This window comes from Schistocerca americana, chromosome 5, assembly GCF_021461395.2.
Source record: "Schistocerca americana isolate TAMUIC-IGC-003095 chromosome 5, iqSchAmer2.1, whole genome shotgun sequence".
Lineage (NCBI taxonomy): Eukaryota > Metazoa > Arthropoda > Insecta > Orthoptera > Acrididae > Schistocerca > Schistocerca americana.
Genome location: NC_060123.1, coordinates 140,657,295 through 140,729,383, shown reverse-complemented (window position 1 = coordinate 140,729,383; position 72,089 = coordinate 140,657,295).

The following is a 72,089-nucleotide window of genomic DNA, read 5'->3' as shown; positions in this document are numbered from 1 at the left end:
TCATATACAGTATATAACAGAAAGTGGATGTAGGTTCCGTATGAGACTGTGTGACATGAATTACATATAAACTGTGTTTTAAAGTGTAGTAGTGTGACAGATCGTTCTTTTTTATGTTAAAAGAAACATGTTTCACTGCTCAGTCTCCTCCCAGATAGTCAGAAACACCACAGTAAGTTTAGAAGAGGAATTTATGCCATAAATGACAGCAGATTTAAGAAATTAACATGAAAGGAATCCAACAGAGACCTTTCATAACCCCAACGCCCCGGGAAAAGACTGTGCAGGGAATTTTCTGGCCATGCTAGGACATTCCCAAGCAGGCTTCTCACACCCAACTTAAACCAAAAATGTAAAGAAAAGGCAAAATGTCACCAGCTACTTGCTAAAACACAATAATTTCAACACATCTTTAGAATCTACCAATTTCAAAGAGAAAAAAAAAACAATCTATGACTCCTATTTAAAAGATAGTGTAGACCTAATTCGGTCAGCAAGTAAAAACAATAGTCCCTGTGTCATTAATATGAAAACAATTTCTGGTTCTTACCCTTATGGAGTTACCAGTATTTGCTCATTGCAAGAGCCAACTGATCACAGGAAAATTTATGACTGTTTATTAACAAGTAAAATTTATGAATATACGAAATTTCCACAGCAATTAAAAAATATGAAAATAACATTAGTATTATAAAGCAGAACATTACAATGCACAATCCGCAAAAGCAAAAAAAAAAAAAAAAAAAAAATGATAAGAGAAAAAAACATGTTTTACAATGTGGTTATCGCAAAAAAATTCTATATCTTATAAAACTAATAATTTGTAGAATTAAAATAACTTTGTGGCACTAATTTAATCACTGTACCATATTTCAGTTAGTTAGCAAACAATGATCACTGTGTCATGATACTGAAACTACAATTAATTATGTGATTGTTGCCCTTAAGGGGTTCCTCACTATAAATATGCTCCCTGCAAAGTCTAATCGATCACAGTCCAATGAGAATGAATAGCTATCTGACTGATAAACGAAGCAATGCCACAGGAATGAATTTACAAAACAAAATATCACAAATCTAATACATCACACAAAAACAAACATTGAGAAATAAAACAGCTCTGAAAGTACAGTAGTCAACATCTAAAAAAAATACCAATAAATAAAACACCTGGAAAATACAAGATTCAGTCTAATAAAAAAAAAAAAATCAATAAATCGAACCCCCTGCAAAATACACGATCGAAGTTTCTCTGAAAGAACACACGTATATGCATTGGACTAAGAACTGCATAACCACTGTTCACTGGCACACTCAGTAGTTCCACTGTTCCGAGGCACAATATAAGGGGAAGGGGGGCGGGGGTTCGTCGCCGCAGCTTTCAGTAGGGATTTTTGTCTATCTGTTGCGTGCAATCGCACTGTCTCTGCCCTCTCATGAAGTTTCACTTGGTGACCCGTGTCACGTACATCTCGATTTGGTTCCATGTTTGTGTTGTCAAATTCGTGCGGTATAAGCGTTTGACATGCCAGGTTGATATTCTTGGGCAAGGATGACACTTAATGGCTCTTCTTTGTGTCAACCTTTTCTACCAGAGAACATCGAACTATGATTTACTGTCGCTCGACATTGGGCATCCTTCAGGAAATGTTGAAAGGCATCGTTGAAGTCTGCCAATTTCTCTGGACAGTACGTGTCAAAAGGCTCCACGCCCTTTGTATTGTTAAATTCTTGAGTTATCCTCAATTGGCCCGCCGGTTTGATATTCCTGGTCAAGGATGACACTTAGTGGGTCTTCTTTGTGCCACCCTTAGCAACCAGAGAATACCGGACCATGATTTACTGTTGCTTGACAATGGGCTTCCACCAAGAAATGTTGATAGTCGTCGTTGACGTCTGCAAGTTTCTCTGGACAGTACCTGTCAAAAGGCTCCACGCCCCTTTATCCCCTGTCTTCTGTCGTTTCACCGCGGCCGTCTCGTCACAGTCGCGTGCGTGTGGTGCGTTGCCAGCAGATGGATTTCCGCGCGGAGGACCGCTCGGCCATCTCAGGTCATCACCTCCACGAAGGGTCGCACTCGTACGGCCGGCCATTAGCTCCGGGTGCAAGGGAAAGTGTTTGTCCCATACCCTTCTTTTGTTGTCGACCACGCTCCCGAAGTGGCCCGGTTGACAGTGTGTCCTGCTGGGAAACCCGCCTGTTTGCAACTAGTCCTCCTCCTCGCTGCTCCTGCTGTCTCGTAAGAGTTTAGCCGGTTTGCTTTCACGCTCTCAACTGCATTCACAGAAATTGTTCATCATAGTTATGTGATTACAAAATGTCATACATAATACCACTTAGTATTGTCTTTCACAATCTTTAAGAACAAAAGTGAGACTTAATTTTTTTTTAAATAAAAAAGTTAGATGAATCAACAATATAAAAATAAAAGTTAAATGACTTGACATTATAAAAAATAAAAGTGAAATGACTTGACAGTATAAAAATTAAATGAACTGACAATATAATATCTAAATCCACATCACTAATGTGGTTCACTTGCGTTTTAATAAATCAAATGCTACTTATTAATTCACTAAAATGAATAGGATTATGCCTTGTGGAAGTATAGGTCAGGACAGCATAGGGTTCACATGTTATTTACACACACACACATGCACACTTGTTGTTTACACTACAACCTAACTACCCATAAACATGTATTACTCAAAATTCTACTTCAATCCACTACTAGTTAATCCAACAAGCTACTTCAATGCTACTTCAACACAGTGATAATACCACTACAACATTGTTCTAATTCGTCCTCTTCCTGACGCTCGCAGCATATGTCTTGTCACATGATAAATATGGAGAAACTTTCCTTAAAGATACACAGTAAAAAGAACAATGGTTATTTACACGCCAAAACATTTATACGAGTTGACACACCTGATAAGAGACTCGCAATTATACATTTATCATACTCATACGTTCAAACATAAAACAGTAAGACAATTTCATCTAAGATTACGTTATCACAAGAATTATTCACACAGATGTGTCAGAGAAGGGTAAAAATATTTTCGTCATACAGGTTATACCACATTTTCTTACCCATTTTGCTTCAATTTCGTTTCTTCTTTAAGTTACGTTTCACTTCCAAATCAGTTATTTCGACTGTGGTGGTTATTCTGGATTCATTTCTCATGAATGGCAAAATTGAGGTCCCCTCTATTCTGTAAAACAGTTTCATCTTAACATCTTATTGAACTTACAACTGACACAAAATATCCGAATCCTCCTGTAGATTAAATGACAGATGTTTTGCTTCATCCTTATTACATTAAACCAAGCTTTCCTTCGGTTCCATAATCAAAATTATTTAATCTTCTTCTACCTTCAAGAGGGAAATTTCTTCAGTTCAACACATATAGGCTGCAGTGCATCCCGCACCAGCGAAAACAGCAAGCTGTAATGCTCACAGCATCAGCAAAAGACATAAACGTCGCTTTTCTAGGGAAGTATTAACGCAGAATAATTTTTCACGCTCTGGCTCAACATCAGTCAAGACTACAGAAAGAATACATATTTCTGTTCCATTCTCCATTTGCTGAAAAACTGCTCGTATTTGACTACCACAATAATATTTCAGGGCCACGTAAATTACACAAACCACAATTCTTCTTTCATCTTCAAGGGAATCAATATACTGTCGAAATCCACAGACAGCACTTTACATAGCTATAAAGAACCAAAAAAGGCATATATCATCAATATTAACATATCGTCGTATATTAGGAAGCCAATTGTTAAACAATCGTATTATTGCATCCTGTTTTCAAGATTCTAAACTTACTCATTCCTTTCTCAGAGTTCTCCTATCTTAAATATTCATACAGCACGCATACTGTAGTAAGAGATCCTCATTTATACCGACAGATATAGAATAGTAATAGATAGATAGTAGCACTGAAAGCAGAAAATCGGAAACGAGGCTACTTGCAGCTGAGCACCTGGGTTTGCCAGACCCATAATACCCACAGATCGGATATTCCCCTGAGTTTTGCATTAATTCAACACAGATCTTGCTTCTCTCAGGAGCGACTCTTTTCAATTTACACAAAAAAGCCATAAACAGCATTTCACTCGTTCACAAAGAAACCTTTTATCTTCACATTTGAACCAACCTAAATCCTAATTGCACAAAGAAAGAAAAAAAAACTAAAACATCACTTCAATCAATCACATAGAAACATCTTTATCATTATTTTTAGCAACATATTATTCAAAATGCATATGTCACAAATGTAAACTAATCAATTGTTTCTCTTCACCGTCCTCTCTACTCCTCACTGTCCTTTCTACTCAATGTACGGTTTTCCGTTTGACACATGGTGTAGCCCTTTCGATTTCTTCGATCGAAGAGTTTCAACTTCTATGGCGTTTTCCTTATCCGATACGGGTCGTTAAAGAGCTTAAAAAATTTCTTGCAGACACCTGACCGTTTGTTAGACAGCTTGTGTGATCTTATAAGAACTTTTTGTCCTACATGAAACACTGTTTTTCTTACGTTTTTCTTATACGCCTTGACTCTGGCTTCTGCTGCTCGCTTGATGTTGCGTATAGCTAAGTCAACAATTGCGTTCCGGCGTAGTCCTTGCTCTAGTGGCCAAGGCACCACCTCTTTGATTTTGCTCGGGGGCTCCTTGTTTTTTAGCACAGTGATTGGCGGAAGCTTAGTTGACGTATTAGGCAACTCATTAATTATGTTCTGAAATTATTTTAGGTGTATGTCCCACGATCGGTGATCACGACTGCAGTATAACCTACATAATTTTTCTAATTCACGCATAATACGCACACTGGGGTTCGAACTGGGGTGAAATTGAGATATATATATATCTAGGTTTAATTCTTCTCCTTCGAAGCATCCGCTGCCAGTATTGCGATCTAAATTGTGATCCATTATCCGAGATAACCCTTTTCACACGCCCAACTTCATGCAGAAACTGCTTTGCAAATGCAGTTGCCACTGCCCATCCTGTGGCTCGCCTCAACGGAGTCAGACACACATACTTGGAGGTTAGCTCCACCGCTACGAAAACATATGCAAAACCTGCTGTAGATCGTATTAATGGCCCAAATAGATCCACGGCCGCGAGGTCACAAAGTTTGCTTGGTATTATCGGGTGCAATGATGCAGCATACGTCACTGTGGCCGCCTTTGCTCGCTGACGAGGTCCGCACACTCTAAGTACACAACGAATACGCCGTAGCATGTTATTAAAATAGCATGGCTCCTTCAGTTTTTCACAACATATCTGTGCTCCGAAGTGACCATAACTCAAATGTATGTACCATATAATTTTGTTTACGAGTTCCTCTGGAATCACCAACACCCATCAGGGGTCGTCCGGGGCTCGTTTCTTGGATAGTATTCTATTGCGCACTAAGTAGTACTGGCGTGTTCCTACATTCTCCTTGTCCTCCCACTTCTTCTTTATATCTTTCAATACTGCGTCCTTATCCTGTTCGTCCGCTATACTCCCTACAGAGGTGGTAACAAAGTTCTCGAACGCTACATTCTGTAGGTATAGGATGCTAAAATTATTTTCACCGAGTTCCCCTTCTTCTGTGTGAACCAAACCTATAGGAAAGCGCGATAAAGCGTCAGCAATTACATTTTTATGTCCCGGAATGCATTCAACAGTGAAATTATATTCCTGTAGGTATAGTGCCCAGCGTCCTAGTCTCCCATGCGTGATTTTTGTGCTCATAAGAAATTGGAGTGCACGATGGTCAGTGTACACCCTGGTGGTCCTCCCAAATAAGAAATACCTAAATTTTGAGAATGCCCAAACTATCGCGAGTGCTTCGAGTTCTGTCACGGAATAAGAACTCACGGAATAATTTTTTTCACATCGAGAGAGCACCCTGCTCCCAAACGAGATTGTTTTCCAAGTTGTAATATCATCATTTCCTTCCGTTTGAAACAGTACCGCACCTAATCCTGACAAGGAACTGTCCGTCATTAAACAGAATTCCTGTGTCAGGTCGGGATGCACGAGGATGGGAGCCTCTACCAATGCCTCTTTCAATTTATAAAATTCATCCTGTGCCTCTTGATCCCATACCCACAAAGCGTTCTTCCCTGTTAGTCCACATAGACGGGGTGTACCAAGTACACTAAAATTTATAAATCGCTTATAAAAATTACACAGGCCTAAGAATGCTCGCAACTGTGTTTTAATTGTCGGCATTGCACACTCCGCTATCGCCGCAACTTTCTCCGGGTCAGGTTGTATTCCATTTGCTGAGACAATATGGCTTAAGAATTTTATGTTCTCTCGTCCGAACTGTGACTTATCTAAGTTGACTGTTACACCTGCCTTCACAAAAACATCCAGTAGTCTGTTCAGAACGTCATTATGATCCTCCCACGACTTTTCCGCAATTAATATGTCATCCACGTAAATTGTCACTCGCTGTTTCAAATCATCAGGCAAAATGCTATTTAATCCCCTTATAAAAGCAGCTGATAAGACGTTTAGTCCGAACGGGAGACGCAGGAATTGGAAACAATTTCCATAACACAGGAACGCTGTATATAAGCTGCCAAAAACTCGAACGGAGGTGGACAGATGATAGTACCTTTACCCCGTGGAAACGTTGTAAGAGTTCCTCAAGGCTCTCAGGCCTGTCCGCTTCCGACATAATAATTGTGTTTATCTGTCTCGAGTCTAGTACCAAACGAACCGAGTTGTCGCGTTTTGGTACGACAAGCAAGAGTGAGTTGTACGAGCTTACTGCCCGCTCAATTATTCCTTGTTCTAACATTTTGTTTATTTCCTTCTCCACCTGGGCTTTATACGCCACGGGAATAGGGTATGGTCTAACAGAAAACTTCTGATGGTCACGTACTCTGAATTGGTAAGTAAAACCCTTAATCGCCCCCGGAGTCTCAGAAAATACCCGTTCATGATTCCTAAGTAGGCAATACAATTTCTCCTTCTCCCTGTCCGTGGTTCTGACACCCGCGATGCTCTTTCTCAATGCATCAGCAAAAACAACATCTTTCTCCTGCTCACCAGACGTAGAGCACGACTCACTTACATAGTCCACGAGTAGCTCCAGTCTGGGTTGCGACTCGGTTTCAGCTTGAAATTTTAGGCAACTAATTTCTGACTTGGCACGTAATATGCATTCATCAAATACTAAATTAATTAGCTGATCCCCAACTTGAACTGTCATTACTCCTCCACCCATGTCAATTACTGCATGGTGGGCATTCATGAAGTCATTTCCTAAAATCATTGCCACATTCAGCATTGGGAGCACAAAGCAGTTGTACTCAAACTCTCTTCCCTGGCAGGTAAAATTAAGCCGAGTCTGCCTTCGGATTTCTACGCTCTTACCGTAGACTGCACTCTTCACCTTTATTCCTCGCACTTGAAATACGGGCCAAGTCCCAGTCCCTTCATATGTTTGAAATGCTGCCTTGCTCACTATGGAGAAAGGGCTTCCAGTGTCAATGACACACTTAAAACATATTTCGTTTACTGCAACTGTCACGACTGGATTTATTCCCGAAATTTTAGCACTCGTAGTTTCTTGCAACAAATCCTCTCTAATATCTTCCTTCTCTATTTGCCATGTCGCTCATTTGTTCCGATTGGGCTCCTTCTGCGCTGATCGTTTGTCATTGCCGGTTTTGTTCATTTCCATTTGCTGGATTATGTCTAGGGTTAGCCAGCCGAATTTCAACATCATGAGGTGCTCCGCCTACAGTCCTGTTCCCACCGTGTTCACCGTAGTATCGATTCTGGTTGCCGTAACTGTTGCGTTCACGATCGTGTCCACGTCCTCGATAATTTCCGTTGTTCCACCTGTGTTCGCGACTGTTACCCCAGTTTCTATACGGCCGGTCCCGATTATTGTTCTGTTCGCGTCGCGACGACCAGTCACGCCGTTGATTAGTACTACGGCCACGACTGCAATCTCGCTGCTGTGCCCCGTAATAACTCTGTGCCTGATTAGGCGGGCATTATCCTGTATTATATTCCAACTCTTGGAGAAGTGTCTTAAACGTTTCCACGTCCTCTTTGCATCGTCCCGCAAGAATGATGTGGCGCAAGTGCATCGGCAATTTGGTGATGCATATCCTAGTTAGTTCCGCATGCCCGTATGGGTCGTATAGAAATTGATTTTCCTGCAGCATGTGGTCGAATAGGTGTGCTGGGCTGTCGAAACCAGACTGGTTCAAATTTGGTAGCATAATTATGCCATGCTTGACCCAATCTTGTGCCGCTTCCGACCAATAGGCGGACAGAAAGGCTTGTCGAAACTCCCGAGTGGAGTTGCAGTGAAGCGCTGCCGACCTCATGCGAATCGCCGGTTCGCCTTCCAAATAGCCACACGTATATTCAATCTTATGTGAACTTGCCCAGTCGGGGGGAAGACAGAACTCAAATTGCTCGAGCCATGCTCGTGGATGTATTCCTTTTTGCGAATTTCGAAATATCTCTAACTTTCTCACTGTAAGGAAATATTTGAAATCAAATCCCCCCATTTCCTCCTGGCGAACCCCTTGAATGTTTCTATTTTTCTCATGTCTGCCCCTCAAAATACATTCTTCCCTGTCGTCAAAATCTCCCTCGTGGCCGGAGTCCCTCTCTGCACTGTTCGTATGGCTATTTTTAGTGCTATTGGCGAGTTCGGAATCACACCCCATGCGGCTTTGTAAATGCGCCACGCGTTCTTGTAATTCGCCTGTTACAGCTTTGTGCCACCTGTTCACTTCGGACTGTCCCTTCTGAAATCTAAGAAGCAAACGCACTTCTTCGGTCTCTACAACCGCTACCGGTCTAGTATTGTTATCGCTCTCCGTCACCTTCATCGTGCCTACGATGTCCGCTAATGCCGCAATCTTATCATGTATTTGTCTGTTGTCCTCCGCCCCAGTCTGCTTCAATTGTTCTACTTGCTGTTCGAGTGCGTGAATCGCTTGACTGTTGTCCGCTACTGTGTTGCTAACGGACACGGGACAATGCGTTTCCGCCTCCTGGACCCTGGAGAGTACCTGCTGGTATTCCCTTTGGCATTCTTCTCTCAGTGCTTGGAAATTCCTAAGTAGCTGTTCCTCGCTCTCTTTCAATTCCGCATCGCAACGCCGCTTGCCCTGTTCTAAGGCTTGCAGACGATCATCGATTTGTTCAAATGTACAGCCTAATTCTTTCATAATATCGCTTTTTATTTCACTTGCCAGATTGTTAATTCTTTGTGAGATATCATCGGACACTCTCTGCATCGTCTTGTCGACTTTATTTGTCTGCTGGATTAGTTTTTCGTCTATTTGTTCGCCTAGCTCGCGGATCGATTTTTCAGATTTCTGCGTCATTTGTTCACCTAGCTCTCGGATCGATTTTTCAAATTTCTGTGTCATTTGATCGCCTAGCTCTCAGATCGATTTTTCAGATTTCTCTGCGTTTTCTTTATTTTGTTGCAACAAGGCTTTCATGAGTTCTGCCAAACCAATTTGGTTAGTTGGAGGCAAATTAATTTCTGGCTCTGCTGTGAGCCCGTTCGTCCTGTTTTGCATTTCCTCTGAAGTATTCCCCAATGCATTTTGGGAACCGTCGAAGCGTTAATATTCGAAATCAAATTATCCCCTTGATCGATGTTACTTAAGTAGTTGGACAGCTTACTTTTAGGTTGGTTACGTGTCTGAATTAGTTCAATTTATACCCGGTACGCAACACACTAATCAGAATAAATGTATCCCCCAAAAGTTACGACAGTCACACGAAAGATACCCAACCTAGTAAGCACGTTTTCACATGCAAAACAAATTTATATCTTTGATCGAAGTCAGTGCAATTTACAAGCGAGAAAAAAAAACACATACATATAAAACACACAAATATAGAAAACAAAACAAGACAAACAACACAACGCCGCTGAATAACGCCGTGAATCGTTTGAAAGTCTGCTCAGAAACAACGCAGACGTTGTTTGAAAGCTGCAGGAAAAAAAAAAAAAAGATTATACAACGCTCGCAATCTAACGTTTCAGAGATTCCATAGTCTAAAGGAATCACAGAACAGGGTCGCCATGTGTAATGTTGTTGCATTAATTTGTTCTGAGAGTGGTGCTGATATTCAAGACCATAAAAGTGGGTTAAAAGCTGTGAGCTATCTGAGGAAGTTAACCTTGCATTACTGCGCAACTGTTTCACCAGGTATCCAGTCTAGCTTACCAAATATACAGTGTATAACAGAAAGCGGATGTAGGTTCCGTATGAGACTGTGTGACATGAATTACATATAAACTGTGTTTTAAAGTGTAGTAGTGTGACAGATCGTTTTTGTTTATGTGTAAAAGTAACACGTTTCGCTGCTCAGTCTCCTCCCAGATAGTCAGAAACACCACAGTAAATTTAGAAGAGGAATTTATGCCGTAAATGACAACAGATTTAAGAAATTAACATGAAAGGAATCCAATAGAGACCTTTCACTACAAATGCTAGAAACGTAGGTTTGCCTTTCCTTCATCTTTCTTCTAAGATAAGTCGTAGGGTCAGTATTGCCACAAGTGTTCCAACATTTTTACGGAATTCTAACTGATCTTCCCTGTGGTCGGCTTCTATCAGTTTTTCCATTCGTCTGTAAAGAATTCGCGTTAGTATTTTGCAGCTGTGACTTATTAAACTGATAGTTCGGTAATTTTCACATCTGTCAACACCTACTTTCTTTGGGGTTGGAATTATTATATTCTTCTTGAAGTCTGAGGGTATTTCGCCTGTCTCATACATCTTGCTCACCAGATGGTAGAGCTTTGTCAGGACTGGCTCTCCCAAGGCTGTCAGTAGTTCTAATGGAATGTTGCCTCCTCCAGGGGCCTTGTTTCGACTCAGGTCTTTCAGTGCTCTGTCAAACTCTTCACGCAGAGTCGTATCTCCCATTTCATCTTCATCTACAACCTCTTCCATTTCCATAATATTGTCTTCAAGAACATCGCCCTCGTATAGACCCTCTATATACTCCTTCCACCTTCCTGCTTCCCCTTCTTTGCTTAGAACTGGGTTTACGTCAAAGCTCTTGATATTCATGCAAGTGGTTCTCCTTTCTCCAAAGGTCTCTTTAAATTTCCTGTAGGCAGTATCTATCTTAACCCTCGTGAGATAAGCCTCTGCATCCCTACATTTGTCCTCTAGCCATCCCTGCTTAGCCATTTTGCACTTCCTGTCGATCTCATTTTTGAGACGTTTGTATTCCTTTTTGCCTTCTTCACTTACTGCATTTTTGTATTTTCTCCTTTCATCAATTAAATTCAGTATCTCTTTCGTTTCCCAAAGGTTTCTACTAGCCCTCGTCTTTTTACCTACTTGATCCTCTGCTGCCTTCACTATTTCATTCCTCAAAGCTACCCATTCTTCTTCTACTTTATTTCTTTCCCTCATTCCTGTCAATTGTTCCCTTATGCTCTCCCTGAAACTCTGTACAACCTCTGGTTTAGTCAGTTTATCCAGGTCCCATCTCCTTAAATTCCCACTTTTTTGCAGTTTCTTCAGTTTTAATCTACCTCCTCTTGATAGTACAACCAAAATGGGTAACCATGACACACTCATTGTCGAATGGACGTTTTAAAAATCGCTCTAAGACAAAAAAGGAATAGTTCACATGAGACGGAAACTGGTAAATGGGAAGGCATCTTGTGCTTACATTTCAGAAAGGTAATGCCTGTCCGAACACGGCAAGAGTTTCTACTTCTTGTCTTCATGGTTGGCGAACACTACCTTGGTCAGCAAGGTAGCCCAATCTGTCCCTAGTTGAGAGCATTATGGACAGCGTCCTTCAACCAGCTCGGGATTTTGAAGATCTAACTTTCCAAACGGACACAATTTGACGCGATATTTCTCAGGAGGACATGCAATCAGTGCCAAGCCGAGTAACGACTTGCATAAGAGCAAGTTATGGACCAATGTGTTACTGATTTGCTCAATTTATGAAGCTCCTTCTGTTAAATAAATTACCCAATTTTTATGATATTTTAATCATTTTTTGTGTATACATGTATGTCACATGTATCCGATTTCCGCCCCATTCGGACAATTCTTTTGTGGCGCTCTCCCTCCCTCTTATACATGTTTAGCACAGTAAAATAACGACCAGTTTCACGATAGCCGTGGCTTTAGTTGGATACATCAGATCGTCAGGTGGCAGGTATGGAAAAAGGTCATATTACTAGGTATGCGTCTAAAACATATCATTCCTTAAAACCAGATATTTCGTTGCGAATAAATGTTGTGAGTCATTGTACAAAAATGTGTTAATTATGGTCGCTGTCAGACTCTCATACTCGCAAAGCTAGTCGACTTGCTTTTCTGCTGCTTTAGTCAGTTTTTCAAAAAAAGTACACTCAGTGGCCCATGTTTCACAGATATTAAAAGTTTCATCAACTAGCTTCTATGGACTTTAGTAGCCAACTTTTTCAGACAGTAACCGATCGATATGTCGCAATGGTAAGACAATGGACTCGCATTCGGAAGACGCCCTTTCAGACGGAGGTTTTCCGTGATTTCTCCCAAATCACTTGAGGCATATTAGTCCCTTACCGAAGTTTGCACTCCGTCTCTAACGACCTCGTCGCCGACGGGACATCAAACGCTAATCTTTCGTTTCTGATACAGCTGATCCTAAGAAATCATGTGCGGAGCCAACATCCATACTTTCAGACTGAAAGACATTAGCTACTGTATTAATTATTTTTGGTCGTTCGTACTGGATCTGAGAAGAGTAAAATTATGTTTTTAAGACCTAGCGATACATTTCGTTTATTGACAGTTCTTCCTGTTACGAATTATGTAGGGGGTAAGCTATAGGGAAAGAGGGGTAATATGTAATACATACAAGAACCAAGAGGAACAATAAATATGGAAGACCTGCTCGGATAAAAAAGGGTGTAAGACAGTGATGTAATCTTCCACTCTTACTGTCCAACCTACATGTAGAGGAAACGATAATGGAAATAAAAGAAGGGTTCAAGAGTGGAATTAAAATTCAATATGAAAGCATATCAGTGATAATATTCGCTTACTATACTGGTATCCTATGTGAAAGTGGAGAAGAATTACAGGCTCTGCTGAATGGAATGTACAGCCTAATGAGCAGAGAATATGAAATGAGAGAAAAACTGAAGAGCAATGAGAAGTAGTAGAAATGAGAAAAGCGAGAAACTTAAAATTGGTGATCACGATGTAGATGAAGTTAAGAAATTATGCTACCTAAGTAGCAAAATCATCCCTGATGGGCGGAGCAAAGTCTACTGGTAACAAACACAGGCCTTAATTGGAGGAAGAAATTTATGAGACTGTACGTTTGGAGCACAGCATTGTATGGTAATGAAACACGAACTGTGGGAAAACTGGTACAGAAGAAAATCGAAGCATTTGAGGAGTGGTGCAACAAATTAATGTTGAATATTAGTTGCACTGATAAGGTAATGAATATTCAGGTTTTCCGAAGAACGGACGAGGAAAGGAATATATGGAAAAAACTGACAAGAAGAATGCAAAGGGTAGCAGGACATCTGTTAAGACATCAGGGAATGACTTTCGTGGTACTGAGGGAGCTGTAGGGGCTAAAAATTGTAGGGGAAGAAATTGATTGGCATACATCCAGCAAACAACTGAGGAAGTAGGTTGCAAGTGCTACTCTGAGATGAAGAGTTTGGCACAGAAGGGGAATTCCTGACAGACCGCATCAAACCAATTAGGAAGACTTCTGACTAAAAAAAAGTAATTTTCGTATCCTACTAACGTCACTAGCGGTGAGAAAGTAGACAGTCACATATGTCGTAAGGAAAATGTTTGTTTTCAGTTATTTTTTATATCATTAACAAAATATTTATTACATTTCTGGGTTCCAATCAGTAAATTTGCAAGATATTTGAATTATTGTGAAACGTGTGTGAAAACAGCTGAATCACACTCAATGGCGAATGTATTTTTCTAAAATTATGGGTAACTTTTGTTAATGAATGATTTCTGACACTATTGCGTGTTGAATTTTATTAACTTTTTGAGTGTCTTTCTTTTTTTTTAAGAAATAGATGTACATGTAAATATAAGTCCCCTAACGCTCAATACGTCGTTCCGTCCTTCGACGTCCAGCTTCCTGTTACATTGTGATGATTTGGGAAGGTGTCGTCGTTGAGTGACTACATGGAGATACAGAATGACTTAGACAAAGTGTCTGGTTGGTGTGATGAATGGCCGGTTGCTCTAAGCGTAGAAAAATGTGAGTCAAGGCAGATGAGTAGGAAAAACAATCCAGTAATATTCGAACTCAGTACTAATAGTATATTGCTTGGCGCAGTCACGTCAATTAAATATGTAGGAGTAACGTAGCAAAGCGATATGATATGGACCGAGCGCGTGAGGACGGTAATAGGGGAGACGAATAGTCGACTTCGGTTTATTCGGTGAAATTTGGAAATTTGTGGCAAGTTCCTGCGGAACAAAACTGCTGAGGTCACTGGTCCATAGGCTTACGCATACTTAATCTAACTTACGCTAAGGACAACACACACACCCATACCCGAGGGAGGACTCTAACCTTCACGCGAACCGTGGCAAGACGCTTTTTAGACCGCGCGGCTGCCCAGCGCGGCTCATTCGGAGAATTTTAGGAAAGTGTGGCTCATTTGTAAAGGAGATCGCGTGTTGAAAGATAGTGCGACCGTTCTTGAGTATTGCTCAAGTGTTTAGCATCCCCACCAGGTCGGATTAAAGGAAGGCATCGAAGCAATTCAGAGGAGTGCTGCTAGATTTGTTATTGGTAGGTTCGATCAATGCGTGAGTATTATGGAGGTGCTTCGTGAACTCAAGTGAGAATCCCTGGAGAACAGGCGATGTTCTTGGTTCAAATGGCTCTGAGCACTATGGGACTCAACTGTTGAGGTCATTAGTCCCCTAGAACTTAGAACTAGTTAAACCTAACTAACCTAAGGACATCACACACATCCATGCCCGAGGCAGGATTCGAACCTGCGACCGTAGCGGTCTCGCGGTTCCAGACGGCAGCGCCAGAACCGTGCGGCCACTTCGGCCGGCGATGTTCTTGTCGCGAACCACTAATGAGAAGGTTTAGAGAATCGGCATGTGAAGCTGACTGCAAAACGATTCTACTACCAAAAACGTACGTTTCTCGAAGATAAGAGAAATTAGGGCTCCTACTGAGGCATCTAAACTGTCGTTTTTCACTCGCTCTGTTTGCAAGTGGAACCAATAAATTGTGGTCAGAGTCCAGATATGAACCTGAAAATGTCTTACAGTTTGAAATCCGGTTTCAAAATCTGTGTTTTACCATTATATAATCAATATGAAACCTTTCCAGTTTCTCCAGGTCACTTCCACGAATACAGCATGTGATTAGCGTTACACATTTTAAAACTCTGTTGTGCAGTCTGATCGTTGATTCCGTATCCCCCACCCCCCCTCCCGACTCGCCTGTCCTATTCGCATACAGTGCGTCGATAGATATTTTTTCCTATGTTGTCGAAATCTTGATATCGTGAGATGCATGTGACCGTAACATACATGACGCCGGGGTGTCACTAAAGCTCGGTATATTGACGGTAAACAAATACACCGACCGCAGAAATCCCATTTGGTAGCATCTTCCGCTGGAGCCAGATGAATATGTTCGTTTCTAGAGGTTTTTCTGTGTCTACTCTACGAATCCTATCCGGGAAGGTAGGACACAGGAAAATTGTGTAATCTACCTTTTTCGGGCGTGAATTACAATTCCTTGGCATTCTTCTAGTGAATTTGAGCTAGCCATCTGCTTTTTTAAAAACTAGTTTTAAATGTTCTTTGCTATTAGATTGCTTTTGACTGTTATTGCCAGACATTTTACGGGTGTTAATGGCTACAATGATAAATACCAATCGCACAGACGAACAAATACCGCTCTTCCCGGATACTTACGTGCAATAATTACGTTTATTTATGTCGAAATTGAAATTTCAGTCCATTCACGGAACGCAAAGCCTCCACATGTCTTATTTTCAGTCTCTACTCCACACATCACATGCGTATGAGTTCTGCTGCATCACTGCGTCTTCGATTTCACACTGCGTCCTCATCACCTTGATACTATGACTTCTTGGCCTTCATCATGAGCAACAACTCCTGGGTAAGTGATATTTGACCACTCCTCATGAGCGCCACATTGACTCGGTGACGCAGAGCACGCAGTGTGGGAACTGTGTTGGAAGGGAAGCAACTGAATTTCGATTTAGTGACGATATCAGTTCCAGCCTCGACGTACCCTTGGAACCGGCAACTAGATTAACTGAAAGACGAAAAGATTTACCCAGCAACGAAATTTAACAGATGTATAGGCCAGGCAGTGAACCAACGGATAGTCTGGCCATCGAACATCTCACACGGTGTACTGACCGGCCACGTGGGTGCGAAACGCGTAGGAAAGCGACGGAAGGCGAATGGATGGGGCCATAAAAGCCCCGAGCACGCCCATCGGCAGCTACTTCATCGGCGCACGTGATGGCGGCAATGTGTTTGATCGACGAAATATTGATCCCATTGGACACTGAGATCCGACCGAACGTAAGTGATCTAATATCTGATCGTCAACGCCGGGAGCAAATGACAAGTTACCTACTGCAGACGAAAGTTTTAAGCATGTAGTTTGGAGTGTTTAGAAATAACAGATTGTAAACATCTAAATCTTTCTTGTAATCAGTAAATCACAGGTAGCGGACACTCTAGTTCATATCTTATTCTTACAGTCACTTGCATATGTAAGAGATAAATTACAGTGTCTAATGCCTCGTCGACGTCGAGATCATTAAAGGTAGAGCGCAAAACTCGGAGTGGGGAGTGACAGGGACGGAATTCGGCCGCGAGCTACTGAAAGAATGCCAGGCCGGCGTTTTAACCGCTATCTTCCATAACGTGAGTCAGGTGGCTTACCATAGCTCCGCTTTCCTTGGCGCACTTGTGTCTCGTCCGTCACAAGATGGCTGCTGCTTTGAACCGTTCGTTTTCTGACATTTTCATACTTTAATTTGGACTTCCCCCCCATGAACCATGGACCTTGCCGTTGGTGGGGAGGCTTGCGTGCCTCAGCGATACAGATGGCCGTACCGTAGGTGCAACCACAACGGAGGGGTATCTGTTGAGAGGCCAGACAAACATGTGGTTCCTGGAGAGGGGCAGCAGCCTTTTCAGTAGTTGCAGGGGCAACAGTCTGGATGATTGACTGATCTGGCCTTGTAACATTAACCAAAACGGCCTTGCTGTGCTGGTACTGCGAACGGGTGAAAGCAAGGGGAAACTACAGCCGTAATTTTTCCCGAGGACATGCAGCTTTACTGTATGATTAAATGATGATGGCGTCCTCTTGGGTAAAATATTCCGGAGGTAAAATAGTCCCCCATTCGGATCTCCGGGCGGGGACTACTCAAGAGGACGTCGTTATCAGGAGAAAGAAAACTGGCATTCTACGGATCGGAGCGTGGAATGTCAGATCCCTTAATCGGGCAGGTAGGTTAGAAAATTTAAAAAGGGAAATGGATAGGCTAAAGTTAGATATAGTGGGAATTAGTGAAGTTCGGTGGCAGGAGGAACAAGACTTTTGGTCAGGTGATTACAGGGTTATAAATACAAAATCAAATAGGGGTAATGCAGGAGTAGGTTTAATAATGAATAAAAAAATAGGACTGCGGGTTAGCTACTACAAACAGCATAGTGAACGCATTATTGTGGCCAAGATAGACACAAAGCCCATGCCTACTACAGTTATACAAGTTTATATGCCAACTAGCTCTGCAGATGATGAAGAAATTGATGAAATGTATGACGAGATAAAAGAAATTATTCAGGTAGTGAAGGGAGACGAAAATTTAATAGTCATGGGTGACTGGAATTCGTCAGCTGGAAAAGGGAGAGAAGGAAACATAGTAGGTGAATATGGATTGGGGGGAAGAAATGAAAGAGGAAGCCGCCTTGTAGAATTTTGCACAGAGCATAACTTAATCATAGCTAACACTTGGTTCAAGAATCATAAAAGAAGGTTGTATACCTGGAACAATCCTGGAGATAGTAAAAGGTATCAGATAGATTATATAATGGTAAGACAGAGATTTAGGAACCAGGTTTTAAACTGTAAGACATTTCCAGGGGCAGATGTGGATTCTGACCACAATATATTGGTTATGAACTGCAGATTGAAAGTGAAGAAACTGCAAAAAGGAGGGAATTTAAGGAGATGGGACCTGGATAACCTGAAAGAACCAGAGGTTGTAGAGAGTTTCAGGGAGAGCATAAGGGAACAATTGACAGGAATGGGGGAAAGAAACACAGTAGAAGAAGAATGGGTAGGTCTGAGGGATGAAGTAGTGAAGGCAGCAGAGGATCAAGTAGGTAAAAAGACGAGGGCTAATAGAAATCCTTGGGTAACAGAAGAAATATTGAATTTAATTGATGAAAGGAGAAAATATAAAAATGCAGTAAATGAAGCAGGCAAAAAGGAATACAAACGTCTCAAAAATGAGATCGACAGGAAGTGCAAAATGGCTAAACAGGGATGGCTAGAGGACAAATGTGAGGATGTAGAGGCTTGTCTCACTAGAGGTAAGATAGATACTGCCTACAGGAAAAGTAAAGAAACCTTTGGAGAGAAGAGAACCACTTGTATGAATATCAAGAGCTCAGATGGCAACCCAGTTCTAAGCAAAGAAGGGAAGGCAGAAAGGTGGAAGGAGTATATAGAGGGTTTATACAAGGGCGATGTACTTGGGGACAATATTATGGAAACGGAAGAGGATGTAGATGAAGATGAAATGGGAGATAAGATACTGCGTGAAGAGTTTGACAGAGCACTGAAAGACCTGAGTCGAAACAAGCCCCGGGAGTAGACAACATTCCATTAGAACTACTGATGGCCTTGGGAGAGCCAGTCATGACAAAACTCTACCATCTGGTGAGCAAGATGTATGAGACAGGCGCAATACCCACAGACTTATAGAAGAATATAATAATTCCAATCCCAAAGAAAGCAGGTGTTGACAGATGTGAAAATTACCGAACTATCAGTTTAATAAGTCACAGCTGCAAAATACTAACGCGAATTCTTTACAGACGAATGGAAAAACTAGTAGAAGCGGACCTCGGGGAAGATCAGTTTGGATTCCGTAGAAATGTTGGAACACGTGAGGCAATACTAACCTTACGACTTACCTTAGAAGAAAGATTAAGAAAAGGCAAACCTACGTTTCTAGCATTTGTAGACTTAGAGAAAGCTTTTGACAACGTTAACTGGAATACTCTCTTTCAAATTCTAAAGGTGGCACGGGTAAAATACAGGGAGCGAAAGGCTATTTACAATTTGTACAGAAACCAGATGGCAGTTATAAGAGTCGAGGGGCATGAAAGGGAAGCAGTGGTTGGGAAAGGAGTGAGACAGGGTTGTAGCCTCTCCCCGATGTTATTCAATCTGTATATTGAGCAAGCAGTAAAGGAAACAAAAGAAAAATTCGGAGTAGGTATTAAAATTCATGGAGAAGAAGTAAAAACTTTGAGGTTCGCCGATGACATTGTAATTCTGTCAGAGACAGCAAAGGACATGGAAGAGCAGTTGAACGGAATGGACAGTGTCTTGAAAGGAGGATATAAGATGAACATCAACAAAAGCAAAACGAGGATGATGGAATGTAGTCAAATTAAATCGGGTGATGCTGAGGGGATTAGATTAGGTAATGAGACACTTAAAGTAGTAAAGGAGTTTTGCTATTTAGGGAGTACAATAACGGATGATGGTCGATGTAGAGAGGACATAAAATGTAGACTGGCAATGGCAAGGAAATCGTTTCTGAAGAAGAGAAATTTGCTAACATCGAGTATAGATTTAATTGTCAGGAAGTCGTTTCTGAAAGTATTTGTATGGAGTGTAGCCATGTATGGAAGTGAAACATGGACGATAACCAGTTTGGACAAGAAGAGAATAGAAGCTTTCGAAATGTGGTGCTACAGAAGAATGCTGAAGATATGGTGGGTAGATCACGTAACTAATGAGGAGGTATTGAATAGGATTGGGGAGAAGAGAAGTTTGTGGCACAACTTGACTAGAAGAAGGGATCGGTTGGTAGGACATGTATTGAGGCATCAAGGGATCACAAATTTAGTATTGGAGGGCTGCGTGGAGGGTAAAAATCGTAGAGGGAGACCAAGAGATCAATACACTAAGCAGATTCAGAAGGATGTAGGTTGCAGTAGGTACTGGGAGATGAAGAAGCTTGCACAGGATAGAGTAGCATGGAGAGCTGCATCAAACCAGTCTCAGGACTGAAGACCACAACAACAACAATTTGGACTTTAATTGCTGGTCGACAGAAGGAATAGTTAAATAATTGAGGCAATAACTGTACGTGTGGGTAATATAAATATACGTATTTGCTGTAGATTTAGTGTTTTTTGCAAAGTAAACACATATGTTTCACAAGATATTGTAACGCATAGTTAATATTATTTATAAAATATAACACATAACAATAAATGAGAAGAGAACATATTATTTGAGCTAATGGTTGGTTGGTTGGTTGGTTAGTTAGTTAGTTAGTTAGTTGCATTTGGATAATTCTTTTTATCGAAATGACGAGGAACGAGACAGTTTACAGGACATGTATACATAATTATTTTCAACATTAATAAATATTTTAGTTTTCGGTCATACCCAATTACACTTAAAATTTGACTTTTTATGGGCTACCAGTTTCTAAACAGTAATTCGTCTGTACAATAAAATGTCCAGAAGAAATGGTTTTGCTTTTGATTTAAAACTTGTTTTGCTGTCTATCAGACATTGCGAGTCGTTGGGCAACTCAACAAAAATTTGTGTTAATTCTTATTGTGTTCCTGTCTGAGACTTTTAATAAAGGATACTAAAGGTCATTTTCTACTTCTGGTATTGTTGATATAGACATTACTATTCTTCTGAGATTGTGATGGATTATTTATGACGAATTTCATTAGTGTTAATATACACAGTGAAGGTGAAGTTAAAATGCCTAACTCCTTGAAGAGGCATATACAAAATAACTGCTGCTCAATACTACCTTTCATTGTTACTGCTCGCAGCTGTCCAACTAATACTTCCTTTTCACTTGATGCATTACCCAATCAAATTATCACAAATGGCAATACTGAGTGTTAATATGCAATATATGTATAGAAGTTCATTAGTTCGTGAGCAATTATACGAAACTCAAAGCAGCTGAATTGAATTGTTTGAGCAGCACAGTATTATGCTTCTTGCAGTTCAAGTTTTTGTCAGTATGTACGTCCAAACATTTCGAACATTCACCCCAGCACGCGATTTGAAAGGAGAGAAATTGAAAAAGAAATCACCTGTTTAACGTACCTAGACTAGAATCGATACTTTGAGCATAATCAAGAAATGGATGCATATTGCCTGAAGTGGATAACAGAAGGATTACAAAACGAAGTTAGTTCTCTGTACACTTAGTATTAATATGTTTGCTTCTAAAAGTCCTGTATCGTATATTGGTATTGATGACATATTCTACACATTATTTAAGTTATGACAAATGTAATGTGGCGGCCTAAACCGCATTAACCCTTAAACGTGAAGAACGTCCATGACTGAAACCGGTTGATATTTGTATTTACCATAAAAACAGCTGACGTTCAAACATTCATTTTATAAAAACGAAGTAAGCATATTCACACGGCATTACGCATACGGTATGGTGTAAAACATGCAATTACAATAGTTATGAAAGCGAAAATGTAATTTTAAAATAAAAATTTTACAAATTAATTCAGCCTTTGGCTAACAAACACACTTGGCTGTGAGGCAGTAGACCCCTGTGAAACACTTGAAATTCTGTTTGGGTTCCAACTCACTTCAGGAGACTCTATAGGCGGAACACTGGAACAGACTTCGGTAACTGCTGATTAGCTGCAGTTCGTCCTTGCGTGTAATGCAGACACACTCGCTAGGATAAACCTAACTGCCACTAAGTTCATCCCCGAGTGCAGGCTGATGGTTGACTTAGATGGCAACACTGAAGCTGTAAACGTTATTGGATTAAGTTTGAGAATTTTTAGTGATGAAAAGTTCCTGCAGATGTAATAGCTAGTTAAAAGTTTGCTCTTAATACGAGTACATCTACAACAGCAGACGTATTACCATATACATATTTGCAGAAATTATCAATATAACTATTGATATAGTACAGGGTGGGCCTGAAGTCTTTGTCAAATTCGCAATATTTATCTTTCAAGAGCTATAGATGTTACAAATTGGTGATTTGTGACAATTGAATGAATCACCATGTTTGTTTCAGGTAGAAGATGAATGCAGTACATTCGCTGTTGTCGTAAAATGGCGTAATGAGAGAGAAGACGCAATGTGTTCTGCTGTATCACGAGAAAAATCTCCTGTTGCTGTGCAGCGACATTTTCGAAGACAATATGGAGAAGCAGCAGCTGATAAACAGAGTATTGTTGTGTGGTGCATGGAGTTTAAACAGATCTGGAGTGTACTGGATTTTCCGCTATGGGCGGCCTTCGCTCAGGAAAGAAAATGGCGGAGCTATTGTGCAACACGTATTCTGACGAATCTCGTCGACACGTATGTCGTGAATTATGGATTCATAAGACCGCAGTGCGAAGAATTCTACGCAACAGATGTTACCTGCGTGCATATAAGGTCCAGATCAGACACGCATTACCACCAGATGGGGAACCTGTTGAACAGCTTTTGCGACTGACGTATTGGCACGAATCGAAACCAGCAATGAGTATCTCAACACATTTGTTTTTCATATGAAGCTACTTTTCACACATCAGGTAAGGTTACCAAACGCAGTGTGAGGCAATGGCGTTCGGAAAGTCCATAGGTTGTCTTAGATTACGTTAGGGATACCGCTAAAATGAATGTGTGGTGTGCTTTAATTCTTTACGGCCTCATAGGTCCTTTCTTTTTTGGTTTAAAAATCAGTACCAATACCTACATGGAAATGTCAGAACAGTTTCTGGTGGTACATGAGGAATGCGGCCGAACACATGGCGTGAAATCGAATATTGATTAGACATTCTTCGAGCAACAAACGGCGCACATATTGAAGTCTACGGACTTTGCAACAAAACCTATATGATTTATTCTTTCATTTGTCACAAACCACAAATTTGTAACTTCTATAGTTTTTGTAAAATGAATATGTATGATCATACGAAGGCTTTAGTCCCACACTGTACATGTCGTTACCAAGGGCAAAAAATCTAGATGCTGCATTATTGTTGTTGATAGGATTATGTTGTACAGAGTACGGGAATGACGGAGATGGCAGTTATCACCCCAGAGGAGGAAATCTGAATCATCTGCATTTCCGAAAAGTCGCACATACGTTTCCAGGACACTAATCATGTACCTCTGACCGTTTACAGAAGTTCTTGTATCAGCAACGCAAGTATGAAGTTCCATAAAATAAAGCCTCCAAACAAGAACTCACCCGCAAGCAGACAGGTCTGTTTCCGCGAGTTTCCTGTGACTAGAAAAATGTGCATCTCGCTCTTATTTAGAACCATGGTAAAACGTCGTATCCAAAGAATTACAGACCAATATTGGTCTGCTACAGGATTGTAGAGCCTATTCTAAGCTCAAACGCTGTAACATCTACGGAGCAAAATACACTGAGATAAAAATAAAGCCGGCCGGTATAGCCGAGGGGTTCTAGGCGCTTCAGTTTGGAACCGCGCGACCGCTACGGTCGCAGGTTCGAATCCTGCCTTGGGCATGGATGTGTGTGATGTCCTTAGGTTAATTAGGTTTAAGTAGTTCTAAGTTCTAGGGGACTGATGACCTCAGATGTTAAGTCCCATAGTGCTCAGAGCCATAAAAATAAAGAAAGAGCTATGGGGTAGCGATACGCACACAAACATATGGCGGTGGTATCGCGTACACAAGGTACAAAAGGGCAGTGCTTTCATTTGTACGCAGGTGATTCAAGTGAAAAGGTGTCCGCCGAGATTTTGACGGCACGACGGGAATAACAGTCTTTGAACGCGGAATAGTAGTTGGAGCTTGAGGCATTGGACATTTCATTTCCGAAATCGTTAGTGAATTCAATATTCCGAGATCTACAGTGTCAAGAGTGTTTAGAGAATACCAAATTTCAGGCATTACTTCTCACCACGGACAACGCAGTACCCGAGGACCCTCAGTTAACGACTGAGAGCAGCAGCGTTTGCGGAGTTGTCAGTCCTAACAGACGAGCAACATTGAGTGAAATAATGTCAGAAATTAATGTTGGACGTACGACGTACGTATCCGTTTGGACAGTGCAGGAATATTTGGAATTAATTGATTATGGCAACAGACAACCGATGCGAGTGCCTTTCCTAACAGCGTGTTTCTCCTGGGCTCGTGACCATACTGGTTGGACTCTTGACGACTCGACAGATGAGTGCCGATTTCAATTGGTAAGAGCTGATGGTAGGGTTCGAGTTCTAGCGTTAAAAGGTTTTTTTTTTTTTGCTTTTCACATTTAACCAAATATAACACTGATGATGATAATTTATGGCAATGCTTGCCGACAAGATAAAGAATGCAACCTTTAACACTAGATTGCGTACTCACGGCAGTTCTCCTTAAACGTTTTTTGGTACGACTTGGAAAGAGAGAAAAATTAATGAATGATCGACGATGCGTCGGTTCTCGATTGTGTTTAGGAGACGTACAGATTGACTGCGTGAAAATAGTTTCTCAAATGACCTCTTAACCCGGATTGCTTTCACGCAATCAGACTCTTCAATGAAATTACCTAAGGGACCTATTTGAATAATAAAAAAACATTGGAAATGAATGCAAAACAGTAAAATTTTGTAAAAAAAGTTGTCAGATCGGAAATTGAACACATTAATGGTTTCCCAAATACAATCGAGACACTGCGATAAAGAGCAAACCTGTAACAAAGTTCATTTAAACATAAACATTATTTGTGGTTAATTTAAAGAAAAGAATAAGCACAGATTTTCTGTACAGTGAAGCATCAATATATTCTGAAAGAACAAAGGCGTTAAACTATAAACATTAACAAATTTACAATGTATACAAAACTTACATTTTTATGTTTTTCTCATACATGGAGCAGTCCAACAATCGCTGCTTTTGTATGTGTGATATTTTGTAAAAATTAAATGTCCTGGCGTGCGCGTAAGTATTTTCTTTATCGTCACAAGGTTTACAAAAGCGTTTTCTTTCTTGATGATAACGTGGTTTTTCACACTAAATGAAATATAACTTGTAGCGGTGCTACACAACACGTCTTAACAAGTCGGCGACCAAACATCAAAGGTAATGGAAGTACATGTTAACATATCGGCGACCAGAAGTACAACTAACTATAAAGACTCTAGAATTTTCCTAACAAACGATAAATTGTTCTTTCTTCTGTTTCGCAGCTTCTTGCTATCAAGCGCTGCGGCAATGATTTTAAATATCTGCGCCCAGTGAGTCATAGTGTGTAAAAGTACCTTTTAAACGCTGGCCGCGCGTCTTGGTATAGGCGCACGTTATAAACAGATTTCGTTTCTTTACTCTCGTGTTGTCATGCTTAGTATCACTACAAACTACAGCTCGATGGCTGTCCTTTTCTCATATGCAAAGTGTCTGAAATCCAATAATATCACAGAGTGTAGCGCAGGTCCCACGAACTCATAGTCCCAGGTTGTCAACAAGGCACTGTGCAAGCTGGTGGTGCCTTCATATTCGTGTCGACTGTGTTTACATTGAATGGTCTGTGTCCTCTGGTCCAACTGAACCGATCACTGACTAAAAATGGTTATGATCGGCTACTTGCAGACCATCTGCAGCCATTAGTGGGCTTCGTATTCCCAAACAACGATGGAATTTTTATGGCTGACAGTGAATCTTGTTACTGTGTAACCTCCCCCTCACTTATCGACCTTAATGAGAGTGAAAAATTAAACCGCGTGCACCTAATGGAAATTTGGGAAAAGCAATCGTCACCGAAGTTAATTTGTCGGTAAAGAGGGAGGAAAGGGTTACATCTAAATGAAAGGAAAAATGCAAATGAAATCGGTGGAATTTAAATTTGAGAAAAGGGTAAAATTAACAAAGAAAGTAAATGTGCGGTCGTTACGTTAACAATTAGTAGGCGTTAATTAGATATTTGAGATTTGGGGAAAATTACGGTCGCTAGTCCTATGGACAACTTCTAAAATAACTGAAAATGAAAGATTAATGCACATATAATTAGCACTACAAGCGTGGCAACTGAAGGTTGACACGTGTTGTGTGAAAACTGAATGTTTGTCAGAAGTATTAAATTTCGCTACACTCTGACTTAATTAGCAAAAGAATTACTAAAACCGGAAAATTGAAAGTTAATTTAGTGACTGAAATTAATAGCGAACTTTGTTTCTGAGGCACTACGAAATTCAATAAAATAAGGTTAGTCTTGGGCTACCTCAACAATCATTTCAAAAGCTGCTTGAATCTACGCAATTTAGAAATAAGAGATTTAACTTTGAACTTGAATTAAATGATTCTGAACAATTAACAATAGTAAAATTTAGTACGTACCAAGCTGAGCTGCAGTCACAGGTAAGCTAAAATATGGTAACAAAACTCGCACTCTTGATTTGTGCTTGTGTAATCTAAATATTGTAGCCAGCTATGCATACTTTAACTGAACTTTGAAATTAAAGCAGTGAAATGGAACGATATTACTTTAATGCTGGCGTTTGAATTTCAACGACACTCGGAGTCATTCCGGAAAAGGAAGAAACCCTGCTCAGTAATGGAATTGGGACAATGACCAACAAAGGTTCATGCTACGTTGCTGTAATTTTGTGAGGCAAATTGAACAGTTTGAAAAGCTGAGGTCTGCCATACAGTTCTGAAACTTTACGTATTTCCAGTCTTCCTTGTTGGTTGATTGAAGATTTGAAGTCGTCGATCGAGGAGGTGGCGACAGTCACTCATTGTCAGCCGTCGCTGTTGCAGAAGCTGGATGTTGGTGCGCCTTCTTCTCGACACGGTCACCAGGCCAAACGGGCTCTTGATGTGCGCCAGCTAATGCTTCCCGTCCGCGACACCGTGTCAGAAACTATCATAGCGAGTCGAGAGCAAGTACATGCTGCCAAACCCTGAAAGCGCGGCAACTCGCGGGAGCGTCACACAACACACCTGCTCCACCGTCCTAATCCAGCCAGACTCACTCTGCCCGCGCTCCATGCGGCAGAGTTAACACTACCAAAGATCCTAAACACTTTCGTTCTCCACACGTCCTATCGATGTAAACGTTCGATAGCTTAGGTTTCCCTAGGCCAGACCCAGCGCAAAAATACAATTAATATTTACAAAACAAACCAATTATACATCGACATAAATGCATATATATATATATATATATATATAGTAAAACAATTACAATACATAAAGACACAGAAATGTCATATCTTCAGGTATCAAAATAAGGAAAAAAAATTTTAGTACAGTAGATGGAAATAGGAGGAAATGCATTTCCGGCGTTACAACTGGGTGACAGCTGTTCACGATTGGTTTGAAGAACATTCTGAACAATTCGAGCGAATGATTTGGCCACCCATATCGCTTGACACGAATGCGATCAAACCATTTATGGGGCTTAATGGAGAGGTCAGTTCGTGCACAAAATCCTGCACCGGCAACAGTTTCGCATTTATGGACTGCTATAGAGTCAGTATGGCTCAGTATCTCTACACGGACTTCCATTGACTTGTTGAGTTCATGCCATGTCGGGTTGCTCCAGTACGCCGGGCAAAAGGAGGTCCGACACGATATTAGGAGGTATATTAGGTAACTCAGTGTAAGATTCTCTCAAGGAAAATTAAACAGCGACCACGCTGACATGACTGCTACAACATTATCACTTCAACCGTTAGTTTTCTTTAAAAAGTTAGCTGGTCGCTTTTCATCACAGATATAACTTTTATAACTGGTTTTCAACAATGACGTATGCATATAATATTTTTTACAACTTGTTTTTACAAATTTTATAACTTCTGTTTATTTACGTTGGCTTATGCTTGTGCATATAGCAAACATAGCAGGATATACTCTCTTGTCAGCCCCACTTCGCTATTTGTTCTTTGATTCCCGTCCCCTCCGCCGCCAGTTCCCCATTGTACTGTCTTCCATAACCCCTATACATCGGCACACAGCAATATTTTAATTATAAGCTCTGTTACCATGTGACGCTATGATAGTATTTCATTAACGTTTGTTGTATTGACCACAAACTGAGATGACAAAAGTCATGGCGTACCTTCAAATGTCAGATCGCCTGTTGCCCGGCGTTATACAGCGACTCGGTATGGACTCAACAAGCCGTTGCAATTTCCTTTCAGAAATACTGACCTAGCTGCTTCTATAGCCGTTCATAAGTGCGAAAGTGTCTAAAGTACAGGATTTCGTGCACCAACTGACCTTCCGAGTTGGACGCTGTGGCCGAGCTGTTCTAGGCGCTTCAGTCCGGAACAGCACTGCTGCTACGGTCGCAGGTTCGAATCCTGCCTCGGGCATTGATGTGTGTGCTGCCCTTAGGTTAGTTAGGTTTAAGTAGTTCTAAGTCTAGGGGACTGATAACCTCAGATGTTAAGTCCCATAGCGCTTAGAGCCATTTTATTGACTTCCCGATTATGTTCGATGGAATTCATGCTGGGCGATCAGGATGACGAAATCATTCACTCGAATTGTCTAGGATGTTCTTCAAATCAATGGCGAACAGTTGTGCACTGTAACACAGTGCATTGCCATCCATAAAGATTACTTAGTTGCTTGGGAACGGGACATCCATGAACGACTGAAAATGGCCGCCAAGTAGCCGAACATAACCGTTTCCAGTCACTGATCCATGTAAACACAGCCCACACCATTATGGAGCCACCAGCAGCTTGCACAGTACCTTTTGACAACTTGGGTCCTTGGCTTCGTGGGGTCTGCGCCACACTCCAACCCTACCATCAGCTGTCGGCAACAGAAATCGGGTTTCATCTGACGAGGGCACGGTTTGCCCAGTCGTCTAGAGTCCAACTTAACATGGTCACGAGCCCAGGTGAGGCGCTCCAGGCGATGCCTTGCTGTTGGCAGAGACACTCGCGTCGGTCGTGTGCTACCATAGCCCATTTCGCCGCAGTGGTTCGACGGATAGGTTCTCCGTACGTCCTACATGCATTTCGGACGTTATTTCACGCCGTGTTGGGTGAGTGTTAGCACTGACAACCGTACGCCAACACCGCTGCTCTCGGCCGGTCACTGCGTTGTCCGTGGTGAGGGGTAATGCCTGAAGTTTGGTATTTTTTTGCACGCTCTTCACACTGAGGATCTCGAAGTATTGAATTCCCTAACGATTTCCGTTCAAGATGAATATAGTAATTCAAATCCCAAAGAAAGCAGGTGGTGACAGATGCAAAAATTACCGAACTATCAGTTTAATAAGACTAGTAGAAGCCGACCTCGCGAAAGATCAGTTTGGATTCCGTAGAAATATTGGAACACGTGAGGCAATACTGACCCTACGACTTATCTTAGAAGCTAGATTAAAGAAAGGCAAACCTACGTTTCTAGCATTTGTAGACTTAGAGAAAGCTTTGGACAGTGTTGACTGGAATACTCTCTTTCAAATTCTGAAGGTGGCAGGGGTAAAATACAGGGAGCGAAAGGCTATTTACAATTTGTACAGAAACCAGGTGGCAGTTATAAGAGTCTGGGGACATGAAAAGGGAGCAGTGGTTGGGAAGAGAGTAAGACAGGGTTGCAGCCTCTCCCCGATGTTATTCAATCTGTATATTGAGCAAGCAGTGAAGGAAACAAAAGAAAAATTCGGTGTAGGTATTAAAATCCATGGAGAAGAAATAAAAACTTTGAGGTTCGCCGATGACATTGTAATTCTGTGAGAGACAGCAAAGGACTTGGAAGAGCAGTTGAACGGAATGGACACTGTCTTGAAAGGAGGATATAAGATGAACATCAACAAAAGCAAAACGAGGATAATGGAATGTAGTCGAATTAAATCGGGTGATGCTAAGGGAATTAGATTAGGAAATGAGACACTTAAAGCAGTAAAGGAGTTTTGCTATTTGGGGAGCAAAATAACTGATGATGATCGTAGTAGAGAGGATATAAAATGTAGACAGCCAATGGCAAGGAAAGCGTTTCTGAAGAAGTGAAATTTGTTAACATCGAGTATAGATGTACGTATCAGGAAGTCGTTTCTGAAAGTATTTGTATGGAGTGTAGCCACGTATGGAATTGAAACATGGACGATAAATACTTTGGACAAGAAGAGAACAGAAGCTTTCGAGATGCGGTGCTACAGAAGAATACTGAAGATTAGATGGGTAGATCACATAACTAATGAGGAGGTATTGAATAGGATTGGGGAGAAGAGAAGTTTGTGGCACAACTTGACTAGAAGAAGGGATCGGTTGGTAGGACATGTTCTGAGGCATCAAGGGACCATCAGTTTAGTATTGGAGGGCGGCGTGGAGGGTAAAAGTCGTAGAGGGAGACCAAGAGATGAATACACTAAGAAGATTCAGAAGGATGTAGGTTGCAGTAGGTACTTGGAGATGAAGAAGCTTGCACAGGATAGAGTAGCGGGGAGAGCTGCATGAAACCAGTCTCAGGACTGAAGACTACAACAACAACAACAACGATTTCCGATATGGAATGCCCCATGCGTCTACCTCCAACTACCAATCCGCATTCAAATGCTGCTATTCCCGTCGTGCGGTCATATTGACATCGGAAACCTTTTCACGTGAATGACTTGAGCGCAAATTGCAGCTCCGCGAATGCATTGTCCTTTTGTACCCTCTGTACCCGACAGTACCGCCACCTGTACAGTGTGTTCGGAAATTTCCGTTACAAACCTTTAGGTCTTGTAAAGGGGAGCGAGTGGATAGTCTTTTGAATTGGGACACATGTCGGGTAAAGTACCGTTTTCGCGCTAAACTCATTTGTAAGTAACGCGACCAAATTTACAAATATTTGATTAGGAGCTACCCAGGACATAACTTACACTGAATCGCCAAAGAAACTGTTACAGGCATGCGCATTCAAATACAGAGATATGTAAACAGGCAGAATACGGTGCAGCTGTTGGCAACGTCTACACGAGACAAGACTCTGGTGCAGCTGTTACATCGGTTACTGATGTTACAATGTTAGTTTATGATTTAAGTGGGTCTGAACGTGGTGCCTGGTGTTACAAATGGTGCACGAACTATGGTACACAGCATCTTCGAGGTTGTGATGTAGCGGGGACTTTCCCGTACCACCGTTTCATGACGGTACCGTGAATATCAGGAATCCAAAAACGTCAAATCTCCAACACTGCCGTGGCCGGAAGAAGATCCTGCAAGAACTGGACCAACGACGACTGAAGAGAATCGTTCAACATCACAGAAGTGTAAACCTTCCGCAAATTGGTGTAGATTTCAATGTTGGGCCATCAACAAGTTTGAGCGTGCGAACCATTCAACGAAACATTATCAGTATGGGCTTTCGGATCCGAAGGCCCACCCGTGTACCCTTGACGACTGCATGCCTAAAAGCTTTACGCCTCGCCTGAGCCCGGCAACACCGACATTGGACTGTTGATGACTGGAATCATGTTGCCTGGTCGGACGAGTCTCGTTTCAAATTGTATCGAGCGGGTGGACGTGTACGGGTATGGAGATAACTTCATGAATCCATGGACCCTGCATGTCAGCAGGGGACTGTTCAAGCTGGTGGAGGCTCTGCAGTGGTGTGAGGCGCGCGTAGTTAAAATGAAATGGGACCCTGAAACGTCTAGATATGACTCTGACAGGTGGCACGCACGTAAGCATCGTGTCTGGTCACCTGCATCCATTCATGTCCACTGTGCATTCCGACAGACCTGGGCTATTCCAACAGGACAATTATGCGACACCCCACACGCCCAGAATTGCTACAGAATGGCTCCAGGAAAACTCTTCCGTGTTTAAACACTTCCCCTGGCCACCAAACTCCTCAGGCATGAACATTAATGAGTATATCTGGGATGCCTTGCATAGTGCTGTTCAAAAGAGATCTCCACTCCCTCGTACCTTCAAGGATATATGGACAGCCCTGCAGGATTCATGGTTTCAGCTACCTCCAGCACCACTTCAGACATTACTCGTGTCCATACAACTTCCGCGTGCTCGCGGGCCCCTACACGATATTAGACAGGTGTACCAGTTTCTTTGGCTCTGCAGTGTATTTTACAGTTCCACTAATTTATACTCAAAGAAATTTGTCGTATACTCGTTGACAAGTTCTCTTCAACGTGATGCAGTACCACCTCTTCCATTTCGATTGTGCGGCGTCTCCTTGGAACACCACGGTCACGCCAGCATACGGTGAAGGTAGCCTTTTCGAAGCCATTGCGTAATTGTGGCGAAAAGAGTACGCTGTGGAGTCGGACGTTGTGGAGAAATATCTTAACAAAAGTGACGAGCAGCTCTTCCATTACCATGAGCTTAGCTATTGAGAAGGACCATATTGGTTTATTCTGCAAACGTGTGTTCAATCATGTTACTCTAACACTCACAGACGCGTGACTGAGGCTCGAAGCAGTTCTAAAAGATAGGGTAGTCATCAAATGACATCAGCCGATGCGACGTAACCACTCCTCACAATGACTACTTTTTGCATACGTATGTAGCAAACATGTTTTCAAACGGCTGTAGCACGGAAACGGTACGTTTCCGTACATGGGTCCCTATTCGAAATGTCATGCACTCACTCCCCTCTACAAGCCCTAGAAGTTTGTAACGGGAATTTATGAACACCCTGTATGTGTGCATATCGCTATCCCATGACTTCCGTCACCACAATGTAAATTCGTTAGACAAAAGTAACCTTGAGTTGTGAAAAAGGTAAATAAGAAATGTTTGATGCAGCACTGAATACAGTACATATTCATGTTATTTTTACAAATGTTCAATGTGGCACCCTTTTTGTATCTATAATCAGTTTTTCGCTAAATCCAATGGATGAAATGTTGATGTGTGGTGGCAGCTGGATGTGTTATCCGTCGCCGCAACTCGTCGACGTATCCTGGAAGCAGAGGAACAAACCCTCTGTCTTTAATGCAACCCCGTTGAAGTTCATTGGGTTGAAGGCATGTGATCGTGCCGGCCATGATATAGTTCCACCACGTTCTACCCATGTGGGCACATTCCTGCGGAGATACGCGATGACTTCACGACGGTAACTTGATGGCGCGCCGTCTTGGTAGAAAATAAATTTTGTTCCCATATCCTGGTTCAATAGGGGCATTAATTAATGTTGAATCATGTCCAGTTACAGTAGACCTGCCTGTTACAGCAGACTCGCCAAGATAATAAAGGGCCATAAATCTTGTTACAGCTTTCAGTCCAAAAAAACATTTACTTTAGGCGAGTCCCATACATGTTCCATTTCACGACCTGGTTTATGCTCACTCCATTTCCAACATTAGGCCGATTCATTTTACCGCAAGTGTGGAAAGTGGCTTCGTCAACGAACACAATTTTCATAAGAAAATCATCTTCAGACTGCGTTCACTTAAAAATTTCTACCCAACACTCATTTCCTTTGTCAGTTCCTTTTAAGGCTTGCAACAGATCCAGTTTGCATTTCCGTAATACCTTCCACATCGTAACACGAGACACCCGGTTCTAACATTCTGCGTGGTGTCTGTTTGTTCTATATCGTGTCTCCCTACCACTTTCGCGCAACGACGCTCTGAGCGTGTTTGTTAGGGAATTGACTAGTTTGAACCTGGGACCTGTTGCTGGTAAGGAGACGCCAGACCACACATGACATGTAGAATTCAGAAGAGTTCAGTGAGACTAGCGATGATACAACCAAATACTTAATGATTTCAGCGTCAGCTCCTCTGCACTCCCTGTAAAAGAATCTTAATACTAACTAAATTTAGTGGAAGGGGTTCAAGGCTTTCCTATTTTTAATTAGCTGGTAAAATAACGTCGAAAAAGCAGTTAAGTTTACCATTGGAAATTTTATTCTATTCACAAAACATCGTTTATAAATTGCACTATTGATAAAAGGAAATGTTTTAATACAGGATGGTAAAAACCAACTGCGTTCAACAAAAATGTGAACGAATATTCCCTGAATGGGTTTGCAAGTTCTACAATGGATCGAAGGATGACCTATGCCATATCACATCTATAATATAGGTTTAAGTTAAGTTTCACAAAAGAGAAAACTATCAAAATAGTCTACAGTGACCCTCAATTATCTTTAATTACTTATCTAACTTGTCGTAAATTACAGTGGCTGATGTGGCTTCTCAATAACTATATAACAGAAAAATCATCGCGTTTCAGATTTTTACTTCAAGTGGCAAATATGAACACCATGAGCTTTAATTGACGATCGACACTAGTATTACGCAAAAAGGGGTGTAACAGAGGAGACTTCTGCAGTTCTGAGTGAAGCTTTATGCGCTGTTACGCAGCATCACGTGCGTTCATTACCTTGTCGGTGTTCGTCAGGGGGCAGCGGGCAGCACAGCTCCGCTCACCTCGCTGTCTCGGAAGCAACTCTCTCCTAACTTCTCCTTACTACAGCTTACCGAAGTTGGTTTAAAAAAAAAACTATCTGGCTGTGTTTTTATCTGACCAATCAGGGTCTCTATGTTAATCTTAAGCTCCGCCTACAAAAATTCTGTCTATCCAATGAGAAACGTTATACTTTTCGTGGTGGGGCAATTTTTTTAAAGTTTGCAACGTAACAGAGACGCGAAAAAGTCTCACGCTAAAACTTGCAGCTGGTGTGGTCCTTTAGTGTTATCGTAAGATCTATACTGTTCTTCTGGAGGGCTCTATCTCTTAACATGGGCTGGGGGGTGGTCCTAACATAACACAGACGCGAAAAAGTCTCACGCTAAAACTTGCGGCTGGGGTGTGGTCCTAGCGGTTAGCTGGCGACGTGGGTGTCCGCCCCTTATTGTAGGGCCTTCCAGCTTAACACGGTTCTGCTCTCGGCTTCTGTTCTCGTTTCTCCCCTCAGAACTGCGTCTGTCTCATGGTGGGAAGGTATGACACGCATTTAGGCATTCCTGTGTTAGTCTGTGGTATTCCAGTTGCTCACTCGTTACTCGTATTAATTTGGTTAATTTAATGTCACGATTTATTTGGAGCTATGTGCATACTACTGGATTTGCTTATCATGTCAGGGTTTTCATGGAAGGTGTTGGATTTGCCTGACACCTTACATATCACCACCCTTCAAACTTAATTTTTGCACTGAAGTTAGGCAATGATTGAATCGTTGTCTAAGGCAGTCAAACATTATCCCGTTATCTAAATTTTGTTGCCTACTGTTCAGCCACGTTATTCTGTTCTATGCTAGTTTGTATTACTAATTTATATTTTTATATTCTTCCACATTATTATCAAAATATGACAAGAGAAGAATATTTTTATGCTATTATGAATTTTTAATTATTTTCTTCTTTCTTTAAGTGTGAAGTTTGTTTTTTAATAAGTTTGTTATCGAAAGTGAGGAGTCTTTCACATCGATTTTCTTAGAAATATTTTTTTTTATAAATGTAGTAATTAAGTAAAATCTATTCCTAACACATTTTCTAAATATCATGTACAAGTAAAATGTTTTTGTTTCTAGACACTCATTTCAACATTGTTACACTAACAAATAAGAATTATTTCCAAGAATTGCTATGACAAAGAAATATTCATACACAAGTATTGAGATATTATCCTAACAAATGGTACAAATGTTAAAAAAGAGGGAAAACATTCAACAAGATAATTTTTTATTCTTTGTTTTTATAAGGAGAAAATAAGTAAAGTATAGTTATTCTTTTATTTTTATGAGGAGAAAATAAGTGGCATATAGTTTTAGTGTTTACTATGCCTTACTTTTGCTCTTTATATACTGTCCATTTCAGAACTAATGACTTATTTTTATCGATAGTCTATTTTTTACTTAAGCCCATAGTCAATGACTGTTATTTTGTAGTTTAATAGCAGTCTGGTGTGCTTAACTTATTTAGTTTTTCACACGTTTCTTTTTCACAATTCCTACATCACATAATTTGATTTCACACATTCACACAATCCTATGAATTTTTAAGCATGAGGTTGGCGAATGTTTTTGCTCGAAGGTGATGAACTTCAGCGAGATGGATGTAGGCAAGTATTTGATGTACAGCTTCGTTTGTCATTCCTTGTTGGCTTTTCAAGTGTGTGTTGCTATTGTGGAGGTCCCATAATGGAATGGAGCTGTGAGTGCAGAATCTCGTGGTTTACTGGCTTTGTATGTGTGAAAGTCATCGTTATGTGTCGCTGAAAGCGGTCGTTTTTCGTTGTAATACTTCACAGACGACTTGTTTACAATAGGATAGGGATTTGGGAAGGTATGTCGTCTATTCTTCAGCCATCTTCTTTCTTGGTCTCAATCTTGTGAATCTTCAACTTCTGTTCCTCCTGCTTTTTCTCTGCTTCTTACTTGCATCTTGGTTCTTCTCTGGGCAGGATAAGGAAATATTTATTGATAACTGGTCGCTTTGAAGTTCTCCTCTTAGTAACAGTTTGATAAATTGTTTGGGCATGTCATTTCTACTTTGTGGACGTTTTCTTCAGTTTCGTGCATTGGCGTGCTGTTTAATAGCAGTAGTGTGACTTTTACACATATTTTTTTTGCCAGTGGTGGCTTGCCCAAGCTGTTTTCTTGTCAGACCATTTTTTGCTCACTCCGCCGAGTCGGGGCACTTGGAGACCCTTCCGGCGTTCGGCGTCCCGTCTCGTCTCTGCAGGGCTCGGCCACTGTGCGGCTCCGTGTTCCGTCCCAGCAGGGCTCTGCCTAGTGGGCAAATTTATTGCCCACTTTCGATACAAGGGCCTTCTGTTGGTGTCGCTGTCCTTTCCTTTCTCTCGACGCTTCTGCCTTGTACGAATCGTGTTTTGCTAATTATGTCCTTTTCTTTCTTGAAACTTCTCACGTTGCAACTTGTGGGTCGTTGCATCTGGTCTTTGCTGGAGTTTTTACAATGGTTCCTACAAAAAGTTTTACTTATAATCACCTAACATATGTCTAGTACCTACATTGTTTTACGCCTTCTAGCTTTACAAATTTCGGCGCCCTTTCCATTTTATAATTCTAAGATATTTTGAGTCTTAACTTCTACAAGAATCGTCAATTTCGTTTTTTATTTTTGTGTAGTGTCGTGGTGTATAGTATTTTAGTATTTCATGCTGTTAGACTATCTGCGCTTTATCACTTCACCTTAATCTATGCTACTAATGGTGTTATTTTTGTTTTTGTTTTTATTGAAACTACTTTCTTTTTCCCACCTTCCTCTCTCTTCATTTTTCTTTCTCCTGACGATCTTATCTGCAACATAATCTTGAAATATTGTGCTGACTATTTACCAGTAATAAAATTAATCTTCAAATTTGTGCTGAAAGTGTTCAATACTGCCAGTCTTAGGTAAAAATACCTCTGCTTTATCTCGTAAAATACCCTCTAATTCTCTTTTACTGTGTTCTGAAATACCTTGAACTTCTAGCAATTTTTCATCGATTTCTATATGAACTTCTAACATGAGTTGAGGCGATTTCCCCTTTTGTGCATACCATTCTAATTCTTCATCCTCTTTATCTCGTGTCATTCTTAATTGTTTGTTTATAACTGGTATTTCTTCTAATTTTAGCTTTTGCTCAAAGAGAAGTGTGACATTCCCGAATGTTACGCTACCTTTTCCCATATCTATTATCGCTCGTCTCTCATTTAAAAAATCTGCACCTTTAATCAAATCTACAGTTAGTTTAGGTATAATCACGAAGTTGGCTTCGATCTTTTGACCTTGACACAAAAGAGTTAACCTTGTTTGTCTCGTAACTTCTGCAGCATTGTTTCTAATAGGACCTCTTACTTTAATCTTACGTGTTTTCAGAACTGGCAATTCCTCATTGGCATTACACTGCATGAATAAATTTTCTGAGATCGCAGTCAGTTCACTTCCGCTATCAATTACAATATTGACTGGGATATGCTTTACCATGGCCTTCACAATTGGTTGAATTTGAAAGGGTTCGTTCTGTTCTTCTTCTTCTTGCATCAACGAATCCTCCACTGAATCATACATGAGTCTTTTTAGGAATTTCTCTTGTGAATTCGTACTTTCTGTAGGATAAGCTTCCACTGCTACTTCTCTCTCTTTTATTTCCTCTTCTCTATTTCTTCCTTCATTTACACTTTCTTCAACATCCTCTAGTTTTTCCTCATCCTCGTCTATCTTCTCCTTCTTCGTCGCTACTTCCACATAATCACATCTAAATGCTCTAATTATCGCTTCATACCTTCCTTCATTATATACGTTGGGTTGTGTGCCCACTCGTAAGTTATTTTCAACTTCTGTCAACTGCGCATTATCCTCATTGAATTCGCTTTCCCTGGTTTCCATCTCAAATAGCTTTGCCATACTCATTACTTCGTCCTTTCCTCCTACATTCGTTGTGCATGCCTCTGGTAATTCATCTTCCTCGTCAGTATTCTCCCAATTAATTTCGTCCCAACACGATATTGTTATTTTCCTGTCTTCGTTTTCATCTGGTCCCTGCGGTTTTGTTTCTTCCTTCTTCTCTTCTCGTAATAGGTATTTACTTCTCTGTTCAAGGTGCTGCAATCGTCCTGGGTCGGTGCGTCATTCTCTTTGGCATGGGTGCTTAGCTGTCAATTCGAACGTTTATCGGGGTTTGGTGGTCTTACCTCCACCTCTTCTATCTGTATTCTCTTTTCTTGTTCAGCTTGTTGATAGTGGTTGCTTTGTCGATAATTTGTCGGTCTATTGGTTCTCCAGTACCCATTCAGGTTGTCGTTATTCCCTCTGTAATAGTTGTTGCCGTTCCTGGGTGAATTATAGTTATTGCCATATTCTCTTCTAAATCCATAACCGGTTCTTTGTTGAAATCTATTGTCGTTTCTTGGTGCGAAGTTATCACGTGGTTCGTAATTATTGTTTCTTCGTACTGTGTCTTGTGGATTCCACTGCTTTTTGCTTTCGTTTTCACGTGCGCTTCGTCTTTTTCTTGCGTCATCTTCCGAAAATATGAACTCTAGTTCCCTTAGAATACCTTTAAATTTTTCGACGTCATTGCCTCCGCAACCTACTAATGGTTGCTGGTATTTCAATGGTAGCTTCATCGCGCATAATTTAATCAACTCCCCGTTACTGTATGGTACAGCTAAGCATTAATTTTTCTTTGCCATTAATTTGAAAAATTTCACGGGACCTTTCTCTCCTGAATTTTCAAAATATGGGTTCTGTAATAATTCGTAATTCACTCTGTTCTGTGCTTCGCTGGACCAATATCGTGAGAGAAACTTCTCTCAGAAATCTTCGTACGATCGGCATGTCGCTGCAACATTCTGCATGATTTCTGCGGCTGTTCCTGACATGTGTGCACATACAAAGTCTAATTTGTGTGCTAGCGTCCAGTGTTCTGGTAATCCTACTCGGAATTGATCAATAAAAGTTCGTAGATGTAATGAGTTTCCTTCTCGAAAGTGTTGAAATTTTCTGACAGTGAGAAAATGCTCGTTGTCGTACTTCGTCATAGTTCCATTGGAAATTCGCGATTCTTCGCCACTTTTGTTTCGGGTCATTTCTCTCGTCGTTCTTTTCCGGTTGTGGTAGATCCATTGGATATTGTCCACTGTAACTTTCGCCTACCCTTGCGTAGTATCGTTGGAGTGGTACGCAATAATTTTCTTCCATCGGTTGTGAACGTGGAGCTGAATGCATTGCACTGTACTCTTCGCGGCCTGGCTTTCCATTGTCAGGTACTGGTTCGGTATCTTGTCTGGCTAACCTTGCTGCTTCATTGCACGATCCAAACTGCCTTGAAACATACATTTGTGGTTCCGCATGTGTTTGTCATGACGTTTGTTCATCAAGAATTTCGAAACGTGTTTGTTGCTGTGCAGGCTGTCTGATTTCACGTATGTTACTTTCCGCCTGTGATTGGAATCGCAAATGTGTTATATCTTAATAAATGAAAAGCACCAGTTTACTTTTGTTCTACAATATTGTAGAACAAAAGCAAACTGGTGCTTTTCATTTATTATTACAATGTTGTTCTACCAAGAACCGACGGAAGATTCTGTTAATGTGTGTAATATCTTCGTTAATTGCTTGTTTTTCCGGTGCTATTACAGGTACGGATGTGGTTGCAGACTCTGTGCTTGTTCGATCCTGTTCACTACTCTCTTCAATGGTTTGCAACAACTTTGTTCGCAATTTCTGAAATTGTCGCTTCGTTTGCGCTTCTATTTTGACTATGCGGTTATCATATCTTTTCAGCGCTGCTTTTGTGATACGTGTGTGTAACACACTGTTTTCAACTATTTCACGCGCTGTACCTGCTGCTTGTCTAGTAATTTCGTTAATCTGTTTCTCTAGTTTGTTGACTTCTCCCTGGGTGTTGTTACGTAATATTTTGATCTCGTCCTGAATGTCATTACGCAATGTTTGTACGTCCGCTAGAACCTTGTCAATGTCTGTTCTCAATTGATTGTGACCTGTTATTAAGTTTCCTATCACTTCTCGAGATTCTTTTGCCTCGACTTCAATATGACTTAGGTGTAACTGAATTTTTTTGTTTTGTTCTTTAATCTCACGCATTTGTCTCGTGGTTTCTGCAATTTGTTTCGTCATAGTATGAAGGCTTTCACGACCGGATGACATATCTTCTGGTAAATCTTCCGGGATGTAAGGTCGTGGTCCATGAAACTCTTCAGCTCCTAACGTTTCATCCAGAGCTGCGCTGGACATCTTCAGAGGGGTGTTTCTCCTCCGGCAAGACTCACCGGAGGAGAAACACCTCTCTGAAGATGTCCAGCGCAGCTCTGGACGAAACGTTAGGAGCTGAAGAGTTTCATGGACCACGACCTTACATCCCGGAAGGTTTACCAGAAAATTTGTTTCGTCGTTTCTGCATTCTGATTTTTAATTTGGTTCGCAATTTCTTTATTTTGTCTTGTCATGGTTTCCGTAATTGATTGTAATAATTCTGCCAGATTGGTGGGTCCTATTGCGTTTTCTTCCGACGTCTTACGCTCTGTGTTTTCGCCCGAGTGGTGGTTCGCAACCTATTGCATTGAACTGTGCTGTGACGCGTTTCTGCTCGCATTCCTTGTACTCTGTGGAGAGAGAGCTCTGATTACTTGTACTATGGGTTCTACGTATTCAAGACGCAAGTTAGAATCCTCATCGACTGTCTCTCTACTTTCCTGCTCCTCTGTCGTATGCTGACTTACGTTTTCTGTGCCTTGATGTACATTATCCTCGTTATGGTGCGTTATATGTCCTATTTCTCGCGATACTGCATCGTCTGTTGTACTGTCCTCTATTCTGTGTCCTCTTCATGCCGGGTCTCTACCTCAATTCGGTCAAGGTCTCGATTTGCCATTGCTAATCTTTCCGAATCCCTTATTTTCTGTTTTAAAAGCAATTCACGCGCCCTACTTCGAGTCAACAAGCGCTCATACGATCTCACGCGTTTCATAAACTTTTTGTTCACACGACTTGACAAGCCATTCACTTACTTGTTGGGTCAGAACCAACATGTCAACGACGTATCCGCCACCTGTGCGCTTGCATTGGAGAGAAAACTTAATTCTAACAATATTAAAATTCATAACTTAATTACGCTATTGTCTCTGCCAGAATGTCTCACATTTATTGAATACTTTCTTACTATCTATCGGTGCAGCTACTGTTTTCGACTATTTATAACGTTCAAAAAAAATTTTTTTATTACGAAAATTTTTTCAACAGGATATTTTTCTGACCTAGTTAGGCATGTGGTCGACGTTCAATTATGGTATTTTACCGTCCTGGAAGGGTCGCCGTTTTCTAACATTCTGGATGGTGTCTGTTTGTTCTATATCGTTTCTCCCTACCACTTTCGTGCAACGACGCTCTGAGCGTGTTTTTTAGGGAATTGACTAGTTTGAACCTGGGACCTGTTGCTGGTAAGGAGACGCCAGACCACACATGACATGTAGAATTCAGAAGAGTTCAGTGAGACTAGCGATGATACAACCTAATACTTAATGATTTCAGCGTCAGCTCCACTCCACTACCTGTAAAAGAATCTTAATACTAACTAAATTTAGTGGAAGGGGTTCAAGGCTTTCCTATTCTTAATTAGCTGGTAAAATAACGTCGAAAAAGCAGTTAAGTTTACCATTGGAAATTTTATTCTATTCACAAAACATCGTTTATAAATTGCACTATTGATAAAAGGAAATGTTTTAATACAGGATGGTAAAAACCAACTGCGTTCAACAAAAATGTGAACGAATATTCCCTGAATGGGTTTGCAAGTTCTACAATGGATCGAAGGATGACCTATGCCATATCACATCTATAATCTAGGTTTAAGTTAAGTTTCACAAAAGAGAAAACTATCAAAATAGTCTACAGTGACCCTCAATTATCTTTAATTACTTATCTAACTTGTAAATTACAGTGGCTGATGTGGCTTCTCAATAACTACACTCCTGGAAATTGAAATAAGAACACCGTGAATTCATTGTCCCAGGAAGGGGAAACTTTATTGACACATTCCTGGGGTCAGATACATCACATGATCACACTGACAGAACCACAGGCACATAGACACAGGCAACAGAGCATGCACAATGTCGGCACTAGTACAGTGTATATCCACCTTTCGCAGCAATGCAGGCTGCTATTCTCCCATGGAGACGATCGTAGAGATGCTGGATGTAGTCCTGTGGAACGGCTTGCCATGCCATTTCCACCTGGCGCCTCAGTTGGACCAGCGTTCGTGCTGGACGTGCAGACCGCGTGAGACGGCGCTTCATCCAGTCCCAAACATGCTCAATGGGGGACAGATCCGGAGATCTTGCTGGCCAGGGTAGTTGACTTACACCTTCTAGAGCACGTTGGGTGGCACGGGATACATGCGGACGTGCATTGTCCTGTTGGAACAGCAAGTTCCCTTGCCGGTCTTGGAATGGTAGAACGATGGGTTCGATGACGGTTTGGATGTACCGTGCACTGTTCAGTGTCCCCTCGCCGACCACCAGTGGTGTACGGCCAGTGTAGGAGATCGCTCCCCACACCATGATGCCGGGTGTTGGCCCTGTGTGCCTCGGTCGTATGCAGTCCTGATTGTGGCCCTCACCTGCACGGCGCCAAACACGCATACGACCATCATTGGCACCAAGGCAGAAGCGACTCTCATCGCTGAAGACGACACGTCTCCATTCGTCCCTCCATTCACGCCTGTCGCGACACCACTGGAGGCGGGCTGCACGATGTTGGGGCGTGAGCGGAAGACGACCTAACGGTGTGCGGGACCGTAGCCCAACTTCATGGAGACGGTTGCGAATGGTGCTCGCCGATACCCCAGGAGCAACAGTGTCCCTAATTTGCTGGGAAGTGGCGGTGCGGTCCCCTACGGCACTGCGTAGGATCCTACGGTCTTGGCGTGCATCCGTGCGTCGCTGCGGTCCGGTCCCAGGTCGACGGGCACGTGCACCTTCCGCCGACCACTGGCGACAACATCGATGTACTGTGGAGACCTTACGCCCCACGTGTTGAGCAATTCGGCGGTACGTCCACCCGGCCTCCCGCATGCCCACTATACGCCCTCGCTCAAAGTCCGTCAACTGCACATACGGTTCACGTCCACGCTGTCGCGGCATGCTACCAGTGTTAAAGACTGCGATGGAGCTCCGTATGCCACGGCAAACTGGCTGACACTGACGGCGGCGGTGCACAAATGCTGCGCAGCTAGCGCCATTCGACGGCCAACACCGCGGTTCCTGGTGTGTCCGCTGTGCCGTGCGAGTGATCATTGCTTGTACAGCCCTCTCGCAGTGTCCGGAGCAAGTATGGTGGGTCTGACACACCGGTGTCAATGTGTTCTTTTTTCCATTTCCAGGAGTGTATATAACAGAAAAATCATCGCATTTCAGATTTTTACTAGTAGTGGCAAATGTGAACACAATGAGCTTTAATTGACGATCGACACTAGTATTACGCAAAAAGGGGTGTAACAGATGAGACTTCTGCAGTTCTGAGTGAAGCTTTATGCGCTGTTATGCAGCATCGCGTGTGTTCATTACCTTGTCGGTGTTCGTCAGGGGGCAGCGGGCAGCACAGCTCCGCTCACCTCGCTGTCTCGGAAGCAACTCTCTCCTAACTTCTCCTTACTACAGCTTACCGAAGTTGGTTTTAAAAAACTATCTGGCTGTGTTTTCATCTGACCAATCAGGGTCTCTATGTTAACTTTAAGCTCCGCCTAGAAAAATTCTGTCTATCCAATGAGAAACGTTATACTTTTCGTGGTGGGGCAATTTTTTTAAAGTTTGCAACGTAACAGAGACGCGAAAAAGTCTCACGCTAAAACTTGCAGCTGGTGTGGTCCTTTAGTGTTATCGTTAGATCTATACTGTTCTTCTGGAGGGTTCTATCTTTTAACATGGGCTGGGGGGTGGTCCTAATGTAACATAGACGCGAAAAAGTCTCACGTTAAAACTTGCGGCTGGGGGGTGGCCCTTTTTGTGTTATCGTAAGATCTATATTGTTGTTCTGGAGGGCTCTATCTTTTAACATGGGCTGGGGGTGGTCCTGTCGTAACAGAGACGCGAAAAAGTCTCACGCTAAAACTTGCGGCTGGGGTGTGGTCCTAGCGGTTAGCTGGCGACGTGGGTGTCCGTCCCTTATCGTAGGGCCTTCCAACTTAACACGGTTCTGCTCTCGGCTTCTGTTCTCGTTTCTCCCCTCGGAACTGCGTCTGTCTCACGGTGGGAAGGTATGACATGCATTTAGGCATTCTTGTGTTAGTCTGTAGTATTCCATTTGGTCACTCGTTACTCGTATTACTTTGGTTAGTTTAATGTCACGATTTATTCGCAGCTATGTGACATACTACTGGATTTGCTTATCATGTCAGGGTTTTCATGGAAGGTGTTGGATTTGTCTGACACCTTACACGGTCTACGAATGTAAGACTGCCGCACTTGTTCAGTTCAGCGTCGCAGTCTGCTGGCTGATCCTGAGCAGGCGTTCTATGTGATACGCAATCAATTTTGGTGGAACGATCGTATCAATTAACAACAGTTTGTTACTGAGGTGGAGGCTTGCCATATTTAGTCCTGAATTGTCTGTGAACTGTAGTAGCGGCTCGGGATCCATGAAACCATAAAGAGCAACGATCACCTGCTGCACCGTTATACGACTCCATGATGACTGTTGGAATAACACATCCGCGTATCCGACCCAGCGAGAACGTCGGGAACTGACAATTTAAGTCGGGATAAAACTTGAGGATATACTGCGTTATATGCTGTATTAAAAAATTCTGTAAATTGTACCCAATTTTGACAATTAAAGGATACTTCTATATAACTAACTTACAAACGCCGTGTATATTTGGCTTTAAAGATAAATGGGCGCATGCGGCAGGAAGAAGCAACTTACAACCGAAGGTAGACGTTGATATAAGGTGGTTTGCTTGCATGCATCATCTATATGTATCAATTACGAAAAATGTGTGCGAAAAGGATGATTGGCAATGTAGTTCGAAGTTTTTTGTCTGTGAGTGAAAAATAGTCTAGCCCGGAATACAGTAAAAGATGACTAAAATCGAACTAGTGGAATGTCCAGTTTGGCTTTTCTGGGCGACGACTGTGGGTAAGTCTAGATGTTCTCTGGAAGCATGGTGTTACCACTGTCGGTTACTTGTTGATACACTGTCTGTCAGGAGCCGTGTATCCATTTATATCCTCGTTTGGCCGACGGATGTCCACACAAACTGGATCGGACTAGGAAAAGGAGTAAGACAAGGATGCTGTCTATCACCTACACTTTTCAACCTCTACTTGGAAAATATGATTGACCAATGCTCATTAGATGACAAAGGCATAGAAATTGGAGGAAGAAGAGTAATGTGTTTGACATTTGCTGATGACATGCTCCTTCTAGCCACAGGGGAAAAAGAATTACAGGATTTGGTGGACACCATTGAAACTAACGGAAAAAAATATGGAATGAAAATTAACACAAGTAAAAAGAAAAGTATTGGCTCTAGGAGGAAATAAGAAAATAAAAATTATGCTGAATGGAGAAATACTAGAACAGGTGCAAAATTTTAAGTATCTTGGAAGCAGGATAGACACCGACTGGAAGTGCACCACAGAAATTAAAACAAGGATAGCAATGGTAAAAGAGGCGTTTTATAAGAAAAGGAGAATTTTCTGCAGCGGTCTGGACAGAGAACTCAGGAAGAGACTCATAAAATGTCTTGTATGGAGTGTTCTTCTATATGACGCTGAAACATGGATTATGAGGAAGAAAGACAGAGAAAGGCTGGAGGCTTCTGAGATCTGGACATGGCGAAGGATGGAAAGAATAAGTTGGATGGACAGAGTAAAAAATGAAGAGGTACTGAGAAGAGTGGGAGAGAAAAGACAGTTACTAGACGTAATAAAGAGAAGAACAAGAAATTGGATTGGGCATTTATTAAGAAAGAATGACGGACTGATAAAAACAGTTTTAGAAGGTTATGTAGAAGGGAAAAGGAAGCGAGGAAGGAGGAGATTCCTGATACTGGATGACATGATGGACGGTACAACATACAGCAGCCTTAAGAAGGAAGCAATGGCTCGCAGAAAATGGAGAGGCAAAGGACCTGCTAATATAGCAGATAACTGATGATGATGTCCACTTAGGAACTGGTTGCTGACATAAGGTGGAAGCACAACATAGTTCTTATTGTGTGCGTCTCCCATGGCGCCTGGCCATAACTACGTGGTGCCTCTGGAGGCTGCTCCTGCTGTGTGGTGCTCTCTCGTTGTATGGCTGTGTTCCCTTGCTTCTGGCTGAGAAAGCACATATACCGTTTTCACTGTACACTTAACTATTGTTCACACGATATGACGAAACTACATTCATGTTCAGACGAAAACAGAACACCCTGAGCGACTAGAGATAGGACGTTCATATATAGGACGTTAGTTTATTTTGCAGAAATGATTAGCATGTCGGTCATCTCACTTCAGCAAGTATCCTGTTGCCTAGTGGACACAGGGTCCGCCATGGGCCGGACAACTTGTTCCATGCGTGATGGCATCGACGCGTATAAGACGCGAATGGGGCCCTGTGTCGTAGCCATTCATGCTGCCTTCACTTGGTTCCAAAGTTCATTTGTGTTGGTTGGCCATGGGTCACAGCACTGCACTCGTCCTTTCACCAAATCGCACACATTTTCGATTCGCGACAAGTCTGGTGATGTGGCGGGGCCAGGGCAAAATGCTGACGTCCTGTGACACAAAGACGGCGCGCGTTCGTGCGGCAACATGTGGTCGTACATTGTCTTGCTGAAAAATGGCGACTGGGATGTTGTGCAGAAGGGGTGTGGCTACAGGTGGTAGGATGTCATTCACATAGATGACAGTCGTCACAGGGCTCTGGAGCACACGCCAACTGTGATGTGTGGTTATACCCAGTAACACCCCACTCCGTAAGGCCTTGAGCTGACGCTGCATGTCTTATGCAAATGCAGTTACCGTGGTGCCGCTCCCCCTACCTGTGCCGAACCAAAATGCGTCTGTTTCACGGTGGGAAGGTATGACATGCATTTAGGCATTCTTGTGTTAGTCTGTGGTATTCCATTTGCTCACTCGATAATCGTATTACTTTTGTTAATTTGATGTCACGATTTATTCGGAGCTATGTGACATACTGCTGGACTTGCTTATCATATCAGGGTTTTCATAGAAGGTGTTGGATTTGCCTGACGCCTTACAACGGAGGCTCATACCAAGCAGAGAGCTGTCACTGAGATCCTTTCGGTGGAAAATCAGAGTGGAGTAGATATTCATAGACGCTTGCAGAGTGTCTACGGAGACCTGGCAGTGAACAAAAGCACGGTGAGTCGTTGGACGACGCGTCTGTCATCAGCGCAGGAATGTGGCACAAACCTGTCCGATGTCCCGTGCACCGGTCTGTTTCACACAGCTGTCACTTCTTCAGTGTTCTTCTTCAATGTCGTACGTGAGGACACCTCAGTCGAGGTGATCGACGGATCACAGCGAAACACCTCGCTGCACACCTGGACGTGTCTGTTGGTAGTGCTGGTAGTGATGACACAGTCGTCCACAAGTTGGGGCATTCAGAGCTGTGCGCCCGCTGAGTTTTTCGCCGCCTAACAGCAGACTACAAAAAGCAATGAACGACTATCTGTGAGGAATCGCTCGTGCAGTACGAGGCTGATTATAACAGTTTTAGTCGAATATCGTCGCTGACGGTAAGAAGTGGGTTCATCACCGCGAATCGGAAGCAGAATGGCAATGCATGGAGTGGCGCCATACCGCCTCTCCACCGAGAAAAAGGTTCAAGGCCGTACCCTTAGCCGATAAGGCCACGGGAACGGCCTTCTGAGAGTCTAGAGAGGTTCTTCTGTTTCATGTCCTCTCTCATGCTACAACTATCAACTGTGACGTGTACTGTGCTACCCTCAGGAAACTCAGAAGTGGTTGCAGCGTGTTTGTCGTCACAGAAATGCAAACGAACTTTCCTTCTCCATGTCAACGCATCATCATCATCATCATCCTCATTTATGACTGATTATGCCTTTCAGCGTTCAGTCTGAAGCATAGTCCCCCTTATAAAATGCCTCCATGATCCCCTATTCAGTGCTAAGATTGGTGCCCCTTCTGATGTTAAGCCTATCACTTCAAAATCATTCTTAACCGAATCCAGGTACCTTCTCCTTGGTCTACCCCGACTCCTCCTACCCTCTACTGCTGAAACCATGAGTCTCTTGGGTACACATGCGTGTAGCATGACCCCACCATCTGAGCCTGTTCGCCCTAACTGATGCATCTATAGAGTTCATTCCCAGTTTTCCTTTGATTTTCTCATTGTGGACGCCCTCCTGCCATTGTTCCCATCTACTAGTACCTGCAATCATCCTGGCTACTTTCATATCCGTAACCTCAACCTTATTGATAAGGTAACCTGCATCCACCCAGATTTCGCTCCCATACAACAAAGTTGGTCGAAAGATTGAACGATGCACAGATAACTTAGTCTTGGTACTGACTTCCTTCTTGCAGAAGAGAGTAGATCGTAGGTGAGCGCTCACTGCACTAGCTTTGCTACACCTCGCTTCCAGTTATTTTACTATGTTGCCATCCTGTGAGAATATGCATCCTAAGTACTTGAAACCGTCCACCTGTTCTAACTTTGTTCCTCCTATTTGGCACTTAATCCGTTTATATCTCTTTCCCACTGACATTACTTTCGGTTTAGAGATGCTAATCTTCATACCATAGTCCTTACATTTCTGATCTAGCTCTGAAATATTACTTTGCAAACTTTCAATCGAATCTTCCATCACAACTAAGTCATCCGCATATGCGAGACTGCTTATTTTGTGTTCACATATCTTAATCTCACCCAGCCAGTCTATTGTTTTCAACATATGATCAAATTCAAATGGTTCAAGTAGCTCTGAACACTATGGGACTTAACATCTGAGGTCATCAGTCCCCTAGAACTTAGAACTACTTAAACCTAACTAACCTAAGGACATCACACACATCCATGCCCGAGGCAGGATTCGAACCTGCGACCTCAGCGGTCGCGCGGTTCCAGACTGTAGCGCCTAGAATCGCTTGACCACACCGGCCCGCCAAACATATGATCCATAAATAATATGAACAACAGTGGAGACAGGTTGCAGGCTTGTCTTACCCCTGAAACTACTCTGAACCATGAACTCAATTTGCCGTCAACTCTAACTGCTGCCTGGCTATCCATGTAAAGACCTTTAATTGTTTGCAAAAGTTTGCCTCCTATTCCATAATCTCGTAGAACAGACAATAACTCCCTCCTAGGAACCCGGTCATATGTCTTTTCTAGATCTATAAAGTATAGATACAATCCCCTGTTCCACTCGTAACACTTCTCCATTATTTGCCCTAAGCTAAAGATCTGCTCCTGACAACCTCTAAGAGTCCTAAACCCACACTGATTTTCATCCAATTTGTCCTCAACTAATACTCGCACTTTCCTTTCAACAATACCTGAGAAGATTTTACCCACAACGCTGATTAGAGAGGTATCTCTGTAGTTGTTACAATCTTTTCTGTTTCCATGTTTAAAGATTGGTGTGATTACTGCTTTCGTCCACCCTGATGGAACCTGTCCCGACTCCCACGCCATTTCAGTTATCCTGTGTAGCCCTTGAAGACCTGACATTCCACTCTATTTGATGAGTTCCGACTTAATTTTATTCACCCCCGCCTCATTATTGCACTGCAATCTATTGACCATTTTCTCCACTTCCTCGAATGTGACCCATCATCATTCCCATCCCATTGTACATCGAAATTTGAAACATTACTGATCGTATTTTCACCTACATTGAGCAACTCTTCAAAATATTCCCTCCATCTGCCCAAGGCTTCAACAGGATTCGCCAGCAGTTTTCCTGACTTGTCCAAAATACGCAACGCTTCACAAAAACCTGCACACCCGAAAGGAGCTCACGAAACTTCCTTGGGCAGTGGTTCAAATGGTTCAAATGGCTCTTAGCACTATGGGACTTAACTTCAGAGGTTATCAGTCCCCTAGAAGTTAGAACTACTTAAACCTAACTAACCTAAGGACATCACACACATCCATGCCCGAGGCATGCGACCGTAGCAGTCCCGCGGTTCCGGACAGAAGCGCCTAGAACCGCTCGGCCACATGGACCGGTGCGTTTTGATGCAGAATACAATGAAATTATATCGGCCGACTCTGAGAGAATACAGAGTGGTCAGCGAAAATTGACAATGTACAGTCGGACGTAACTCACTGTTACGGTAGGTGGCACTATGCTTAAATGCTATTACTGACCTACCTGCGAGTGTTGTGACCTTTCTGGCCATTCACGGAGCTCCAGCCCTTGAGACTCACCTGCCCCTACTTCTAGAGCAGCTGCCTGCACGCTGTGTCTCAACTTGTGAATTCTGCCTTCTGAGTCTTTCAACATAATCACACTTCGGGATTTTGAGTATCACTACCAGCAAAGGGAACCGCACGGCCACCGGGGCCGGCCACTGGGCTGTGCTTCCTCATCCACCCTACAACCCACATCCCTCGTCTTCCGACTTTCATGCAGTACGTGGATGATGGGGAAGTTACTGATGCAACTAGACATTGACTCTGACGTCGACCAACGGAGGGGGGTTACAAGCCGTCCCAGCAAAGTACCGCAAGACCGTCGCATTGAAAGGAGATTATGTTGAAAATGGGGTTCTGTAGCCAAAAGAGTGGGGAATAATATGGTGTACTGAACCCCTGAGTAAACCAACTTGCTAACCGAAAAAAAAAAAAATATTAGTTACTGAAGGACCATTGTACGTACCCTGAAGGGGGCCTAACAGTGGTGACTATAAAGTAATACCGTTGCCGTCCCAGTTTCCCGAACCTGGCGTCAGCAGCTGTGCCCACTTCCGGAAGCGAGCGGCCACTTTGCGCGGGCAGCGGGCGCCAGTGACCTCTGCTCCGCGTCTCGCTGTGCGCCGAGGACACGAGTGTTGGCAGCGGCGGTGCGCGTCGGCCGGCCGGCACCCGCCAGACACGCCTGTTCCGTAATGTCACGAGCTAATAACCGGGGCCCCATCACTCGCGCATGCAAATAGACACCTTGAGACGTAAACCAGCTGGCGGCGAGATACGTCAGATTTGTGGGCAAAGTTAAGGAAATGGGCGCACCTGAATGACTATGAGGTCATCGGCAAGGCATCTCTGCTGCGCTGACAAGTTTACGATCGAATTATGTGAGGCGTGTGCTGCGCGCGTGACATTTTAATTTCCGCGCCCCGCCGACACCTTATCGCTCCTGGCTTGCGCTCCTGCATACGACTGGCGGGTAATTTCTTGTGCAAATATCACGACGCGGTTGTAGCACCTGTTTGTAGGGCGGAGGTGACGGAGACAATGTGGTGGGGGTACGGGCACCTGTTTCTCTGGTCGCAGCCAATGTACTAAGAGTGACAGAATGGGGCTCTGTCAACGAATTTCTTTCCCTTCCTGAGTTTAACGCTTACTGCACGTTTGGTATATGCTATACGACAACTATGTATTCTTCTCGTCTAAAGCTTTTCTGTCGATGTAGACGTGTATAATTTACTGGAAACTTTCCACATCGGTTGTACAACAGGGATGTACCATCGGTCACACAATGGAAAATATGCGTGTGGCATTCGTGGCCGGGGACCCCTTCTGGGAAGTTCGGCTGTGTGGTGCAAGTCTTTTTACACAACTGGCCATTAAAATTGCTACACCACGAAGATGACGTGCTACAGACGCGAAATTTAACCGACAGGAAGAAGATGCTGTGATATGCAAATTATTGGCTTTTCAGAGCATTCACACAAGGTTGGTGCCGGTGGCGATACCTACAACGTGCTGACATGAGGAACGTTTTCAACCGACTTCTCATACACAAACAGCAGTTTACCGGCGTTGCCTGGTGAAACCTTTTTGTGATGCCTCGTGTAAGGAGGATGCGTACCATCACGTTTCCGACTTCGATAAAGGTCGGACTGTAGCCTATCGCGATTGTGGTTTATCGTATCGCGACATTGCTGCTCTCGTTGATCGAGATCCAATGACTTAGCAGAATATGGACTCGGTGGGTTCAGGATGGTAATACGGAACGCAGTGCTGGATCCCAACGGCCTCGTATCACTAGCAGTCGAGATGACAGGTATCTTATACGCATGGCTGTAGCGGATCGTGCAGCCACGTCTCGATCCCTGAGACAAGACATGCGATCGTTTGCAAGACAACAACCATCTGCACGAACAGTTCGACGACGTTTGCAGCAGCATGGACTATCAGCTCTGAGACCATGGCTGCGGTTACCCTTGACGCTGCATCACAGACAGGAGCGCCTGCGGTGGTGTCCTCAACGAAGAACCTGGGTGCACGAATGGCAAAACGTCATTTTTTGGATGAATCCAGGTTCTGTTTACAGCATCATGATGGTCGGATCCGTGTTTGACGACACCGCGGTGGACGCACATTGGAAGCGTGTGTTCGTCATCGCCATACTGGCGTATCACCCGGCGTGATGGTATGGAGTGCCATTGGTTACACGTCTCAGTCACCTCTTGTTCGCACTGACGGCACTTTGAACAGTGGACGTTGTATTTCAGATGTGTTACGACCCGTGTCTCCACCCTTCATTCGATCCCTGCGAAACCCTACATTTCAGCAGGATAATGCACGATCGCATGTTGCAGGTCCTGTACGGGCCTTTCTGGATACAGAAAATATTCGACTGCTGCCCTGGCCAGCACATTCTCCAGATCTCTCACGAACTGAAAACGTCTGGTCAATGGTGGCCGAGCAACTAGCTCGTCACAATACGCCAGTCACTACTCTTGATGAACTGTGGTATCATGTTGAAGCTGCATTGGCAGCTGTACCTGTACACGCTATCCTTGCTCTATTTGACTCAACGCCCAGGCATATCAAGGCCGTTATTACGGCAAGAGGTGGTTGTTCTGGGTACTGATTTCTCAGGATCTATGCTCCCAAATTGCGTGAAAATGTAATCACATGTCAGTTCTAGTATACTATATTTGTCTAATGAATACCCGTTTATCATCTACATTTCTTCTTTGTGTAGCAATTTTAATGACCGGTAGTGTATTTGACGCTCCTTCGCCGACTTGTGTCTCGACGAAATGACTACGAGGATAACACACGCACACACACACACACACACACACACACACACACACACACACAGAGAGAGAGAGAGAGAGAGAGAGAGCGTGGAGTGGAGGAAATCGCCGACCAGTCCGGAAATCAAACCCAGGACCCCGTGATCGAGAGTTATCCGTGCTAACCATTGTTCCACGAGGTGCTTAACATATGAAGAATTTCATTGGTGTCACGTCCGGTGATCAAGCTGGTCATGTTGTGCACTATTTTCAGCGAACTGAAGGTACAAAGCTAACCGCGGGGCAATAAACCAAACGAAATGGGTAACTCCATTACCAACCATTGGAAACCGTCGGTCCTTTCTACCAATGTACTCAGAAAGCGTCTCTGAACAATAACTGAAAGTTTTTCAGTGTAGTTCTGGTCCGTCCTGTATGTGCTGAGGGAGCAAGGGAGCACAACTTACGGTACGCAAATAGTATTCTCATTAAGTATTTGGAAATTAGAGCACTTGATCACTTCCGATAAACTTCGCTGACACCTCCGGCCCCCCCCCCCTGAAAATGAAGAAAGGACTTTTTTTTCCTTTCTACATTTTCGCAGTTCTTGCAGTATAAGTTCAGCATCAGGCGTAACTTTAATTTATGACTTATTCACTACTATCTCACATGCTAGCAAAGTTGTGTTGAAATATTAGACTTCGCCGTTATCTATAGCGAGAACTATCGGAAGAACGAGATGGATTTCATAAGGGAAGCCCCGCGGGATTAGCCGAGCGGTCTCAGGCGCTGCAGTCATGGACTGTGCGGCTGGTTCCGGCAGAGACTCGAGTCTTCCCTCGGGCATAAGGAAGATGAACCAGAGATCAAATCGCCAACATTCGATATATTGTGGAAAAGGCAAGAGAAGTCCAGAAAGACGTGTATTGATTATCCAAAAACCTTTGACTGTGTCCATCACAATAAATACTCGGAAATATTCAAAAATATGAGAGTACGAAATCACCTCATTCGTCTCATACGGAGTTTATACTCTAAGAAGCTACGGTGAGAATTAAGTATGGAACAACTAAATGGATCAAGATTCAGAAAGGGGTACGGCAAGGGTGCATATTATCACCTCACTTATTCAGTCAGTATGCAGAACATGTTGTGAGAGGAATACCGGGTTAGATGAAGACGAAACAGGAATGAAAATTGCTGGGATAAATATAAACAAGCTTAGGTACGCAGATGTTGGCAGAAAGTGATGAAGAGTTAAGGACTTTTTTGCTGAAGGTGAAAGTAGAAAGTGAAAAAGCTGGTCTTAGGGTGAAAGTTAAGGAAACGAAAATTGTGGCAAATGCACCTACCATTTCATGGCATATACGAGGAGAAACAATGGAGGTTGTGCCTACGTTCGATTATCTCTGTTCCCAGATTTCTGGTGATAGTAACTGCAGCCACGAAGTCAGGATAGGCTTACTGCTTGGTAGAAAGGGAATGAGAAATCTTAACAAGGTTTTAAGGAGTAGAGATATAACTGTAGCAACAAAGATCCGTGTTGTAAGGGCTATGGTCTTTCCAGTTGTGACGTTCTGATGTGAAACCTGGACAACTAGAAAGGCGAAGCGTCGAAGAATAGAGAGTCCTTTGTATTGTGGTGTTAGAGGAAACTTTTTAGAAGTCCCATGGACTGCAAAGAGAACGAATAGGACAATATTAGAGCACATAAAAGCAGAGTACTCCCTGGAAGGTCTGATACTAAAACAAAAACTGATCAACTTTGGACACTTCATGACTACACATGCTTCACGGGAAAAGACACTAATGCTGGCGAAGATCGAAGGCACTAGAAGAATAGGACGTCAGAGGATGAGATGGATTGACGATACCACAGAAGCAATGTGTTCCAACCTGGAAAGCCTATGGGAGAAAGTGTAGGACAGAAGAAATTGGCGTGTTTTGGTTCATGGGGTCAGGGAGAGACGTAACCGACTAAACGAATAGAGAGAGAAAGAGAGAGAGACAGAGAGAGAGAGAGAGAGAGAGAGACTCTAACTCTATTCGCAACACATTATGCAGACAGCATCCACATATACCACTGAATGTATCAGCAAAATTATACGACTCGTAGTTCAGGAGACATAACGTCATAAACATTGAGATGCTTGAAAAACTAGCTTGAAAAGCTAGAGATTCAGATGCTTTAAAAACGGAGCGCATATAACCAACACCACACTCATGGAGTGTTTGTTAGTGAGAATAACTTGCGGTTTACTACAAACTTTAAAACATAATATCAATCCCTTTCTAAACTTTTTTCTCGCTTACATATTTACCGCCAAATATTTAATACATTAACCCGTCTGCAAAGTAATCACACATTTGTGTTTCATGAATGGGAGTTCGATTCTTTAAAGAATCCGGGGTGGAGATTTAGTGGTTTAACTAATCAATGATTTTTTTTCACAGGAAGGAAAGAGGAAGGACGCTAGTGTTGGGAGACATGCAGGTTCTCTGCGGGCAGCACCACCTGGCTCTCCCGTGTAACACTGCCCCTAAAAGCCGCCAAAGTTGCAACGGCCGCGCCCTCAGTTACGTGTGGAACCCTCCAGACACAAGAGAGTCCGAAAATAGCGCCGCAGGTTTGAGCGGCGGGCCGCGTCAGAGCGGCGCTGATCAAAGGCTGGAGCCGCAACTAAGCGGACCGTAATGAGCGCCCCGTGACGTCACGGCGGGTTGCGTGGGCGGGCGGCTGCGCTCAGCTGACGGCGTCAGTCGCGGAGCGGGGCGGGACTGACTGCCTGTTCCCGCACCCCGGTAGCCTGCCAGCTGCATCGACCGGGACTGCTCTGCGGTAGAGCTCGGGTCTAATGCTGCCGTCCTCCGTGTCTGCTTTCGTACGAGGGGCGTTCAATAAGGAAATCAGCACATTTTTTTCTCGGCCAGATTCGTTCGAAAAAGTATGTAATTTGTTGTGGGACATCGTGGAGTATTCCCGCTTCAGCCCCTATAGTTTCATGAAGTTCTCATGTGTGGCGGCGCCGTACGTAGTCTTCAAATTAGCGTTTGTAACAGAGGTTCTTGTGGCGCAAAGCCAGCGGATTGCTGATACTCACAGACACATGCAGAATATCTATGGAAACCCAGCTGTGAACAAAAGCCCTTTTTTCACATGATATCTTGCGAACCATGGATGAAGGGTATCAGACGGATGCCATATTCCTTGGCTTCCAGAAAGCGTTTGACTCGGTGCCCCACTGCAGACTCCTAACTAAGGTACGAGCATATGGGATTGGGGATTGGTTACCAAATATGTGAGTGGCTCGAAGACTTCTTAAGTAATAGAACCCAGTACGTTGTCCTCGATGGTGAGTGTTCGTCGGAGGTGAAGGTATCATCTGGAGTGTCCCAGGGAAGTTAGGTAGGTCCGCTGTTGTTTTCTATCTACATAAATGATCTTTTGGATAGGATGGATAGCAATGTGCGGCTGTTCCCTGATGATGCTGTGGTGTACGGGAAAGTGTCGTCGTTGAGTGACTGTAGGAGGATACAAAATGACTTGGACAGGATTTGTGATTGGTGTAAAGAATGGCAGCTAACTCTAAATGTAGATAAATGTAAATTAATGCAGATGAATAGGAAAAAGAATCCCGTAATGTTTGAATACTCCATTAGCGGTGTAGCGCTTGACACGGTCACGTCGATTAAATATCTGGGCGTAACATTGCAGAGCGATATGAAGTGGGACAAGCATGTAATGGCAGTTGTGGGGAAGACGGATAGTCGTCTTCGGTTCAGTTTGGGAAGATGTGGTTCACCCTTAAAGGAGACCGCTTATAAAACACTAATACGACCTATTCTTGAGTACTGCTCGCGCGTTTGGGATCCCTATCAGATCTGATTGAGGGAGGACATAGAAGCAATTCAGAGGCGGGCTGCTAGATTTGTTACTGGTAGGTTTGATCATCACGCGAGTATTACGGAAATGCTTCAGGAACTCGGGTGGGAGTCTCTAGAGGTAAGGAGTAGTTCTTTTCGTGAATCGCTACTGGGGAAATTTAGAGAACCAGCATTTCAGGCTGACTGCAGTACAATTTTACTGCCGCCAACTTATATTTCGCGGAAAGACCACAAAGATAAGACAAGAAAGATTGGGGCTCGTACAGAGGCATATAGGCAGTCATTTTTCCCTCGTTCTGTTCGGGAGTGGAACAGGGAGAGAAGATGCTAATTGTGGTACAAGGTACCCTCCGCCATGCACGGTATGGTGGATTGCGGAGTATGTATGTAGATGTAGACGTAGATATAGTTGGGCGAGACGTCCGTCATCATCGCAACAAGGATGCTCAAACCTTTCCGATCTCCCGCGCGCCGATTGGCCGCACACAGCTGTGACTCCTGCAGCTGCAACGTGCGGACACTCTCATACGAGGCGATCGACGGATCACAATCAGACAACACGCTGCACGACTGGACTCACACAAGTCTGCGCACCACAAAACTTTACTAGACTGTTCTTCCTCATCCACCCTACAGGCCAGATCTCGCACCTTTCGACTTCCATTTGTTAAACCCAATGAAGGATGCAGTCCGCAGGAAGCAGTACGCGGGTGAAGTGGAGGTTACTGATGCAGGAAGGCGCTGGCTCCGACGTCGACCCTTTCAGTGATTCCATGCGGGTACACAGGCCCTCCCAATGGGCTGGCATAAGGCCGTTGCATTGAATAAAGAATATGTTGATCTATAGTATTTTGTAGGCAAAAGTGTGGCGAATAAATGGTGATTTGTAAGTCTGAATTAAACCAACGCGCTTTCAGAAAAACAAAGTGTTTCCTTAGTTATTGAACACCCCATGTAATTCGATTCCTAATGTAATTGTGAACATTTTATTTGCGCGGGGTGGGCAAAATAGAACTAGCCTGGAAACTATTTGTAAAATTGATTTGTCGCTGACCCTTGTTAACGAACTGGAGAATTGTCAATCACACAGAACATTCTGGAAACTGTGTTTTCGATGCACCAAGCGGCTGAATTTTACATGTCTGCACGACTGTGCAAGCGCATCTCCCGCATATTGTGCCCCAAGTACTTTGCTGTGTCACTACGTTTGAGTGATTGAGAGCGGACTTGTATAGTGAGGAGTTGAATGGAACACAAAATTTGCTCAAGGTGAAACAGCACGTGACTGCTGTCGAGAGTAATGCGAAGCACACACCGTAGAAAACGTGTGCGGAACCGTCTGTGCAAGACTTTAAGACCAAGTCTGCTGTGCAAAACGTAGTGGCAAAGTGGCACGAACCGGACAGTGTTGCCAATTACGATCGGAACTATCCGAAAAGGGTTCGAAAACCACTAAATTTTACTGCAGTCTGATTGTAATTAAGAAGCGTCCAGAAGGAGAGGAGAAAACGAAATGAAAGTTCGCAGTTTGAGAGGTTGTACGATGTTATGAAATCGAATCAAATTTACAAACGACTTTGCAGTTTGGGCCACTTAGCAGTATGACGTTGCACCACATCTGGCCTGTATGCATGCACTGTCCGGATGGTGCGGTTGTCCTATAGCCGTTGTGCTTGCTCCTGAGGCGAGCTGACCCACAAATGCTGTAGCTGGTTCTCGGCATTGTGGGTACTGGCAGCGGGATGAAGCTCCATATTACCTTGTTCTTCAAAAAATCTTGTTAGCACTACTATCCAAACCTAATCTTTCTAATCTAACATTCATAGGATAGATATATGTCTTCAACTTGTTAATTATTACATTCTGATATTTATTAGCAAAAAATTGATTTCATCCTTAATATTATAATGTCTAAAAGAGGGAAATTGATCAGCATATGTATCGAACTTCCCTTCCACACAATCTGTTTTACCACCATAGTTAAATTCGACATTAATAGTTTCCACAAATTGTGTTCGCCAACGACACATCTTGCCCAATGTAAAAGATGCCGGGAACAGACCGGCGGATATTACTGGCCACGGGCGTATCTCAAAATCACGCTTGCAGTTCACGCAGACACTTGCCATGTATGGACGAGTGTTGTCCTGCTGAGAAATGTCAACATGATACACTATCATGAGAGGTAACACATGAGGGTGCAGAATATCCGTGATATACCGCTGCACTGTCAGAGCTCCCTCAGTCTGTACCAGCAGTGAGCTGAAGTCATAAACGGTGGCTCCCCACACCATGACATCTGGAGCAACTCCGCTGTACCTCTTCAGAATACTGGAAGAACGGGACCTGTCCCCGTGTCGCTGCCATTCTTGTCTATGACGTTCATCCGAGGTAGCTCAGAAAAGCGATTCATCACTGAATACAACGTGACGCCATTCATCATCAGTACATGTTTCCGGTCATGGCACCACCCCAAACGCAGCCGTTAGTGTTATGGTGTTGACGGCAGCCAACGCATGGGACGGTAACACCATATTTCTGCCGCTGTTGATCTCCGACTAATGATGCGAGCAGACAGCGGATTGCAAGAAGTCTGTTACGTGTTTACGGTTGGCAGTCAAAGATGTGAAGGGGTTACGATGTGCTTGGCGCACAATGCGGCGATGCTTCCGCGTGGTGGTCAGACGTGGTCGGCCATAAATTTGACGAAGAGTGAGCATGCTCTCAAGTTCTCACGCGGTCCGACATCGAATTACAGTTCTGTCCAAATGCCCCACCATTTTGGATATTCCGCGGTTAGACCAGAGGGCAAATTGGAGACGCACAATAATGCCACTTTCAAAGTCAATCCAGTGCTGATAACGGTGTCACACATCCATCTGCTCCACAGAGATCGCTCAACATATGGCGCTGTTCACACCCCTTATATACCCTACCACTCTGGTGGCCGTTTTACCTGTCGCAGAGAACTCCCTGACCGTGAGTCATTATACAAGGTGTAACAAAAATGCACTGACATATCACAAGGGATTATGGGCAGCGTTTTGAGGAACAACTCGAAGATACGGATCTATGTCTGGCAACCTCATCTAACGACTCTATAGATCATCGGAGGTATAGGGGCGAACTCCTGGCGCTACTACAACGGTGATGGAGCGCAAGTGGAACTCCTTGGAAAGGGAGTGGCGTCGAATGCCTCAATACAGCACTCTAAAGCGTACAAACCCACGCTGTATGATGAAGGGCTAGCTTAGCGTCACGCGTTCTCCGCTACAAGTTAGGTGCTCTCTAACGTCGATCGGTGGCCTTTCAGTCCATAGATTCCTATCATCAGTTTCTTCTTCAAGACACCTTATACGACCCTTCATTTTGACACACCTCATAAAAAGTAAGCAATTATTTCGATTATAGAAATTCAGATTTATAGAAATCTGAATTTCTCTCTGATGGATGTACAAACAACATGGTATAAAAGTACAAGCAACTGAGGTGATTGCACTCTACATGTGATGGATTTCACATTTATTAGCGTCATCAACCGTTCCAAATTAATTACTGGATAAGTCTACTCTCCCAACTGTTCTATGAGCTACAGAGGTAGTACCTATTCATGCTTCTCCTGCATAATTTCTAAGGGCAGATAGTCTTCTCAATCTTACCGTATATCTTGCAATTTAGCAAAAGCTTCTACTTATCATCTCATCATTCCCAAACCTACATCAGTTTCTGTACGGTTACGTACGTAATAGCATATTCCATTACATTATGATCCTTCATCCATTTGTTTCGTTTTTCTCTCTCCTATTATTTCATTCTTTCATTGTCCGCTGAATTATTCTCGTTATCCCAATGGCTGTTAATTAAAAGTACGTCTCTGATTGGCACTTGCTCTAAACTGTGATCCGAAACTTAGTTTTGTAAACTCTGTTCAGTTTACTGTCGATGTCAGTGTATGACTGAAGACAAGCAGACAGAGTAGCCGAAATCAATTTTAAAAAATGCAAGATTAATAAGAATTTAAGAAACATACGGTTGAGGTTGAAGAGAAAGAGGAGATAAATCTGGCGTCTGTAAATATTCTTCGTTCGTTATTTTTGACAGATACCACGTTGACTGAGTCTGCTGAAACACTATCAACTGAAACATCGCAGTGTCAACAGACAGAGGTTTTGAAAGATTCCGGATCATAATCGCAATCCTATCTGGCATAAATGTGAGAACAGATTGTCGTGTAAACCGTGCAAGAAAGGAAGTTAAGGGTGCAGAGTCTCGTCGAAGTCGAGCTCAATTAGAGACGCAGCGCTAGCTCAGACTGGAAATGGCTGTTAGAAGATATCGGCTGTATCATTATAATTGAAAAGATTGTGTTGCTTACTATGACTAATTTAATTCTTTTGGATTATTTTTATGTTAAAATATTGATTTATAACTGAATAAAACTAAGGGCTATTTTCACCTTGGTGGCCGGATGGCGCACTGACACCCTGTCCTCTCCAAATGCAAGTGCAGTGTTTCATAGTGGAGCCAGCTTGCTTGATACGCACAGTAGAAAACTGTCTTCATCATCTTCCCTCCTTTCTTCATCTATCATAGCTTGCCATGAAGCACGAACTGTGACTCAATGAGTTTCTGCCGCTCAACCTGGTCATTGCTTCACTGTCGTGATGTGAGAGTCGAAATTGACTGTGTAGTGATCTTTGGTAGCTGAATTTCTGGTCATTATCGGATTGGGTAAGCTGGCGTGTGAGCTTTGCCAGTAGGTTTTAGGATTTTGGTGTGATGGACAGCAGTCAACACTCAAAACTGCTGGGTGCTGTGGAGTGGTCTGCATCGGAGAGACCGGTAATTCTCTTTGCTCATTTCATTGTTTCCCATTGCTCACTATGCAATCGAATCATAACTCGGTTCAGTTTTCAAAAATTTGGTAATTCAAACATCCAGGCGTCACATGTATGTTGACTTGGAAAAGATCGGGGCCGCACGTGTAAGAGACTGAGATACCCGTGTGCATTAACTTGTCCTTACTTTTTTTCCCCATTTTTATTTAGACTTTTAATTCTCTAGGTAGAGCAGGATGTTCGACTAATAACCCACATAAATTTGGCACTTTCCATCCAGATATCAGGTCAGTTGTAGTGGGGCTGAAGGAGTCTAAATTTGGAACACTTGAGAGGAGGTTTTCAGTTTCGGAATTTGTGGTACAAACGGAACGGGGCGATGGAAGTTGTGTTTATTTTAATTCTTGGACAATACGGCCTAGACAAAAAATGAACTGAGCGAGGCGGCGCAGTGTTTAGCACACTGGACTCGCATTCTGGAAGACAACGGTTCAGATCGACGTCCGGCTATCCTAATGTAGGTTTTCCATGAGTTTCTTAAATGGCTTCAGGAAAATGACGGGATGATTCCTTTGGAAGGACACGGCCTGTTTCCTTCCTCATCTTTCCCTCAACCGATGAGACCGATGACCTCGCTGTCTAGTCCCCTACCTCAAATCAGAAAACCAACCAACCAAAAAGAAAGCCTAATGTTTGTAAAGAGTGCCTGTTTACGCATGTATAACACTTCCGGTATCCTCTCGCTCTTATATTACTTTTCACTGTGAATGGAAGTGTTGTTTTGATGCAAAAATGGTTCAAATGGCTCTAAGCACTATGGGACTTAACATCTGAGGTCATAAGTCCCATAGACTTTGAACTACTTAAACCTAACTAACCTAACGACATCGCACACATCCATGTCCGAGGCAGGATTCGAACCTGCGGCCGTAGCAGCAGCGCGGTTCCGGACAGAAGCGCCTAGAACCGCTCGGCCACAACGACCGGTGCGTTTTGATGCAGAATACAATGAAATTATATCGGCCGACTCTGAGAGAATACAGAGTGGTCAGCGATACTTGACAATGTACAGTCGGACGTAGCTCACTGTTACGGTAGGTGGCACTATGCATAAATGCTATTACTGACCTACCTGCGAGTGTTGTGACCTTCCTGGCCATTCACGGAGCTCCAGCCCTTGAGACTCACCTGCCCTTACTTCTAGAGCAGCTGCCTGCACGCTGTGTCTCAACTTGTGAATTCTGCCTTCTGAGTCTTTCAACATAATCACACTTCGGGATTTTGAGTATCTTTACCAGCAAAGGGAAACTATTGTGATAGAATTGTACTGTACTGTGTCGTATTAAATTTTTATATTTTGCTTAATACATTAACACAAATTCAAAGATGGTGCGTATCAGAATTCCTAGAATCGCTCAAAAACAAGTGTACCATTACAAGTGGTACAAAGGTCACACACCAGTCTCCACTAAGGTAAGAGTTGATGTTTTATAAATAGCCCAGTAAATAGCCCAACACAGCTAATCTATGTTGGGAAGATGTAATTAATGCTCTTTAACATGCAGGAAAACTCACAACTATCCAGGATAGATGGGAAAGCTACAAACACGTAATCTCATATTCTCGAATACAATAAATCTCACAAATTGCGGTTCTTGACGACAATATGACATCACTTGAGTCATTCACAGCTCACCATTTGAAACGTCCCCTTTGAAAAATTATGCATGACTGTCCTTAACCTGACACACAATATTTTTAGCGCAACGCAATCTGACTTTCAAAAATCCCTACAAAAGAATGGCCCTGACTAACATTAACCTATGCATTTCACAAATCGCTTACCTCACAAAAATCTTGGTTACTTGAACTACTGCAATACAGCGAGCGCCACTACTGCCAGCTAAATAAAAGATTCAAACTACGGAAGGCACTAACTACTGATAGGAATAGTTAGCAAATGAAAGATTTTAATAGAGAACAAACAATGTATTTACCTTAATAGTCATAATATATATAGCAGTTCATGACAAATTACAAAACTCCGCCATCTCTCTCCCCACATCCACCACTGCTGGCGGCTCACCTCCAACTGCGCAACGCTACGCGCTGTTCACATCCAGCTGCCGCTGGCCAACACTACAATGGCAGACAACAATGCAAACTAGCCAGAGACTGCACACAGCACAGCCAGTGATTTTTATACAGAAGTGGCGTTACCAATAAAAAAACCTAAACAGCCTACTTACACATTATGCCACTGTTATCTACGTTCACACACAGGAATGAAGCGTCGCACATCCGTAAACTTTGTTCATGAACTGTTCATGTCTAAGTCTTACCAGTTTTTCAGCAGCAGAAACGTACGTCAGACTTATTACTGAAGTTCACTACCTTCGTGACTTTACCATAGACGCCGATACTAGCACAAAGCTTGTTTGCCATTAAGATAGAGTGTCATTCGCTGCACGTCCGCCCAGTTATACCGGCGAACCGCGTCACTTTTGGCAATGGTGTGTCTCCTTACTGCTCGTGATTCTTGATGGAAGTGACGTCAAACACCGGCGTTTGCCAAACGTTACCTCTGACTGCAATTACATCATTCTCTTCGGTTTACGTACATGGAGACAAACTTTACATAATGCTTTTATAAAAACAGCGATTTCGCTCTTGACCGCCCCAATACAATGTACGGTGGCCCGTTTGGCAGCTTTTCTTTTCGGCTAGATCCCCTGATGGACTCGTCCACCGGGACTGAAGTGAAGAGTGTCCAGCCCCGAGAACTGCGTCTTAACTTTTGCAAATGGTCCCTTGTTGTATCCCTGCACTGGTTACTGGATGATGTCACCACGATGACTGTCGATGTAGGAATCCGCCGACCGTATCTTCCTGCGGTGGCACTTCGTAGCATCCCGTGCTCCAACCATGTCTGGTCCAATTCTGATAGGCTCTTTTAATTTAAACATAAATATATCTACTCTACCTGCTCCTGTTTTTATGCTAGTTATACTATTGTTATTGTTATGACATCCTGCTTCAATTCACAGGGTTTCCAACTAATTATATTTCTGAATTATTATTTTAACTGCTTAAATTTGATTTGTCAGTTTGAGCGGGTGCAGTGTTATGACAGGACTATGCCACGTATCAAGTCTACAGAGCAGCGTCGATGACTTGCTCAACATATACAGTGAATCTATGTCGCTATGGATGGCAGGCAAAGTGAAAGGTGTAAAAGTGTCAAATCTTACCTTTTTAGCGAAACAGTTTTTGTTTGTCTGCTTCAAGCCTCAGTGCACACTGAGATTTGGCTCGTTAAAAAGTCGCTGTCCTTTCCTCCCAAATGTCCCAGCAATCTGGAAGTGGGCAGAATATGTGCCGATTGTTGATATTTAGGAGGGAACTTGCACTTGTGATAACAAATTTATTTCGTTAGGAAACTGAGATATAATTTAAACAAAAACATTGATAATTCTTGGCTCCCGATTTTCTGTGTGACACCGAGAGGGCACTGAGCCGTAATTTACTTATCATCATTCCTTCTGTATAGCAATAATTTTGGGCAGGTTAACTGTAGTTATCGATAGCCACAAAGTTGGTTGTCACTGATAGTGAAGTCCCTTGGTTTGGACGGCACCGGAAGTGTATGTTCAAATGTTCAAATGTGTGTGAAATCTTATGGGACTTAACTGCCAAGGTCATTAGTCCCTAAGCTTACACACTACTTAACCTAAATTATCCTTAGGACAAACACACACACCCATGCCCGAGGGAGGACTCGAACCTCCGCCGGGACCAGCCGCACAGTTCATGACTGCAGCGCCTGAGACCGTTCGGCTAATCCCGCGCGGCGGAAGTGTATGGATCATTCTTGGGAGGAGGTTGGTGGTTAGGACCACCCAGGTTATGGCATCTTGACAGATCAGGAGAATTTCCTTAGAACTGGCTGGTAAGACAGACATAGTTTTTTGCAGAAAGGCCCTTTAGCGTGGCAATAACGACAGGGTGCCTACGCTGCCTCGTTCTTTCTGGGATCGAGTTTTGGAATAGGACCCAGAAAGATGACTCAGCCTTATTTTTGTGACTGTCCTAGAGCACACAATACTTAGTGTCCTTGTATATGACGGAGGGCCTCGTGAACAACCACTAGCAACCGTCTATACATGACAAGACACTGCGGGCTGCCGGCTAGGTATTGCTCCACCATACTCCACTGGTGCTCCTCACTGCTAGCATTTCTGTCCATCGCCCGTCTCAATCTCATATGGGCTTCATTGATTACATTGTTCTAACTTTTATTTTAATTGTTGATTGATACCCCGTGAATTTGATTTTGATACTAGTACATTCTTTCCTCCAGATGTGAGGGCTTAAAATTCGTTTTCTCTTCCTTTGTAAATGGTGAATGCAGAAGACAGTGTAGTTAAGGGGTCGCACTCTGGCTCTTCCCATTGTTATTAGTCCGATACTGCCGTTCCTGTTCACCTACGTCCCTACAGTTAGCTTCGGTTAATCAGTGTTCTAAGAGACTGCTGAATTCATTCCTGCGAGAAGGGACAAGTGAGATGCGTCCTTGCGCCTATGGTATGGCTTCTAATTGTCAGCAGAAGCGGCGGCCAGGCGATGTGCAACGCCACACACTTCGGACAATCAACTGATAATCGAGGGCAACCTCTCTCAAACCTTGGTCGAAACTGGGTGTAAGTAGGCTATTTAGGTTTTTATGTTGGTAACGCCACGTAGTGCTCTATATGAAAATCACAGACTGTGCTGTGTGAAGTCTGTAGCTGGTTTGCATTGTTGCAATATTTGCTATTGTAGTGTTGGGCAGTTCGATATGAACAGCGCGTAGCGTTGCGCAGTTGGAGGTGAGCCTCCAGCAGTGGTGGATGTGGGGAGAGAGGTGGCAGAATTTTGAGAGAGAACGATCTGGACGTGTGTCCATCAGAAAGACTAAATTTGTAATACTGGGTATAATGAACTGATATATATATATATATATATATATATATATATATATATATATATATATATATATATATATATATACTCCTGGAAATTGAAATAAGAACACCGTGAATTCATTGTCCCAGGAAGGGGAAACTTTATTGACACATTCCTGGGGTCAGATACATCACATGATCACACTGACAGAACCACAGGCACATAGACACAGGCAACAGAGCATGCACAATGTCGGCACTAGTACAGTGTATATCCACCTTTCGCAGCAATGCAGGCTGCTATTCTCCCATGGAGACGATCGTAGAGATGCTGGATGTAGTCCTGTGGAACGGCTTGCCATGCCATTTTCACCTGGCGCCTCAGTTGGACCAGCGTTCGTGCTGGACGTGCAGACCGCGTGAGACGACGCTTCATCCAGTCCCAAACATGCTCAATGGGGGACAGATCCGGAGATCTTGCCGGCCAGGGTAGTTGACTTACACCTTCTAGAGCACGTTGGGTGGCACGGGATACATGCGGACGTGCATTGTCCTGTTGGAACAGCAAGTTCCCTTGCCGGTCTAGGAATGGTAGAACGATGGGTTCGATGACGGTTTGGATGTACCGTGCACTATTCAGTGTCCCCTCGACGATCACCAGTGGTGTACGGCCAGTGTAGGAGATCGCTCCCCACACCATGATGCCGGGTGTTGGCCCTGTGTGCCTCGGTCGTATGCAGTCCTGATTGTGGCGCTCACCTGCACGGCGCCAAACACGCATACGACCATCACTGGCACCAAGGCAGAAGCGACTCTCATCGCTGAAGACGACACGTCTCCATTCGTCCCTCCATTCACGCCTGTCGCGACACCACTGGAGGCGGGCTGCACGATGTTGGGGCGTGAGCGGAAGACGGCCTAACGGTGTGCGGGACCGTAGCCCAGCTTCATGGAGACGGTTGCGAATGGTCCTCGCCGATACCCCAGGAGCAACAGTGTCCCTAATTTGCTGGGAAGTGGCGGTGCGGTCCCCTACGGCACTGCGTAGGATCCTACGGTCTTGGCGTGCATCCGTGCGTCGCTGCGGTCTGGTCCCAGGCCGACGGGCACGTGCACCTTCCGCCGACCACTGGCGACAACATCGATGTACTGTGGAGACCTCACGCCCCACGTGTTGAGCAATTCGGTGGTACGTCCACCCGGCCTCCCGCATGCCCACTATACGCCCTCGCTCAAAGTCCGTCAACTGCACATACGGTTCACGTCCACGCTGTCGCGGCATGCTACTAGTGTTAAAGACTGCGATGGAGCTCCGTATGCCACGGCAAACTGGCTAACACTGACGGCGGCGGTGCACAAATGCTGCGCAGCTAGCGCCATTCGACGGCCAACACCGCGGTTCCTGGTGTGTCCGCTGTGCCGTGCGTGTGATCATTGCTTGTACAGCCCTCTCGCAGTGTCCGGAGCAAGTATGGTGGGTCTGACACACCGGTGTCAATGTGTTCTTTTTTCCATTTCCAGGAGTGTATATATATATATATATATATATATATATATATATATATATATATATGATGACTTTTGAATATTATTAAGGTAAATACATTGTTTGTTCCCTATCAAAATCTTTCAAAAAATGGTTCAAGTGGCTCTGAGCACTATAGGACTTAACAGCTCAGGTCATCAGTCCCCTAGAACTTAGAACTACTTTAACCTAACTAATCTAAGGACATCACACCCATCCATGCCCGAGGCAGGATTCGAACCTGCGACAGTAGCGGTCGCGCCAAAATCTTTTATTTGATAACTATGCCTATCAGTAGTTAGTGTTTTCAGTAGTTAGAAACTTTTATTTAGCTGGCAGTATTGGCGCTCGCTGTATTGCAGTAGTTTGAGTAACGAAGATTTTTCTGAGGTAAGTGATTCATGAAAGGTATACGTTATTGATAGTCTGGGTCATTCTTTTGTAGTGATTATTGAAATTCAGATTGCGTTGCGCTAAAAATATTGTGTGTCAGTTTAATGTTGATCAGAATAGGTAAAGAGCGAAATGTCTGAGTACGTTCAGTTCTGCTCAGCTGTTTGGAAATCAAATAACGTAAGAGGTTTATCAGTACAGTAATTCACTAAATTTTTCTAAAGGTATGTTTCAAGGGGTATTAGAGTTATTTTAATTTTTCTGGAAATTTGTCTTGGCCTATTTTGTTATTTATGTCGATAAAGCGTAGTGGCCTTACAGCCTTCGTTCAGGTGAGTGGTTGCACAGCCATTAAGCACGATTTATAAAGGGAAAAAGAAACGGGGCTAAATCCTCGACCAGCCGGCACTGCACGAGTTCCTGGAAACGTCGCCGGCTGCTGGGCACCAGGTGACGGGCGCGGCTGCTGATGGAGACGTCGCGCAAGAAGTGGCACGCTTCATTACGAGCGCCAGTCAATCAGCGCTCCTATAAATTCCTTCAGCTGCGGCGCTCCGCAACGATAAATTAGCCTCGCGGAGCTGGCCGGCTCGCTGCTCGTCCGCGGGTAAAAGGCGCGCCGCTGCAGGCCACTGCGGCGCGGAAGGTCAGCCGCGGCGGCCGGCAGCCTTGGCGCGATAATTGTCCTCGGAAATGGCCGCGCCGGAGATTACGGAGCGCCCCACGCCCTGACAGGTGTGTACGTGCGCCGACACTATCGCGGGGAACGGTATCGGCGCCAAATGCGGACAGGCGGCCCGGAGCGGGGGTGCAATTATACGGTCCATTAGGGTGATCCACAACTCGCAGTGACATCACGAGCGTACGAAGAACTGATTCGAATCGCATCCGTGTGTCACGTACAGCGAGATATTAGGCCAAGGATAAATTTTCTAGGCCTGACGCAACTATCGTGTCGATATCCATGAAATTCTGGTGGTGGTGCTATGTATAGTGCGCTCAACAGCGAGCCAATCAGCACCCGTACTCAAATAAACCGGACAAATCGATTAAATTTTATTTTTGTCGTTTTGGTACACGTAGTAGAATAACGCAAACAAAGCTTCAACGTGCTTCGATCAATAGTTTTGTTTGTATTGTTTGTTACACTAGTCTGTTGTGTGTACTTAGTTCAAACGGACGGAGAGCAGTATCATGATATCAGAAATACACTCCTGGAAATGGAAAAAAGAACACATTGACACCGGTGTGTCAGACCCACCATACTTGCTCCGGACACTGCGAGAGGGCTGTACAAGCAATGATCACACGCACGGCACAGCGGACACACCAGGAACCGCGGTGTTGGCCGTCGAATGGCGCTAGCTGCGCAGCATTTGTGCACCGCCGCCGTCAGTGTCAGCCAGTTTGCCGTGGCATACGGAGCTCCACCGCAGTCTTTAACACTGGTAGCATGCCGCGACAGCGTGGACGTGAACCGTATGTGCAGTTGACGGACTTTGAGCGAGGGCGTATAGTGGGCATGCGGGAGGCCAGGTGGACGTACCGCCGAATTGCTCAACACGTGGGGCGTGAGGTCTCCACAGTACATCGATGTTGTCGCCAGTGGTCGGCGGAAGGTGCACGTGCCCATCGACCTGGGACCGGACCGCAGCGACGCACGGATGCACGCCAAGACCGTAGGATCCTACGCAGTGCCGTAGGGGACCGCACCGCCACTTCCCAGCAAATTAGGGACACTGTTGCTCCTGGGGTATCGGCGAGGACCATTCGCAACCGTCTCCATGAAGCTGGGCTACGGTCCCGCACACCGTTAGGCCGTCTTCCGCTCACGCCCCAACATCGTGCAGCCCGCCTCCAGTGGTGTCGCGACAGGTGTGAATGGAGGGACGAATGGAGACGTGTCGTCTTCAGCGATGAGAGTCGCTTCTGCCTTGGTGCCAATGATGGTCGTATGCGTGTTTGGCGCCGTGCAGGTGAGCGCCACAATCAGGACTGCATACGACCGAGGCACACAGGGCCAACACCCGGCATCATGGTGTGGGGAGCGATCTCCTACACTGGCCGTACACCACTGGTGATCGTCGAGGGGACACTGAATAGTGCACGGTACATCCAAACCGTCATCGAACGCATCGTTCCACCATTCCTAGACCGGGAAGGGAACTTGCTGTTCCAACAGGACAATGCACGTCCGCATGTATCCCGTGCCACACAACGAGCTCTAGAAGGTGTAAGTCAACTACCCTGGCCAGCAAGATCTCCGGATCTGTCCCCCATTGAGCATGTTTGGGACTGGATGAAGCGTCGTCTCACGCGGTCTGCACGTCCAGCTCGAACGCTGGTCCAACTGAGGCGCCAGGTGGAAATGGCATGGCAAGCCGTTCCACAGGACTACATCCAGCATCTCTACGATCGTCTCCATGGGAGAATAGCAGCCTGCATTGCTGCGAAAGGTGGATATACACTGTACTAGTGCCGACATTGTGCATGCTCTGTTGCCTGTGTCTATGTGCCTGTGGTTCTGTCAGTGTGATCATGTGATGTATCTGACCCCAGGAATGTGTCAATAAAGTTTCCCCTTCCTGGGACAATGAATTCACGGTGTTCTTATTTCAATTTCCAGGAGTGTATATTTTGTGAACCTAATCACCA